We start from the raw sequence: 72089 nt of genomic DNA, 5'->3' as shown, positions 1-72089 counted from the left end.
CCAATATAAAAATGGTAGGCAGTCTTACACTTGGCCACACGTGCACTGTGATAGTAAACTCGACAAGAAGGGTGTCACAGAATCTCATTAATATTCATAAACTGCTCTATGTGGTGCCGAAAAGTGCTTCCAGTGCTGATGGTGAATAAGGCAACGTAAAGGATTGTTGGTAAAAAAGGCTACGAATAATGTGCCGCAAACTTCAGCCATCGCGTCGAGCTTCAAAGTGTGGGTGGCTGATGTCCCAGTCACTCAGAAGTGAGAAACCTTTGAAAGTGAAGACCCGATTTAAGCCATTTGGTGGACCATTTTGGTGCTATTATTGTGTACAATAAGGAGGCCCAGATTTTCCAAACGTTGTGCTTTGTTAATTCACTGATTTCGTTTTGATTTCTGGTAGTTAGGTACGGAAGCCTTGCATTGTTTTTTTTTAATTTTTTAATTTTCGGATTTATCACTCGTTATTGTTTTGTTTTCTTGATAATTCTATTCTGTTATTAATAAATTGATTTAGGAATTTTGTCTGGCTAGTGACTGTAATTGTGTCAATGACGGGATTTTCATGCTCAGCCGTGTAAGAAATGTGTATGGCTTGATATGGCAATGCTAATTGCTCTCCCATAGCAAAAATGATAAATACTACAATCATGTTTAAAAGCACTTTTTACACACAAATGTTACAATTTGATTTTATGTGCTTCATAAATTTGCAAAATGGAATACATGGACAAGTTGGTGTCAGGAGTTGTTACCCTTAATGTGTAATTTCCCATTCTATTGAATTCACAAACCCCAAGGTTGAAGTCGAGAGGTTTCCCGTTTTCTTGAAAATCATCCTCAGATTTGGACTGATTTTATACATGTCATGCACTAATATTATATATCAACGTTATAAATCTGTTAATTTTCTTGTAGAGCACGAATGTGTCCGTGAGTGTAAGTGGCCTCCAGAACCCAAGACCTGTCGCTATGTGTTCACCGTGGAATGGCTTCAGTCAATGTCAGCTGCCTGCTTTGATTGTCCCTTCAACAAGACCGATTGTGATCGTCCTGGATGTATTCCAGTTAATGGAGTTCAACGTCCAATTATCACCATAAATAGACAGCTGCCTGGTCCACCCATACAGGTAGATATTTTTGTGATGACCTCTTAATAATTCCACACTTAAACATCCGGCATTATAAACGAAAATTAGTTTATTATGCTGGACAATATTGCAATTCGAAGGGGGGATGAAGGTCTTTCATTTCAGCTTTCCAAACTTTCCAAACGTTTTCTGTGGAAAGTTTGTGTTTGCTGGGGGCATCGTTGTAAACTATACTGCATAAATGAATTTCATTTTCTTCTGGTTTATAAGCTAAAGTACCTTTCTTTTATCAAGTTTATTATCTCTGTGTATATTTCAATGTCGTATTATGCTACCATGCTAGATGCTAGTTGATTTCGTCATATTATGAAAGATAAAATATAAAATGTTACGTGGTAACCAGTAACTTTTTGACAATTCATGACCAGTATTCAACTTTCAAGGACTATATTCGTTTGTTTTTGTTTTTGTTTTTTTGGTATCATTATGTTTTCACTTTACTATACATTGTATTGTAATGTATTTGACGTTGGCTATAGATATAATCTTAAGAGCAACGAGTGATACCTGGACAATAATTATATTGAGGGGCTGGAACCATGTATGGCAGCAGAACTACACAGAACTAATCAGGAATTAGTTGAAACAAAATGTTAGGTAATCTTGTTAGGTATAGATATAACATTTGGAATAATATTGCGCTTTGACCATAGGTTTGCGAAGATGACGACATCGAAGTGAAAGTTTGGAATCGTCTTGGCAACTCGGAAGGTACTTCAATCCATTGGCACGGCCTACATCAGCGTGGTACACCATACATGGATGGTGCAGCTATGATAACTCAGTGCCCTATTTCACCACAGTCAAGTTTTACCTATAAATTCAAGGTATGCGTATATTTCCTTTAACCTACTATGCTCCGGGAGCTGTACGGAATAAATGCCATGAATACACCACATAATGAATACTATAAAGTGACTATGCAGGTTGTTTCAAAAAAGATCATAACACTCAGGTGGCGAATAATTTTAGTAAAAACATTGAAACTTGTGATGTATTTTAAAATTCTACAGTAACGACGAATAATCAAGATTGAATATAAACTTTGAACAAAAGATATGCTTCCAGTGGCGTAACTAGGGGTTGTGCCCTGTGGCGCCCGGGGCAAAGGATACATAGTGGCGCCTCCTCACCCCCCCCGCCAAAAAAAAAAAAAAAAATCTTGAAACAACTGCGCACGGAGAGCGAGAAAATGTGCACAAATACCACAATTAATTTGAAGTTGAATTTCGGTCAAAAATTGATCTAAATAGATATTTGTATTGAAATGCGCGCGGAGCGCATGAAAATTTTGACTTTCATCGCTTGAAGGGGCGCAGAATTGATGCTGAATTGGTCTAGTTACGCCACACGTCTAGTTGCTCTAGTTACGCCACTGTATGCTTCAGCCAACAAAGGGGCCAAAATCGGCTTGGGAGATTTCTGCATTCATTAAGCATGGGGAATGTACACTTTAAGATTTTTTTTTATTAATTTACATTAATAGTGCCCTGACTTCGTAATTATTCATGCAGGATATATAAAAGTATAGGCCTACATTTTTGGAAAGGAAACTAGTCATGTAATCTAAGCATAAAGATGTCCAATTTTAATATAATGTACATTAGGAAAACCGGATTAAACCATTGGTCGTTCATGGATACAGGATTGTCAACTATCTATTCAATTTGCATACAATTTACTTCAACTTAATTTCCTATCCTTAAACTAATGTAGGCATATGATTCCACAGAGAGTGGCAGTAAAGGACGTTAAAACTGAAACTAAACATGAACTGAAATTACAGTTATCCAGCTATCAGGCTATGGAGATTCAATAGTACTGTTCTCATCCATTTCAAATTTATAAAATTTACATTTGTATGTCAAAAACTTATAAAATCGCGTCGAACTCGTTGTACCAGGGTTGTTGATAGATTATATGAACAGTTTTTTTTATCAATTCCAAGTTTACTGACTCGATATACAATTGTTTCACAACAATGGAGTTCAAAATTAATGTTCAATATAGTATATAGTAATTGCAAAGGTGCTTATGTCATGGTGCATGCAAATACAATGGAAAATCAACCATACAAATAATTAAAATTTGTATATATTAATGCACGTGCGAAATAGCGAAAGAAAAATCAACAAATTGAATGAATCTCCAATCAAATCTTTCTTTTATCGCGTTTTTATCTGAAACCAACTTGGTTACGGTTCATTGGATGTTTGGAATTATCGGCGCTTATATTTATTACTCAAAACATGTTTGCAATTTCCCCCAATTCGCAGTAGAAGTGACGTAATAGTCGGATTAGCTACCATAGCAATAGAGAGTTCCCGTGTTTTGGGTTACCCGCCATCTTGGAGGGAAACCTAAACTCCGTTTACAATTTTCAGAATACCAACACTCGCGCAATAATTAGCAAATGTTATTTTGTAGAATGTAGCACCAATAGGGTCATTGACCAAATCAAAGGAATGAGGAATACGGCGGTGCGAATCACGTTATAAACACTATTGTAGTCCGTTCCGCTTCAAAACACGGGAACTCTCTATAGATGAATACAATTTTTGAGTAGATCTCCCTCCACTACAAGCAGATTTGCACTAATCAGTATCACCTGGCTAATAATTACTTGATACAGCAGAGATACTAAAATCAATACCCGGGATCGATACACGTGAATGTGCTATGCACGATTTGATATTCAGGCGATAAATCTTTGGATACCGGGGTAGAAAATGATGACTATCTCCCGTAATTGATAGTCGTTAGCTTGCGTCTTGAGAAAGAACCATTGCGTCTTGAACTCAAAAACTGACAAAAATATTCTGATTTTATATGTGCCGAACTAGAGACGCTGGAGTAAATTCCAATTTTCTTTGCTTTACTTTAGTTGTTAAAAGTGGACATATCCGACAGTAAAAGCTAACATTTTATGGAAAAGAAATACTAATCTAATTTTTATGGAAAAGTTCAACATGGCTTTGATATGTACTTAAAATTGTTACTATTTTTAAACTTTAAAACAGGCTTCTCCCGCTGGAACCCATTGGTGGCATTCGCACTCCAACCTGCAACGTCAAGATGGCGCCTTCGGTGCTTTCGTCGTCAAACAAGCTCCAGAACAAAATGTCCACAGTGATCTTTACGACTATGACCTTCCGGAACACGTTGTCTTTGTTCAAGATTGGCTTCACGAACCAACTATCTCTAATTTTGCAGCATTGCCAATAAATGCATTAGGTTCAGACACATTGGTTATTAATGGCAAAGGGGTATTCCGAGAGTTCGCCAACGGAAATGACACCGCGTATACTCCTCGTGAGGTGTTCCCGGTTAAGCAAGGAGGACGTTATCGTTTCCGGGTCATCGGAAATAATATTTGCCATATGATCATAACCATCCAGTCGCATAATCTAATTGCTATTGCTACGGATGGAGCTCCTTTTGAACCTGTGGAAGTAAGCCGTATTGGCGTAGACAGTGGTGCGAGATTCGACTTCATTCTCACTGCAGATCAGGATATAGGCCACTATTGGTTCCGTCTATACACAGACGATCTAGGCTGTCCATTCACTGTCAAAGAAGAATTTGCCATACTAAGATATGAAGGAGCACCAGAAGGAGATCCAACAGAGTCCTTCTCTGGCGTTATTCCGGATGGACGATACCTCAACCCGCAACCGGTTTACGAAGTCGAGGACTCGCCAAGCCAATTGCCTGTAAGAAAACTTAAATCAGCAGGTATGTAGTGGGATCGCCGTAGAAGTAGTGTAGTGATGTAACTGGGTTAATTATCATAGCAATGGGCTTACACTCTTTTCAGTGTATTGCCCCGTACTATAAGCAGGATGCACTCATAACCTGAGTACAGTGTTCAGAGATAGATTGACTACGATACCACTCTTTTAAAAGACACTGATCTTACTGGTGCAAGTGATCAGCATTTTGTGAGAATTCTACAGATCCAGGACTTTATCCCTGTACTTTGATCATCATGTGCAATGCAGAGGAACGGCGTAACGTCTAGTGCAGGTCAATACATTCATAAATAGTGTAAAGACACCGCTGTGGCAAATAATCCTGTTATATACATCACTACTTCTACGGCGAATTGAGTGTTATTATTTTATAACTGTTTTCTTTGAAGCATTACGTTTGACCATTATTATACGTCAATAACTATCATAATGCGAACATTTTCCACAATCGAATGCCCAGTGCAAAAGAAGTGGAAAAGTACAATAGCTGCCATGTGTGGCTGCCATTTGTAGATGAGTACAATATACTGTGTGTAATGATACGGACGGAACCGCCCGGAACCGGCGGTCGAGTTTTGATTTCATCCCTTATTTGCAAACATGTTTTATTTATTAAGTTCCAGAGGACAAAAAGCTGCAAGAAGAGCCCGATCGTCGATTCTACCTATCAACCAGTGTAAATTTCATTTCCAAATGGAACATGTATGATGCTAAAGACTACCCTAACCCTGCATTGTCAGAATATATCAGAGATACGCGACAAATTAATCAAGTGAGCTTTAAAATCCCTTCCTCCCCGTTGCTGACCCAGCTTGCTGACGTGCCCAAGAAGGACTTCTGTGACGCAGAGGAGCGATGGGAAACCGCTTTGATTGGTGATAGATGTTCGGAAGAATTCTGTAATTGCATCCAGACAATTAAGGTTGACGTCGGTCAGGTAATGGCAAATCCAGAGGATGATTTAAGGGAGCCCCATCATGCACTGCAAACGTGTTATCACTAGAGCTTCAACTGCCACTTTACTTTTCAAATCCCATTGAATTCTGTGCAAAAGATGTTGTTTAAGAATTGTGCGTGTGTCATTATTACTTGGTCGATTTCAGAACAAAAGTGATGTATGCATAAAGGATAATTCACACCTTCTGTAGGTAACATAAAATGTGAAATCGACTAGCATTTTGAATGCGTTTTTATCGTAAATATATCAGTCTAAATTCAAATTTAACCATGCCCGTCAATGCAATGTGCGAGCAGTGGTGTCATGTTCACTCACACAGCTGTGCTAACCGCAAGTCAATACAGTGGCGTGGTGGGAAGTGCTTTTAATCATCCTCTGTGTCAAATCAACCAGCCACGTTTTTGCTCGTTTTACATTTCGCTAAAACAATCTCCCGCTCACGGTTGTTTGATAGAATTGGCTTCATTATTAACTAAATGCAAACTATAGATGGCGCTATTGATCTTAAATCATATTTCTTTATTTGCAAGGGTTAGGTGATTAATACTGCCATTAAAATAGCTGGAATAGGTGAAACAAGCAAGAAGGAAATTTTATAAGCATATTTTATCAAACATTAAAAGTAATTATTTGTATTAAAAGCTTGAAAGAGTAATTTCTAGTAACTAAATAGCGCCACCAATTTTGTCATTAATAGATACATTTTATATCCGAAAAAGCTTTAACAAATACTATAAAAGTGAATAATTTTGTAAAAGAGGGGAAATTAAAGTTGAGAATGACTCAAAAGTATCTGTATATATTAGCATGATATCACTTTTAGCTGTTTAAGCCTAAAATTTGGGTGTACATGATGTTTTGTTTGAAAAATTAATAAATGATCCCATCAAACAACCGTGCGCTAGAGTTTAGCATGGCTAGCAATAAGCAGCTCTAATACACGGTTGTTTGATGTATATTGAATTGGCTTCATTATTAACTAAATGCAAACTATAGATTCCGTTATTTATCCTAAATCATATTTCTTTATTTGCAAGGGGTAAGTGATTAATACTGCCATTAAAAAAAGCTGGAATAGGTGAAACAAGCAACAAGGAATTTTTATAAACATATTTTATCAAGCAATAAAAGGAGTTATTTGTATTAAAAGCTTGAACTAAATAGCGCCATTAATAGATGCATTTTATATCCGAAAAATCTATAAAAATGCTATAAAAGTGAATGATTTTGTAGAAGAGGGGAAATTAAAGTTGTGAATGGCTCAAAAGCATCTGTATACTTTAACATGATTTCACATTTAGCTGTTTAAGCCTAAAATTAGAAAAACTAATAAATGATCCCATCAAACAACCGTGAATACTCTATAGGTTTGCTTGCTTAGTCTAGAAGTTCTTTAATTAGACTTGATAGACGGCCAGATTTACTATGAATAATGTGAAATATCGTTTCTGTTTAGCAACGAAACCCATTCTTTTACCCCCCTTTTTTTAGGGGGGGGGGGGTAGTTAAGGTACTCTTACCATGCATGCATCATTCATTCACAGATGACCATGCGTCATTTGAACACAACGAAATGCTTCCAGTGACCCAAAATTCATAATAAGAATCTGGCGCCACCTACAGCATAACGCGAATTTTTCAGCTGAATATCGGGCCAAATTACCAATTTCCAAGTCGCCTCGATGTGTGCTGACCGGCTCCCAGAATGACTTTACCATGACAAATGCGCGCGAAAATTTGCAATTTTAATGCTAAAATGGGTCAAAATATGGTTAGGTGACCAATACGTGCGGCGGTGTATTTTTTAAACTTTTTCCGGGAAGTCCCACAACCCGTTTTGGAGTCCGCGTCGCGACCCCAAAAGGGTCGCGTGCACGGTTTGGGATCCTCTAGATGGTTGGTACTTTAATCCGAGACCTAAATGGCCTGTATGTACATTCATTACCGCCGTGTTAATGTGTTTGTTTTATGTCCTTTTAGGTGGTGGAGATTGTCATGGTAGGTGTTGAAGATTTCTTTGGAGTTGACCACCCATTGCATATTCATGGTTATTCTTTCCGGGTCATCGGTGGTGGCAGACTCCCTAAGGGTACTACAATCCAAGACATCATGCTTCTAGATCAACAAGGTTGGTTGTAACTTAGTGAGTGATATTAAGAAGTTATAGAAGAAGAAGGCATGATATAAGAAGGTATATAGGACAGTAACAAAATGCAGAAAGATCTCGATGCTCTTCAAATATGGTCTGATACATGGTTACTCAGATTCAATGCGAGTAAGTGCAAAAGGATGCACAAGGATACGCTTCGTGATGAGGTAATCCCACATGGCACGGAAGAGAAAGATCTTGGAGTGATAATAACAGAAGATGGAAAGACGAGTAAGCAGTGTGCAGCGGCGGCGAATAAGGCGATGAAGAGCTTACGAGTAATAAAGCGAACCTTCAAGCACTTCGAAGCTTCACAATGGTATACAAAACCCACATTCGTCATCACCTGGAGTACTCAGTCCAAGCATGGTGTCCATACCTCAAGAAAGATATTATTATGATGGAGAAAGTCCAAAGGAGAGCCACGAAACTCATCCCTAGCATTAGACATCTGATCTACCCAGAAAGACTACAAGAGATGAAGCTGTACAGTTTGGAGCAAATGAGATTAAGAGGAGATCTAATTGAAACATTCAAGATCATGAAAGGACTGGACGGGATTACATCAACGAAGCTCTTCACCTTGAATACCCAGAGGCATAGAGGAAGAGGACACATCTACAAGTTGTACAAGTCAGCACTGAAGAAGGGCCTCAACTGCAGGAAGATTTTTTTCTCAGTCCGAGCAATTTCAGAGTGGAACAACCTCCAAGAAACAGTCGTATATAGAAGCTAAGACAACAAACCCGTTCAAGACTCAGCTTGATAAGTTTTAGTACAAGAGCGAAAATAGATTCAAAAAGTCAAAAAGGCTAATGCCTAAATTATTCCCATCATACCTTAAGTGTAAGTTTACGCCAAGTTCCCATCTAACTATACCGGGGTTAGAACAGTTGATAAAACTGCAATTATAGCAGATTCAACCCATCGTTCGACGTTTTTCCAACAAATCCAGGCTGCCGGTCAACCATTTGTACCTCGTCTTTAGCGTGATATGCTTAATCGCCCGGTAGCCTGGATTTGTTTGAAAAACGTCCCACGATGGGTTGAATCTGCTATACACAGCTAACTTCTACTAGAACTGGGCCAGTACTTGTGGTTTGAACTGGGCAATTGCGAGTACGCTAGAATTGGCCCAATAAAAGTGTCACTTTTGCAGGCCTAGTATTGGGGCATTTTTTATAGCTCAATCCGTGCCGCTAGATCTTGCCCAACACTGGCCCAGTACTGGGCTTAAAAAGTGGAAAAACGCTGTGTAGATTCGGTGAGTTTTGATGTAAAACTTTCGGCCAAAATAAAAATGAGAAAGGTAATATTTGCCATACAATAGTTATTAAGGGATAAAATCAAAACTCGACCGCCGGTCGACCGCCAGTTCCAGGCTATTCCGTCCGGTTGGAGCCGGTTTATATTGTTCTAAACAATGGAGCGCGGTTCAACCGCGGTAACCGCCGGTCAACCGGCGGTCGAACACAATACAATGGAATACAATAACAAGATCCCACAGAGTTATGTATAGGCCATACTTGTTCATCCAATTTATACTCAGACGCTGCAACTCGTTTTTCCCCTTAATATCATCCTAACCCTAACCCCCTAAGGGCTTTTCGGCGACGGAAGGGAAAGAAGGAAAGAATAAAGAGAGAAAAGAAGGAAAGAAGTTGTTTGCTCTGGGTGGGATTCGAACCCGAGACCCCTCGCATGCCAAGCACTCGGTCGGCGACACTTTGCCACGGGTCTTGGGCTTCGCTGGCCAGCGAAACCGTGCCTATATATCACTTAGGGCGATTGCGTCATCACACCACGTGGGATGCATGCACGAACAGCGCATATATCAAGTAGTATTTTGTAGTATTCAGGCGGGTTAGGGTTAAGGAAGCCTATACTGAGTTTTGATAGTGGTAACCTAACCCTAACCCCCTAAGGGCTTTTCGGCGACGGGAAGGGAAAGAAGGAAAGAATAAAGAGAGAAAAGAAGGAAAGAAATTGTTTGCTCTGGGTGGGATTCGAACCGAGACCCCTCGCATGCCAAGCACTCGGTCGGCGACACTTTGCCACGGGTCTTGGGCTTCGCTGGCCAGCGAAACCGTGCCTATATATCACTTAGGGCGATTGCGTCATCACACCACGTGGGATGCATGCACGAACAGCGCATATATCAAGTAGTATTTTGTAGTATTCAGGCGGGTTAGGGTTAACGTATAATGTCTAATTTACAGGAAACCTTACCCGGAATGGCAGTGACTCTGTAATTAAGGACACCGTGATCGTTCCTGGTGATGGGTATGTGATCGTCAAATTTGTTGCCGACAATCCAGGATGGTGGCTTCTTCACTGTCATTTCATTTATCACGTAGCCGTAAGTACCCATATGACGTACCCCTCTCCTTTGAGACAAACAGCTTGAATTTTGAAATTCTACAAAGTTGTACAGTCGCGACTTTTTAAGGCTAATAATCTTGGTAGAGATAGAGGGGGTACGGTGATTGAAAAGATCAGATGTGGAAAATCTATGCACAAATTACAACAACAACAACAACAACAACAACGCGCTTAATAACAATAATAGCGCCCAACGCCGGAAATGGCCTATAGGTGTTTTACAGGCAATGACTTTAACTATACAAAAGGAAATAATATACAGATTTATACAGGCAATGACTTTAACTATACAAAAGGAAATAATATACAGATTTATACAGACAATGACTTTAACTATACAAAAGGAAATAATATACTGATTTATCAACCAATAATACACGTCTTATGTAGTATCTAGAGTACTAGTATAATGCACGATGGACAAATGGAGAAGTTCATGACGGTGGAACGCTTGTGGGTTGATTTCATTTAGTGAATCGAGAATCAATGAGACCACACTTTGAACCGATACTTAGAGATCCGTCAATGCCGAACCCCATGTTCGAAATGTTTACCAATATTAGGTAGGCCTATATATTGGGTAACTTAGAACTTTTGGAGTTTCATGTTACAAAACCAAAATATTGACACTGACCTGACAGATTCGTACGTTTTGATCGACATACTTCTTGATTGGTATCCTATCATCCTCTGTGCTGATGGTAACACAGCTCCCGGCTATCCCGAGGGGGCGTTGTCTGAGGGGAGAGGGTCATACACCTGACTTAATTGGTAGATCTCCTCGTATCTTTTCATGACGGCAGAATCCAGATTAATTCTCTGATGAAGCGAGTACTCGCATCACACTCCTTCTGTAATACTCGTACGTTGGTATCGTCCCAGTTGATAACATGGTTCTGTTGGATATCATGATCTGTTATGGCTGACTTGCTTTGTTCTATGACAGACTCTTTTCTGGTCTGGCGCGTAAATTTCTTTTTGCCCCTTTCCAATTACAGTAAGTCTTTCTGATGTTTCTTCAGCAGGGTGTTCAATTTTCGGCCGGTCTCTCCCACGTATGTGCTGTCACAATTTTGGCATGGTATCATGGTAAATGTAGTCTGTTTTCTTCAAAGGGTCATTTTTTTCTGTTCGGTCGGAAGTACCAAAAGCTTCCTCAAAGAGGTGTTCGTCCTCATGGCGGTGACAATGTTGTACTTCTTAAACAACAGCTAAACTGCACCTTCCACATGTGGAATCACTACAAGTCTCTTGGTTTTTTGACAAGGATCTTTGGTCTTAGTTTTAATGGTTTTGGGAGGTTTATCCCTGATCTTCTTTTTGACAGTCTGAAGCGTCCACTTTGAATAGCCACATGTCTTGAATGCCTTCTCGATGTTGTCCTCCTCTTTCTGCCTGTCTTCCGTTTCAGTGACGATCTTATCCATTCTATCCAGCAATGTGCGTACTACTCGATCCCAGCTTGTGATATATTGACTTCTGCCAAGAAAACCACCTTATCATCCTCAATACTTTCTTTATGCAAGGAGGCTCTACACCTGGACATCCCAAGATCATAGTACAAGGAATCAAATTGATTACATTTTGGTCCAGAAAAGATGGCGATCTAGTTTCATGTCTGCAAAGACATATCCTGGGGCAGATTGTGGATCAGACCACCAACTTCTTATGTCAACCATGAAGTTTAAGCTGAGACGTAAAAAACAACAAAGAAAGCCTGCCAGATATGATGTGAGTAAGATCAGTGACAGCTATAGAGTTCAAGAATCGATTCCAGAAGTTATTGGAAGATGATCCAGAGGAGTCCACACCAGAAGAACTGTGGCCAGACAAATAAGCAACCTCAGGTATGTTGACGATACCACCCTCATTGCAAGAACATCTTCTGATCTACAAGATCTCATTAACCGAGTTAAGAAGGGCAGTGAGGTGTATTGATTGTTCCTCAATGTCAAGAGGACAAAGGTCATGATTTGTGGTGGAAACGTTTCATTGAGCCATCCTCTTTTCTGACCATGCTGACGATGAGTGTGTCTAAAAACGGAATGCGACCCTCTTCTTTCCCTCTCGGTCAACTATTGTCTATACTATTCCAAGAGCTTTCAAGGATGTCGTCGACATACCTTTTTCACAGCCTTGGCCTACACTCCACGGATGCTGTTGCAAATTAAGGTTGATGGGATACCAATTACTCTGAAGAAGTATGTCGATCAAGACGTACGAAACTGTCAGGTTAGTGTGTCAATATTTTGGTTTTGTAAGATCAAAATTCCAAATTATAATTATCTACCTGATGTATCTCTTCACCATGTTAACATACATACATACTGCAGCCGACGGCATTTCGTGAGGAAGCATATTAAACATTTAGTACATATAATTGCACATAACAATTGCTATTTACTTGTATACAGGATGGTATGGCTGTGGTAATCCAAGTCGGCGAACCTTCAGATCTACCACCGATACCCGATAACTTCCCGCGGTGTGGATCCTGGTCTCCGTGTGACGATGAGGGCGACGACAGTGAAAAGGGAAGAAAGAATGGGGCGTCTCCTCCTCGTCCAAGAAAAAAGTCAAGAAAACATGGACGCGAGTAAACTAAGCTGAAATTTATCATAATAGGAGCTTGAAAAATAATTAGAATAGTGCAGTGGCATAGCCAGGGGCAATGGGAAATGGGCATTTTAAGACCTCTTTCGTCAAAATCGGTATATTTTAAGCTGTTGACCCCTCGGCCCTGATTGGTAAAACGATCTAACTTGAAATTGGGACATTTTGAGATAAATCCATATCATGGGTAACGTGAGGGCGCTCTTTCCATTGGTGACATCCTAAAATCACCACCATGCCCCCAAATAATGAGATTTTTATATTTTCTAAGACATTAGATCTGTTTAATAATTTATTTTATTCAAAAAGAAAAACGTCAAGTGTCCAAACTTTAAAGCTCTTTTTCTCAAAAGAGTGATTTTGATTTCAAGTTAGATCATTTTACCAAATCAGGGCCGCCCTGTAGTGACCTTTGACCTTTGACCTTCTCGATAATAACTCGAAACGGTGCCAACAGATCGTTGTACGGTTTCACGATTTAAATTACTACATATGACCCGAGAAGGCATTGAGACAAACAACATGCATGTGAAATGCTCCAAAGGTTAACGATCGAGAATGAAAAGAACATCATGGTTGTCTCCCTATGCATAAGTGCGTATATTTATGGCATTTACAATATTTTCTTATGTTCTTAACTAGGTATGAGGAATATATTTAAATAAAAAATAGTTATACATGTATTAAATAGAATCCTAGTACAAATAAATCTAAAAATGTTGTTTTTGTGTAATAACTCCATAACAATAGGTCGTAGATAGCACAAACTATACATTGTTTTAATCCTTGTAATCAGACGAGTAATTTGATATATCTCTCAACCCGGGCTCTCAACAAGATCGGAGCATTTTTTTTTACCCCTGTATGACCTTTTGTGACCTCTAGCGGTCACCAGGGGTCAAATCCAAAATGGTTCCACGTCTCAAAATCAACATATTGGACCTTGTACTTCATGTGTGGAAATTCTCATGCTTCTACTAGAAAGTGCACAATGGCTCCCTGTTTGGGAGCTTAGCAGCTGTACTATAACCTTAAATGCGCATAAAAACAAACCCCCATAAAACTGTGTAACGAAATTCCTATCGAATGCTACTTGAGCAAGTACGAACAACGGACTGCAACGTATATTCACCTATTGTGTCCGATTTGAGAGCTGACATATTGGGAAACATTGCCAATCAATATTCATGTGACTTGTGTTTGGTAGGTATGAAATACATCAGACTGGGCGTTTAATTACGTAACGCATAAAGGCCTTAGCATCATCGAATGGCTGCCTTGTGCTGTTACGTGTTTAGTTTCTTATTTATTAATTCCTTTCTTTTCCTTTTCCCTGCACTTATTCACTGATATACACTTTATCACTCCCTCTCTCGCCTTCTCCCCTATTTTCTTTCTTTCCTGTTTGTCTCCATCCCTTAAGTTCCCTCTCGATCTCGATCTACCCTCCGCTTCCGCTCTTTTCACCCCTCCCTCATACTCTAACTCATTTTCCATGGCTTTTGAAATGGAAATTTGAGAAATTAAAAAAGTCCCCCCCTAAAAACAAACAAACAACAAAAACAAAACAACCCCCCAAAAAAAAAAACCCCACCAAAAAACCAACATTTGCAGCAACGAAACGGACCACAGCTGATGTACTAGACTGTCTATTTGAATACAAGTATCGGGAGCATAGCCTTCGTGTAAGAAAGTTTCCTACTATAAAGCGTTTGTAAATGCCTCCAACTGTGGAGGTGTGTGTGTTTTGTCACATTCACACTGGAGTCTGCTAACAACCGTGGAGCTCCACAGTTGAAGATAAGCTCAAAAATGGGGTTTTTGAGCCATAGAGGGGGTATACCACCTGTCATTTTCTGATTAGAGCAACCTCCACAGTATGGCGGTTGCTGTGAGATTTGTGTAAAAAATCTCCCCAGTTTGAATGTGGGTGTGTGAATCTCCCCAGTTGGAATATACACACACCTCCACACTTGGCGGCATTTACAAGAGGGGGTGACCTAACTTTTGAGATGGTTTGTATGTTTGAAGTTGCAAAAATAACAATAAGACGCCCGGTTACTCGAGAAACACTAGCAACGACTTTGCTCACGGATGCCCTCGCATTCGTGGCTAGTGTCCTTTCGTAACTTCAGGGATAAACAAATTACGTAAGCTTTACCGTTACGTAATAACATTGTAATAACAATAGGCCACTCTGAAATACCCCTTAAATATCCCTTTTTATATAATTTTACCTACCAATTTGTTACTATGCGTATTGGTGACATGCGCACATGTGTAGAGGAAAATAAACAGTAACTGCAGTATGTAGTCAGTATATCGGACCTCGTATTGGTGTTGCTAGTTGCTACAGTCTCGGTTGCATAATTATACGTATCGTAAAGAAAGAATCCTAAAATGAAAGTTTTCTTGATTCTTACTGGTGTCTTTATGGTCACGTGGACTGGAGTGAACGGTAAGAATGTTCTAACAATATTAATACATTTAATTTAATTTATTGGCACATATAAGGAAAGATATTAACATTATATTATATCACATTGTGTATTTGGGCAATATAACTCAATAATGTAATGGTAATGTCAATTTTACATGTACCGACTTATTCAGGACATTCGGAGTTTCTCTTACGCGTCTCATCATAAGACACTAAATTAAAATTGTACACAATTATCTGAGATAAAGCTTGTTGTTGCAAATTAAAAGTTATTGCAAAGTGATCATGTAATGACATGTCATATTATGATTCGAGGAGTAATCATGCTGAAAATAATGATTTGGATTTCTTTCGATTTTCATCTTTCTTACATTGCTGGTGATGGTCAGAAAAAATTTTCAACCGAAGACTTTTTTCTATGCACCTGATGCTGAATGCCCCCCCCCCCCCCCAATTTTTGTCTTCCGAATTAGTGTATTCAATTATTGTTAGCTATTGTTGTTTCAACACTTCAAACAATTAAACAACAACATGAACAAGGACAAGGCACAAAATAGTAAAAAGTGTCCAAACTTGAAATAGAGCTATTTCAGTGAAGCTCAGCGAATTGCTGTTCAGACCAGTTCAGTGTATTACTAAATGCACATTATGTATTTTAAGTCTGTGGTGTGACATTGTAATCACATATAATTTTGTACACTTCTAATTTAGTGTTTTAAAACGATCTCAGGGAAATACAAGTAGTTCAGTATCATCGTTTCCGAATTCCGTTATCAGGTTATATTATCCAAATATGCAATTGTGATCTTTAAGCTCGTTTCTTCTAAAATTTTATGTCAGATTATGCAATTGAATGTGATAAATGGACTATTTCGAGCTTTAGGATTTATTGGAGACTTGTTTCTATATACCTGTAATCCCCCCTGTATGTAATTTTTATTTGCTGAAATTGAAATGTAATAGAAATGTTGTTGACTAGAACATGACTGTAGACATAGTACCAGTTCATTGCTTAAGAAGTAAGGCTGTATTGTAACAATGTCAAGGTTATATTCTTCCCTAATGCGAACAATACACGGGGACCCTAGAGGCAGGAGTGGATACAAAATCTACCGTTGCGCATTATTAATGTTCGTGTGTACAGTGCCGCATGGTAGATTTTGTATCCACTCTTGTATCTAGTGTCTTTGATATTGGTCAATAAAATTGATCGTGTATGGGCATAAATTACTGACATAATGCTTATTCGGATATGATAGACCAGGCGTCCTCAAATAGATTTGTTGAAGCGCCACATGAAATAAAAGAAAACTGCAAAGCGCCACTCAATAGCTGTGAAGTCGCCGGGGGGAGTCAGAGGCAGTACTTGTTTGTCTGGGGTCAGAGGGGCTGTCCCCCATCTGAAGCTATAGATTTTTTGAAATTTGAGGTGCAAATGACGCCATTTGGTGCAACATGTTGTAATATTTTAGTCTGTCTTTACAAGGATAACATGGGAATTGCATTGTTTAATGTTGAAATATAGAATATTGGAGATATTCCTACAAAATTAAATCTAAACGGCGCCGCGCGCCCGGCGCGCCACATGTGGCGCGCGCGCCGCTATTTGCGGACCCCTGTGATAGACCAAACCTGTTGTCATCTACCATTGACTTCTACATAAAACCCAAATTGTAATATGGATTACATTTAGGGTTTGATGTTTGAATTTTTGGCGTTTTAGGTATGAAATAGTAAAAATAGCACCAACATGGACCCGTCTGTGGTTAAAACTCAACACCAGACAAAATATCTGTTGCTACCTTTTACTGTGTTTCAATTCGGCGTATTACTACAAGCATTGAGCGGCTCTGACGGATACTTGCGCATTATAAATTTCCATATTATTATTATTGCACACAATACATAAATCATGTAAATGCAATGCATGCAATGTTAAATAGCAAAATCTAAGGGTCGGTGCGTTTTGTCATTAATACGCATGATATAGCTCAAGTAATTCTATTTTCGAACCAAAAATAAATTATTGTTCGTTCGTCTCGGTTAAACTTAAACAGGCTGCATTCACCACTCTCAGGTTTAAGCAGCAATACAGCAACAAGATAAAATTTAATGGTTGTTTTGTGAAATGTTTGAATTAATAGATCGATTGCAAACAAAATGATCCTTGTTTCAAATTCGTGGGTTTGAATTGCTAAAATTACTGTATTTTAGTTTGAGAAGATGAAATACTCCTTAATTTTCTAAAGATCAAATATATAGGAATCTTAATGAGGGACAAATAAATTGAAGTGAAAAACATTGGCGACTACTTTCAAGGGAGGGTACATCATAGTCCCCAGAATTATGAGGTGGTGGTTCTTTAGGAACTGACAGCGTACCGGTAAAACCTGGTCTTTTGGAGCTGCTAACATGTAAAAAACACCTTTTTGTAGATAAGAACAGTCAAAATCAAAGGTCTTTCTTGGCTTTCTGGTTGACAATCCTGAAGAAAACCATAAATGTGAGGAATGAGCAATTTAGGGGTCTTTTAGAACTGAAATTATAAACATCGAGGATCTTTCAGTGCACCGTTTTGGTCAAAATCAGGGTCTTTGGGAGCTGTCCTATAAGAGGGCCTAAAACAGGGGTCTTTTTTGGGGGCGTATACCCGTATGGTCATTTATGTTGAGTGCCCTCCCCCCTCGGGACAATCAACGTCAACCTTCAGAGCCCATCCATCCGTTTTAAAATTAGATGCCTGATAGAGCTCTGTGCACAATGGTCACACTTTTGTCAAAATGTGCCATACAATCGTATGGGTTTGCCATATTTAGCATCCAAATTTGCCTAGCAATAATCATTGGAAACAATAGTGTCATAGTGATCTGAAAGGGAAAGGTCTACATATTATTTTTCTAGCATCTTAATAATTTCAAAAGAGTTTTAAACTAGCTAATTATTTCTTCATGTTCATTCCATACCAAAAGGAGCCGCGTCCCTGATTGACTAAACATTACATAATTTTCAATTCTAGACCTTTACAATACAAATAGCTTATTATCACAATAATATACACATTTATTTAGCTATTTTGAACGTAGATTTTCTTTTCATTATCGAATTATTTGCTCTTTTTCTACCATTTTGTGGCGATTTTTATTCTAAAACTATATATTTGTGTGCAAATTGAGGGGGCTTTTTACATCTATTTTGTAATATGATTTCACCCAATGATATGAGTAATTCCCTTTTTTTATGATCAAAAGTAGTTTGGAAATTTCTTTGCTATATGTTACTCATTTTTATGATGTTTCAATGCCATATACAAGTGCCTTCCCCCTGTAAAGATACAAACAAGATTTAAGATAAATCGCGCCATGAGTGTTCAACTTTGCTTTTAAATGAATACAGTTCTACATGTCATCATGTTTTCATCATGCCAACAAACGCGTTTCCTTGTCATTTAACACAGGTCGAATTTTCCGCGCTCCAGAATATGTCGCACCTGAAAACCCCGAAGAGCACGAATGTGTACGAGAGTGTAAATGGCCACCAGAACCCAAGACCTGTCGCTATATCTTCACCGTGGAATGGCTTCAGTCAATGTCAGCTGCCTGCTATGATTGTCCCTTCAACATGCCAGATTGTGATCGTCCTGGATGTATTCCAATCAATGGCGTTCAACGTCCCATTGTTACTGTTAATAGACAAATGCCTGGTCCACCCATAGAGGTAAAAACCGTGACAGTACGTGGCGTAGCTGCCGGAGGGGTATGGCAGTAGCGACGTCACGGGGTGGGTATGGGGTGGGGAAATAATAGAGGTGAAATTGGTCATTTGGGCCCCTCCATGCAGTTGTAGAGTGTGGGTGTTTGTGGGGTGTGTGGGGGTGGAGGGGGGTGGGGGTGTGGGGTGGGGGTGTGGTGGGTGTGTGTATGTGTGTTTTTGCCTCCTCCCCTTGACAAAAATCTTATTAAGCCACTGGTAAGAACAAGAAACTCTTCTTTTTCAAAAAAAGAAAAACAAAACAAAGCAAACAAACTACTTTTGACACCATAAAATGTACGGAATAATACGGAATCTGTTCGATTTGTTTTCATTCATTTTTGCATCTGATAATTTATAGGTTTGCGAATATGACGATATTGAAGTAAAAGTTTGGAATCGTCTCGGCAACTCTGAAGGCACCACAATTCATTGGCACGGCCTACACATGCGTGGTACACAATACATGGATGGTGCAGCTATGATAACTCAATGTCCTATTTCACCACAGTCAAGTTTCACCTATAACTTCAAGGTATTAGATTTTAACTTCAAGGTATTACATTTTACCAAACGTTCTGACATACATAACTACAAGACACGATATGTAAATGACCTAAATCTAACCAAAAATAAGAAAGTCTTTTCTGATCATGCCATCCCATTCTTTGGAATTCTTTAGATAAAAATCTGAAAGCTTCAAAATCTGTTAAACATTTCCGTAATCAATTCAAAACAAAACTGATCTCTTTATATAATTAATCTTTTCCGTGAGCACCCCCTCCCCTTCCCTTGTCTTTTGGTTATGTTATTTAATGTTGATTTATTTTGTTAATTTCATTTGATTTCAGGGAAAGGCTAACTTTCAGACCTTTTTGGTCTTCCAGCCTTTTCCTCCATATGTACCGTGTTTATATTTATATTTTTTGTAATGTTTTTGATTTTTATGGAAATAAAATATGAATATGAATATGAATTAGAATGCAAATTAATAAAGACAAATGCTTTATCAGCTGTCAGAGTATCGAATACTATATAAAACTAAAAAATCACGGCTATAACTGATGCTGCATCGTTAACCTTTTTATAGAAACCAGGATTTCCCTTTTCTGATGCAATATATCAATAACATTGAGTCATATTGGGAATTCCCAAGATATCAATAAATCTGTTATTGAATCAATTTGATTGCATGAGAGGGGATTCCCACCTTTCATATCGCTCATGAAATAGCTTTAACTGGCAAACAAAGACAAATAATCAAATTAACTTATTCTGGGCATATCACAGTTTGCTTTCGTTAGAAAGACAATACTTTAATATCATATAATATAATCATAATCACTTAAGAGTATATTTCACAGGCTTCTCCCGCTGGAACCCACTGGTGGCACTCCCACTCTAATCAGCAACGTAAAGATGGCGCCTTCGGTGCTTTCATTATCAAACAAGCTACAGAACGAGATGTCCAAAGCGCCCTCTACGATTATGACCTGCCGGGACATGTTGTCTTTGTTCAAGATTGGCTTCACGAACCGACCATAAGCAGAGTTGCAGCATTTCCCCCACGAACATTTGATCAGGATGCTCTGATTATTAATGGCAAAGGCGTGTTTACACAGTTCTCTAAAGAAGGTACTATTACGAACACACCTCGGGAGGTCTTCAATGTGGAGCAAGGGAGAAGATACCGCTTCCGAGTCATTGGAAATAACTTTTGCCATTTGTTCGTCACCGTACAAGACCACAATCTTACCGTGATCGCAACAGATGGCAATCCAATAAAACCAATTGTAGTAGATAAGATTGGACTTTCTTCAGGAGAGAGATATGACTTCGTTCTTACCGCTAACAAGGATGTCGGCAACTACTGGTTTCGTTTAGCATCAACTGACCCGCCTTGTGCTAATGCTATAGAAGGATTAGCTGTCCTGAGATATAGCGGTGCACCTGATGCAGACCCATCAGAGTCATTTACAGATGAGGGCGATGAAGGCGTATACTTGAATCCTAGATCTGAATTCGAAAACCCGGATGGGCTGGATCTTGACCAAATTGAAGCAGCAGGTACATATTAAACTTGCCATTCTTGGCTCACATGTAATATAAATAGGATTGTGTCCCAAGGACCAATCATATTTTGAGAACAGTGCACAGAGACACGATTATTGATCTTGTGATTCAATTAAAGGGGCATTTCGTGATCCACAGCCTCATCCCCCCACTTTTCTCAAAAAAAAGTTTTTATATCACTGGAAACCTCTGGCTACATAATGTTTATGTACAAAATATTTCTTGCAGATTAATTCGTTTAGCAAAGATATTGTGAAATTTGAATTTTGTTCTGGTGCACCAGAACGAAGTTACAACACATTGTCTATGGAGCAGTGTAATTCACATAATCATGCATAACTCGCGAACGCAAAATCGGAATCAACTGAAATTTTGGGAATAGGTTTTTGTTCGTGGATATCTAATAAAAATGACATAAATAGAGGATAATAGGATCACGAAATACTCCTTTAACTTTAGGGGCTGTGCAATAAATCGCCCCAATATTTTGCCAGGGATGGTCTATACAATCATCCCTCAATGTTGACGCCTGTATGTGGGTTTCTGACATGCCATTAGAATAAAATATATATTCATTATGTTATAGAAAGCATAGCATTTTTCAGTAGCGAGAGAGACTATTGATGATTGACATTATGCCAATTGATCATCACGGTTTGAGAGAAGGACAGAGTACACAGTTCAAACATTGCCCAAAGTGAACATAAAAGTATGATTTCCTAGTTAAATTAGTATTAAATTTGCGAGTAAAGTGCGGTCCGATTCACATGATGTTTAACGCCATACATGGAGGCCCACACCCAAACATTTATATTCGAAATTTTGAATCACATTGCTTCGAATATTATTAGAAACCATTTGTATCCTTGCAGTGACACAGACTGACACAATTATACTCTTTAGATGGTATACTACTAGCTAGCCTGCTGCGTTTTATTCATTCCATCTAAACACAGCGCATGAAGTAATTATTCCCTTCATTACGAGATAATAGCTCTAAATCAATGCAACACATTTTTAAATTGAAATATCAAAAAGAAACCCAGTTTTGTTCTGCAAATGTTGATGCCAATATTTGTAGCAATGGTTTTACAGCCTTTTACCCATCAAATGAAAAGGATGTCTATTTGAGTAGCTTTTTAATGTAACTTTTGAAAATGCATCTTTTTTATTCAAGGAGTCGACACCATGACTACAAATATCGAAATATCCAGTCAAATGAGGTATCAAAATTTGCAGAATTAAACTGGGTTTGGTTCCGATATTTCAGTTTATAAATGTGACGCGTAGCTTTTTAGTTATTGTCTCGTAATAAAGGGGTAACTACTTTTTTGTGATGTGTTTATATTAAACATATCGTTATGAATTCGGCAGACGGCCGAATCCGGATTCGGCTTTTGGTAAATTCATTTTACGCATTCATTACTTTTGAATTTGAGAATAAAGGATCAATGGTATACATAATAGAGGGCAGCATATCAATTTTTTAACGGAGATCAGATGATAACAGCATAGTAAGTATTCAAAAGAGGGCGGCATAGAGTTTTAGTTAACGGTGACTCACAGTACGGTCAAAGACGATAACCGTTAAAAAATCGATATGCAGCCCTCTATAGGTAAAGCATTGATCCCTTCTTCAAAAATAATGCATGCCAAAAATGAATTTACCAAAAGTCGAATCCGGATTCGGCCCTCTGCCGAATTCATAACGATTATTATAAAGACGGTGAGTAAACTTACTGAGTAGTATATCGAGTGAAATAATATCATAACATTTTCAATAGTTGCCGCTGATGAAAGATTACTTGGGGAGCCGGATGTTCGTTACTACATGGCAGTAGGTATCAACATGGTATCTCGATGGGGAATGTATGACCCGAAGGACTATCCGAATCCAAGACTCACAGATTTCGCTCGAGCTACTCGACAACTTAACTACGTCAGTTTCAAAAGACCGCCATCACCACTTCTCTCACAACTTGATGACGTTCCGAAGAAAGATTTTTGCGATGCCGATGAAACCCTTGCTGCTAGGGATGATTGTATTAACCAGTATTGCACTTGCACCCAGATGATCAAAGTTGACTTGGGACAGGTATTTCACAAGAACATCAAACTCTTAAATGTGGTACTACACCCCTTGATAAATTTGTGACTATTTTTGCATTTTTCTCAAAAAATAATAATACACTGGTAACAAAAGATAGGGGCAAGGAATCCAGGTACTACACTGGAATTTTAGTGACTCAAGACAAGTGGTACGTTATTTATGATAAGAAAAGAGGTACCGCTAGTATGTACCTCATTTCTTAACATATAAAGCCTGTCTCAAAAAAATTGTGCAAGTGAAAGCGCCCTCTATGGCAATTAGAAAATACCGTTGTGGTATAATGCTTACATCAACGTCAAGGGCGTAGTCGTAGCTCTCAAATTCCGTATGTTCGGTTGAATTTGCTTGTTGTAATCTCGAGATATGCTTACTTAACAACGAAAGGGTGAAATCACAATTGTGCCACGTTTACTAGGGAAGAGGGCTGTACATGTGAATCAATGATAGCATCAAGTTTATCAAGAGTTCCTTCGTGAAATCAAAAGAATGCATCAACTACACAACACTACACAATTGTTTTACTGATTTTACTGTTTTATCATGATACAGGTATAATGATCCTCTTTTTCCACTTACAACAAATTAAAAGATAAATATTTCACATTCTGCTATAGAATTAAATACATGTGCATGTCAATTATTTTATTATGGTAATTAAATACTGTTCTCTTTGTCACTCAAGACATGTTAAAAGACACACAAATATTGCACACTTATAGGTTAATGAACTTAGACAAGTTCATGAGGGGGAGTGCATTAGATGCATCAACATCAGCTATCATTGATTTACATTTACAGCCTTATTCGCTAGTAAAAGTGGCACAATTGTGATTTTAGTCTTTCGTTGTTAATTAAGCATATCTCGAGATTAAAAAAGCAAATTGAACAGAACAAACGGCATTTGAGAGCTAAGACTGTGCCCTTGACGTTGATGTAAGCATCATGTCACAACGGCATCTTCTAATTGCCACTGAGGGCGCTTTTCACTTGCACAATTTGTTTGAGACGTGAAGTGAAGTCAGTGAAGTAATTGGATTCCTTGCCCCTATAATATACATAACTTTTGTTACCAGTGTGTGTTTTTTTTTGAGAAAACTGCAAAATTGGTCACAACATTTATCAGTGGGTGCAGTACCACCTTAACACTGCTTAAATTCTAATTAAGTTGTTTAGTTAATTGGTGAATTAAAGTGAATTACTTCTGACAAATGAATGACTACAATACCGTAAAAAATAGTGACACCAAAGTATGCCTCTGATTATAAACGATCCAGAAAAGATTACAGTTTGACAAATGTGCGACGGTCCATTCTTGAGTTAAAGTCAATGGTCAAATTGTGACCTGCACAGGTGCCAAAAAACGGAAAAGGCTCCGATTTTTTTAATAGCTATATATTAGTATCGTTCAGTCCAGATACAAAATGTGGATTGTCATGTGTGCTTGAAGAACTGTTGTCGTACTGTGAGCCATGATGCAGTCATGTCTACAGTAGAATTCATCTCGACCTTTGCAGGACTTAACCCCATTAAAAGCTATTAAACCAAGATAACACTCATTGAAACAGCTCAACTGATTAAATCGGATCTTCTCTGGTTGTGCACAAGTGACTGTTTTCATGTGCGATATCGCAATAAAGCTGGTATTCATAGCTTCAGTTGGGTAACCGATTATAAAGGAAACGAAAGGAAACAATGTTATGTGTGGCTTTGTTCACGAAATCAGACAATGTCGTGCTTTTTGTAAACCAGCATTCTTGAAAATGAGCAACATAATGATTTTTGACTTAACACGGTTTAGAAATAATTTCTTCATATTTTTGGTGTTATCTGTCGTTTACATGTCCTTCCTAAAACACAAAAGTACGACCCTCTCCAAACACCTAAATTAGCTAAACAATTTAGGACATGTTACAAAACTTTTTTTTCTAGAACCTATTTAGAATAATTTAAATGTAGCTTTTACCGGTTTTTTGTGGCATCCTTCAGAAGTGAGCTGTCCGATCCCACTATTTTCGGTCAAATCTCCATTCAATTAACTCGGGGTGTTGGCTAGCTATGCCTTGCCCTCACTCATATTTTACAAAAGTACGACCATTTCTGAACATCTAACCTAGCTGTAATTTTAGGTCATGTTAGAGAAATATATTTGCTAGAAGTTTTGGAGAATAAATAAAATATTGGCTGGTTATTTTTCACACAGTGATGTTAACTAGGCAAGTGTCCATTCTCCCAACATACATCATTTGTAGGGGTCACGCGTCAATGGTGAGAGCACTGTGTATTGTGTATAGGAAAACGGACAGTAACTGCAGTATGCATGTACGTTTAATGGAGTTAAAACTGGAGGCGACAAAAACATCCACATCCATAGCATTTAAAAATAAGAAAAAGAAAAAGAAAAAACGAAAACAAAAACAAAGCACAAACATAAATTTTTAGCAAAATACGTATGCTAATTATTTTCTTTTGAAGGTGGTGGAAATAGTGCTTGTCGGTGAGGATTTCTTTGGAGCCGAACATCCTATGCATATTCATGGTTATAGTTTCAGAGTGGTGGCTGTCGCAAAACTACAGAGGGGAACAACTGTGGATGATGTTATCCTATTGGATCAAGAAGGTAGGTGAGCTTAGGTGTGAGAGTACTAACTTATGAGAGGCGACATAAACCCGAAGACAGCGTCACGTGATTGGCTACTGAGCTCGACATGCGCAGACAAAAAGGTGATCCCACGATATGCCATTCTACATGTATTTGATAATATTTGTGATAAACGCTTTTGCAGCATCCAAACTACTGGAGCAGTTTAACTCAAAACTTGAAGTCATATATATATTATGGATAGGCTGCCTTCCACGTGACACAGTGTCAACACGCTATATTATAAATATTTTCTTTCATAAAGCTTCATACTCCGTTGGTGATCAATATTCTATTGTTGACACAGATAAAGAAAGTTTACATATGCATCAGGGGCGGCGCCAGGGTATTTTGATAGGGGGGGCAATAAAATTTAGAAATTTGAAGTGCGATGCGATAGCGCCGCCCGTCGCGCTTGCGCAACGCAGGGGGGTGTCTGAGGGGGGATGTGCCCCCCTCAGAATTTGAAAAATTTCAAAATGAAAGCGCAAATGAAGCCATTTAATGCACCATTTTCACCCTTTTTAGGGTTATTTATTTATTTTCCAACCGCATATTTTTATGGATTTCATTCACAGGCCCGACTTTCGGCCCGCTGGTTTCAGGCATGGACATACCGTACCCGGTACTCAATTACGTAGTAAATCCAGCACCTTTTGGCAACAGAATAACTTCATGGTACAAATGTGCACGAATTGCGGGAAAATATTAAATAATGAAGCTAAACTGGTGATGGTGAAAAGGTTAAATAAAGTCGCGCGAAGCGCGCAAAAATCGGCACTTTTTAGGCTAAAATTACCAAATATGAGGTTACTTTGGTCAGAAACCCACATAGGCCTACAGGCGTCAACATTGGGGAATGATTGTATGGACCATCTACCCTATCAAAATATTGGGGGCCACCAAAACCCACACCCCGGGATCTACGCCTATGGTCGCAACGCGGTACCGTATAGGGCCATGTTAAGTTGCATTGTACGGTATATGATATGCCGGTATTTCTATTAATGGGCACGATAAAATGATATGAATGGGGGTGTCTGGAAGTTGGAAATATTTTAATCAGGTGCGTAGGTGGGAGGTAGTCGCCCCTCCCTCCATCACTAACAGCCAAAAAGGTCCACTTTGCGAGCGTAGCGAGCGAAAAAATAGAGTTTTTTTATGCTTTTTCAGTCAGAAAATGTCAAAATTTGTCCATTCCTCTTTTTCTCTCCCCTCCCTTTTTTCTCTCCTTCTTCTCTTTCTCCCTTTCCTTCCTTTTACCTCTTTTTTTTGGAAATCATAGGGGGGCAATTGCCCCCCCTGCCCCTCCTGTGGCGCCGCCGCTGATATGCATTGTGATATACACGTGTGATCGAATTTTCTATTATACACGCACCTGGATCTTAAATGTGTTCCTTTATATAATTGTAATTCTCAAAATTAAATATATCACAATTTTAACTTTCGATTTAAAAATCGTTACGCCAAAAATGCAGTAAAAATGTATCCAGAGCAAACAGTGATGGCCGCTAATTAGTGTATTTAATTTCAAGTTAGTGTATTTAAAATAAAACCTTGGTTTTACCTCAAAACAAATCGAATTTCCTTGTAATAGCAACACCATATGGGATACTAGAGCATGCGCAAATCGTAATAATGTGTAGAATAGAACTTGATGGTATCTCATATGATAATCGTACTATGCTTAGCCTGAGTCGCTCGGCCTATCTCGAACAAAATCGCCATGCGAGCTATTGAAAAACGAGAGGATTCGCCGTATTATCACTGCAATTTTTAACACGAAGATATAGGGATGATGAAGGTGTGCGTGAGGTAATAAACACCACGTGAACAAATTGGACCACTGTTACCACACACCTACAATATTTGCATTTTCCTATTTAGGCAACATTACAAGGAATCTAGAAGATTGCGTGGAGAAAGACACCGTACCCGTTCAAGGTGATGGTTATACCATCATAAGATTTATAGCAGACAATCCTGGATGGTGGCTATTTCATTGCCACAAAGTCTTCCATATTGCCGTACGTATAGCTGTTTTCTTTTTCTTCTTCTTCTCCTCCTCCTCCTCCTCTGCCCACTTCTTCTTCTTCGTCTTCTTCTTCTTCTTCTTCTTCTTCTTCTTCTTCTTCTTCTTCTTCTTCTTCTTCTTCTTCTTCTTCTTCTTCTTCTTCTTCTTCTTCTTCTTCTTCTTCTTCTTCTTCTTCTTCTTCTTCTTCTTCTTCTTCTTCTTCTTCTTCTTCTTCTTCTTCTTCTTCTTCTTCTTCTTCTTCTTCTTCTTTCTTCTTCTTCTTCTTCTTCTTCTTCTTCTTCTTCTTCTTCTTCTTCTTCTTCTTCTTCTTCTTCTTCTTCTTCTTCTTCTTCCTCCTCCTCTTCTTCTTCGTTTTAAAATACCCACTTGTATTGCTACCATTTACAGAAGAAGAAAGATGTGGTTTGAGGCACAACTTTTTTAACATATTTAAATTCTCGTACCAATGCTTCAACTATAAATATTGCCTTGTCTTGTACATCTTCTCGTTTCCTGTCTTCATGCTACTCTGCCCTGCCCTGTGCTAGATGCTTCGCTTGTGTGTAGGTGAACCCTGTCCCTTTTTGGCGATATTCTTTCTTTTGTCATCAACGTAGTTTTCTTTAATTTTTTGTAGTGCAAAGTGAATACTAACAGCCAAAGTATCCCATTTTAGGCTGGCCACCTTCCCCATGCATTGCTTTGGTTCACAGAGCTCACTGAGAATGCTCTTCTCGGTTCATTTACTTTTCAGTTGAGCTTTATCATTTGTCTCAAGAAACACATTTCTGCTATCATTATCTTGTTCTCGTCAGATTTGAGTATAATATCCAATTCTCTGTCCCATACTCCAACAAGTCTTATTAGCATCAACTATAGATGAGTTGACCTATGATGTCACATGTTTACATTCAGACCGCCCTCCTTTGTTTCAAGCCAGTCAATAGCAAACCACATAAATGTTTTCAAAACCCAACTTTTAAAAAACTCTGAAGTTTTGTGTGATATTATATATATATAGCTTGATGCATTTGTAAACAAGTTTGATAACATTTTTAGTATTATTTGATTTGAAACCAAAGTTAATGAAACAAATCAGCTTCTTCCATATAGTGTTATTTGCCCGACAGTTTTGATCTCAGAACAACAGAGGGCGTATCAATATAAACACATGTCAAATCACCTATACGTCATGTTATTGTATTTTACTTTATTTCAACAATATGGTCGAGGATAAATGGCTAATACTTTGATCAGCTCGTAATCGGCGGGAATTTTAACATCGCGGATTAATATCAATATATTTTATTTTGAGAATTGTCTTGTGACACCTCGCCAGAAAAATCACTTTTATCAAAATTATTAATTCAAGTCCTATACTTGTCTACTTTCATTAACATGCATATTTTAGATCTTCCAGATGAACAAATATAATTCTTAACGTGGATCTACTTTTTCGGCGTAGTGGCAAAAGCCTAACAATTCCCGCCGATTACGAGTTGATCAAAGTATATTATATTTATTTCTATATTTTGCCGCTAGGATGGTATGACAATAGCTGTACAGGTTGGTGAATAATCGGATCTTCCACCAGTCCCTGAAGACTTCCCACGCTGTGGATCCTGGTTTCCTGAAGGCGATGACGAAGGCTATGAGAAGGAGAGGAAGAATGGAGCATCTGTTAAGAAGGGTGAAAAAACAAGGAAGAAGTCAGATGCTGAATAATAATAATGTGACGGTTTTGAAATCTATATACCGTATTTACAGTCGTTATTTTTATTTTTACCAAGAGGTGGTCTATTATACCATTTTTCACATTGATGTGGCAGTGACGTCAACGCATTGAGGCAGTTGTTTCGCGCGCGCATCTATGCGGCGTCTTTAACCGCGTGCGTGTGTAGCCAGTGCTTTGAGCTAACACTACCGATTTGAACCTGCGCCTTGTCAAATACGCACTGCTGTGAATGTCAAATCAGGGTGACAAATGGTATAGTCAGGAGTCAGAAGCCAAGGTTTAATTAAAGTAGCCTTCTCCTAAAGGTTTTTCGATAAGTTCATTAATTCCTCAAAAAGCAAAAAATCTCAGTTTAACAAATAACGGTTAAAAGGAAAGATTAATTTGGGGGCCAATTCCATTTATTGTATCATTATAACAGGTCTGACACTAATGTAAGTATTTGTTTCGGTGTCCTAAATTCATAGTCATTTACCCCTTACCCTCATGCTGTTTTTTTTTTTATATTAGATCGCTTGGAATTGCATATTTAGGTTTCAGTGATTGCTGATAAAAGGGTGACATGTTTCTGAAAAGCGTTTCCGCTTAGAATGTAGATATACAGACTTGACATTTAGTATGGAATATTTTTTGGCAAAATTCCAAGACTGGTCTGGAAGGGGTCTGCATAAACCGCAAGGGATAAATATTAATTGGGGTGTGTCGGGAGATGGTGCAAAGTAACTTTTTGACAGAAAATGTGTTTTCCATTAGTTTAAATTACGGTTCTCATAATTTAGTGAATTAGCCTAAAATGGCGGATTTAGGGAGACTGAATTTGATTTTTGTGGGGGGTTAAAATTGCTGAATTTGAGCAATATTATTCTGATATTATCTAATTTATTGAGGTTTGAGGTGATATTTACTGAATCTAAATACCAATAAGTGTTCGTCAGACCTGAAATGCACTAATCTACCAGTTTTGCAAAATATGGCTCTGAAAAGTGGTACGCACTCAGAAATTTTTAATGGCCCCCTGGGGCCAAATGTTATAAACTTACTGTACACAAAGAAACAGAATGAGTTCATCCGCGCAGTTGTTTTGTAATATTTGACCTCAGGGAGGCCATCAAAGTTTCAAGAGTACGTACCACTTTTAAAAGCCATATTTTAAGCTCCTCCCATGTTCAAAAAATTGGGTGTATTTCAGCTGTGATGAATGCCAATTGCTGATGAAGTTTAGGAAATACCACCTCAAACCCCTATAAATTTGATAATAACAGAACTATGTTGCATAAAGTCCAAAATTGTGTGCCCCACAAAGCTCAAATTCAGCCTCCTTAAATCCGCCATTTTAGACAGATTCGCTACATTATGAGAACCATAATGTAAACTCATGGAAAGCAAATTTTCTTTCAAACAATTATTTTACACCATATCCCGACACACCCCAATTAATATTTAGCCCAAGCGGGTTATGCAGACCCCTTCCAGACCAGTCTTGATATTTTTCGAAAAAATATTCCATACTAAATGTCAAGTCTGTACCTATTGTAGATCTAAGATCTTACTATCCATGATTCTAATTTATAAGCTCTTTCATCTGACAACTTGCAACGTCTTTTACATACCATACGGGTTTGTAAAAGTATCAGGTTTTTTTAACCAAACGACCAGCCACATTCTTTCCCTATAGACTTTACTACAACCGCAGATAACATTAGAACGGCTGTGTAATCAGTATAATTATTTTAAACGAAAACCAAAAGTGTTGGCATATGGCATGAAATACGGACTATCGCAGAATATAGCGTTGTTGTAAGAAATTGCAAACATTGCAAATATTTTGATGTTCTTGCTGAGAAGAACATTAAGAAATTACCTGAAACGTCTTATGAGCCCAGCAAACAAAAAACGTTTTAAAAACGTTTTAAATAAGTTATATTGTGGCTTTTGGTTTAGGTAAAAACATTTTAATAACATTAAAATGTCGGGTTATATAAAGGCCGTGATAACATTTTAAAACGTTTTGTATGAAAACACACTACAACAATATTTTTTTAATGTTTTCAAAAATGTTATTGTAAACTATTTTTGAAAACATTTTTGCTAAATATTTTGTCAATACTTAAATAACATTATGTTAATATATTTGAACCCATCAAACACAGAAATGTTCTTAAAATGTTTTTTCAAAACCTTTTAATAACATTTAAATGTCGGGTTATATAAAGGTCATGAAAACGTTTTTAAAACGTTATTGCAAATATTTTGGGCAAACATTTTTTGCAAAATATTTTTCAACCCCAAAATAACATTCTGTTTCGAATGTTTTGTTTCAAGTTTTGAAGTATGTTTTTGGAATGTAATTAAAACGTTTTTATACCCTTTATATAACCCGACATTTAAACGTTTTCTGTAAAACATTTTTGTTTGCTGAGCAGTAGATTATCAAAAATGTTTTTTAAGGTTATGAAAACGTTTTATACTCTTAATATACCCTTTATATAACCCGACATTTAAACGTTTTCTGACAACCTTTTATAACCTTTTGCGAATGATGTCGAAAACGTTTTATGTTTGCTGGGAGGTTCGCTAATCCAAAATTCACCCGAACGATAAACCTAACTCTATAACTCTAAATATATACCCAGCCTTAACTTTACCCTTTTTATTTTTCGGATTAGCGAAACTTTTTTTGTCAAGCGAACCTATAGGACTAGCGGTCAGTGTGTATCGGAAAAAATGTAGTTCATGCTCAGAGTTGATAATGATCTACAAATAAATACTATTTTGTAATATTTTGATATTTTGTAATAATAAATAAAGCATTTTTGATAATATGTGTCTACTATTCCTCTTTTTTAATAAGATGGTACTAGTGGGTATTTCTTCCTATATAGGGTACTTCAAAAGAGGGCTTTATTGTGACAGTATGCGCCAGTAGCGCGCAAAAATGTGGGACTTTGCACTATTTTGGCCCATGATCAAGGTGAATTTTGGTATGAAACTGGCCACATAGAAGATACACCGGGCAATTTCCGGATGCTTCTTTCATTTTTCTTTCCCTTTCATGTCATTCTCCCCTTTCCTTTCCTTTCCTTTCCTTTCCTTTCCTTTCCTTTTCTTCTCTTTTCTTTTCTTTCCCCCTCCTTTCTCCTTAATGACTTAAGACCAAACTCACCTTTTATCCAAATTCACACGCATGCACAACAATAATACACTGTTTGATTAAGTTAACAAAATCTAAGTCTTTATTTAAAAGTAAAATAGGATTGATACACGAACAATAAAATCACACACTCACAATTTTAACTAATCAATCTTCTTCTTGTTGATTATAATGTTCATTTACAATGTTCTGGCTGGCTGCTGTAGGCCTATATATCTTTGTTCGCTTAGTCCTGTAAAAATCACTGTTCAGCGAAGTCCACTGTACACTTGCATTTATATATCGTTTGCGTATAAAATCCTCGCACAGAAATGGGGCTGTTGTCTCCGAGTCCAAATACTCAACTCCTTTAACAGATGACGATCTCCAAAAATGTTGTTTCTTCCGCATACTGCAGTTACTGTCCGTTTTCCTATACACAATACACAGTGCTCTTACCATTGACGCGTGCATGACCTCTACAAATAGCGTACGTTAGAAGTATGGGGATTTGCCTAGTTAACGTCGCTGTGTGAAAAATAACCGGCCAATATTAAAAGTACTCTTCTAAGGTTCTAGAAAATATAGTTTTGTAACATGTCCTAAATTTTTAGCTAATTTAGATGTTTGGAAATATTCGTACTTTTGTGTTTTAGTGTATGTTATAAGCTGTTATAGGTAATAGTACATTGCCTAGTTAACGTCGCTGTATGAAAAATACCGGCCAATATTAAAAGTACTCTTCTAAAATTCTAGAAAATATAGTTTTGTAACATGTCCTAAATTTTAGCTAATTTAGATGTTTGAAAATATGCGTACTTTGGTGTTTTAGGAAGGATATATGTAAACGACAGATAACACCAAAAAATATGAAGAAATTATTTCCAAACCGTGTTAAGTCTGCAAACCACCATGCTTCTCATTTTCAAGAACGCTGGTTAACAATAAGCACGTATTGTCTCATTTCGTAAACAAAAGCCCACACAGAATTGTTCTCTAGCGCTCGCTTTATAATCGTTCACCCAACTGAAACTATAATCCCAGCTCATTGCTCCATTGTACGTGTAAAGCAGAAACATATGTTGTGTGTATTTAACCACAGAAGATATGATTTAATCAGTTGAGCTGTTTTCAATGAGTGTTATCTTGGTTTAATGACTTTTAATGGGGTTTAAGTCCTGCAACGGTCGTGGTGAATTCTACTGTAGACATGACTGCATCATGGGGTGTTTCTTTCATCAATCACTCTCTTTCTCCAGGAAACAGACTCCTTTCTGCACTGACAGAATGATGTGTTGTCTTATAAACCAGACTCCAGCAAGTCGACATACAGAAGTATTTTAATCTTTGGGGGAGGAGGAGCACCTTCGTGTACTCAACATCTCCTTCGTTGCTGTATTAAGATGTGCATTATTCGGGCTATACAAACTGGTTCAAATGTACCTCTGTTTGAAGCACGACGCCCAACACTATTCTGTCCAGAGCAAACTCAATTGCTTTCATTCTGGGGTCATACCGTCCATGGCATTGTTGCGAGATAAAGGACCAATATGAATATTAACTCGTATGAGTGTCACCCCAGAGGGTAATATACTTGGTTATGTGTCACAAGTTGGGACCCCTTTCGGTAAGACATAGGAAATTTTGAAAATTACACTTGCTTTCATCTTGCAGCTAAAGTAACATCCCAGCAAACACAAAAACCTACAAAACGTTTTTGACATCATTCGCAAAAGATTTTGTTACGAGTCGTACTTGACTCAAGGCCAAAATCACCTTTTACCCGAACTCACACGAATGCAAAACACAAATACACTGGTTGATTAAGCTAACAAAATCTAAGTCTTTAATTGAAAGTAATGTAAGTCTAATGTAGGATTGGTACAATATATGACAACAAAATGAACATATAAAATAATCACACAATCACAATAATGTTTTAAGTTATTGGTACTTAGCCAGCATTCTTCTTCTTGAAGATAACAGAGTGCTTGCAATGTTCTGGACGGCTGATGTATATATCCTTAATCACTTGTCCTGCGAAAATCAGCGAAATCCGTTGTACACTTGCATTTATAAATCCTTGCATATAAAATCCACACACGAAAATGGTGCTGCTTTCTTCCAAATACTGAACTCCTTGCGTCGTTCTCCAAACACGTTTATAACTCCTTGCGCAGTTAATACTAAACTCCTTGCGCAGTTTTCCTAATCTCTTTAATCCTTGTGCCGTTCTCCAATACTAAACTTGGTGCTATTTCCACCTTTCACACAATATCTTCAGGAAGCAGCACTGCGATGCAGTTGTCCCCACTTATTTTGACAGTTGTGTTGCTCCTTTAACCAGACTTCAGCAAATCGGCAGAAGAATATATATTCCTTTCTTGGAAGAAGTACGTTCTTTGACGTATTCTAGATCTTCTCCGACAACACCGGCAGGTAGTAGTGCATTGTCTACTTAAATTAATTCTGGTTAGCAATTTCCTTTCTTTGAAGGAATTGGACTGTAAGCATATTAGCTAGCTAGCCCAGATCAACACTATAAACTGTGACAATAATTGTGTTTACATTTTCTTATATATCAAGCAATGGGAAATCCCAAGTATTAATAGCCAAAATGTGATCTTGGGAATTCCCAAGCCTTAATTATAACATTAACCTTTCTCATTACATCACTTCCTTAGGGGAATTCCATTACATCATTTTCACTTTACAACCTCAGGGGTTTCCAAATATTCCAAATTAGATATGATTCAATTCGAGAGGGGATTTCCCCCAAAATGTCATCACTCATGTAACTTTGTAAACAAAGATAAATCATCAAATTAAATTACTGAGGGCACATCACAGTTATAAGAGGTTGTCAGAAAACGTTTAAATGTCGGGTTATATAAAGAATACATTAATGGTATAAAACGTTTTCATAACATTAAATAACATTTGTTGGTAATTTACTGCACAGCAAACACAAATGTTTTACGTGTCGGGTTATATAAAGGGTATAAAAACGTTTTAATAACATTCAAAAACATTTTTGAAAACTTGGTACAAATCATTCTAAACAGAATGTTATTTTGGGGTTGAAAAATATTTTGCAAAAAATGTTTGCCCAAAATATTTACAATAACGTTTTAAAATGTTTTCACGACCTTTATATAACCGGTTAAACCCGACATTTAAATGTTATTAAAATGTTTTGTAAAAAACATTTCAAGAACATTTCTGTGTTTGCTGGGTGCAAGTATTTTAACATAATGTTATTTAAGTGTTGACAAAATATTTGACCAAAAATGTTTGCAAAAATAGTTTATAATGGTATTTTGAAAACACTTAAAAAATATTGTTGTAGTGTGTTTTCATACAAAACGTTTTAAAACGATTTCGTGACCTTTATATAACTCGACATTTTAATGTTATTAAAACGTTTTTACCTAAACTAAACCCCAAAATATAACTTATTGTGTTTGCTGGGATCTTACTTGATGAGGATTGTTTTCCTGAGTATTTTGACACTTTTTTTTTTAAATAAAAATAAAAATTGGCCAAGAAATGACCTGGTGCTGGCCAAAATACCATATTCAGGAAGGGGGGGGGTCTCATATATATATATATATATATATATGTAATAAAATGATGTTAATTTCTTATTTTAAAGCTTTTTATTTTATTTTGGTGTCTCTTTATATGTATCTGGGGTCTGCTAATGCAAAATCTTTAAAATAAACTTTTAAAAGTGTGAAAATGGCTCCCTAGCCTCCGGCCCTTGCCGCCACCGCAATCACCAATTTATTAATAATTAATTCAAAAAATTTAAATTACAACTGAATATGAACCAATTATATTTATTGCTATTGAAAGAGTATAGATTACTCTTTCAAATGACACCAAATTTATTATTGTATGACAAGTAGGGGGCCCTATTATGGAGCATATGACATCATACACATGATAAACATCACTTTAAAGCCATATTATAACATTTGCTATTGAGGACGCCCTCACTGATTTTTTAAAATAAAATTTTTTACACGATTATATTGTACTTTATTAAACCAATATACCCTGCAAAAATCAAGACTCTAGGTGCTGTAGTTTTGTGAAAATCCGAGATTTTGAATAAAGCGCCGGAACCGGCGTCTTATTATTACGATGGAATTATTAGTCGAACGCATACACGATGTTCATAACACACAGTCATGACTCATGACAGTACGTTACACGGCGTGCGTGACGGTGATCTACACAACAGAGGGTCGTACCACAACATGACCGAAGGAATGGTACGTATTGGCGACATACGCGCTGGTAGTAAATTCCAATTTTCTTTGCTTTGCCGTAGTTGTTCGGCTCAAAAATAAAAGGGGATATAGGCCTATCTGACAGTAAAAACTAACATTTTATGTCAAAGAAATGCTAATCTATTTTGTATGATAATGTTATAATATTGCTTTAAAGCGGAAAAGTGTTACTCAGGAGGCATCCCAACTAGCTCCAACTCATAGCACATGACCACTTTTATTACGGGGCTGGTATTTTCTTCGGAAGGGGTGGGTCCCAAATATAGGGGGGGGGTCATAATTTTTTGGATACAAAAATAGGGTGGGGTCATACATTTTTGATGACCAAAATGTAGTCACAAGATGACCACAGATAGCGTGTTTATTTATTCAAATGATTCCAATGAAAGCCTAGTGGGTAACGAATGTTTTTGTCGAAATGGGGGTGGGGTGGGGGTCGCAGTTTGATTGATGCAGACTTTTTGTAAATTTGGGATCCCGCCCCCCCCCCTTCCGAAGAAAATCCCAGCCCCCTAAGGCCTATAATGAAAATATTTAAACTTTTTCCAGCAATACTACACTACATTTTCGACATCATTCGCAGAAGGTTAGAGACGGTTGACAGAAAACGTTTAAATGTCGGGTTAGGCCTTTATGAGTATATAAAACGTTTTCATAAATGTTTTTGATAATATTCTAACATAATGTTATCAAAATATCAGTGGCAAAAAATGTTTGCAAAAATATTTTTACAATAACATTTTAAAAACATTTTAAAAATATTTTGCAGTGTGTTTTCATACAAAACGTTACGGGTTTTAAAACGTTTTCTTTAACCGGACATTTAATGCTATTAAAAGTTTTAATTTACTAAAACCAAAAATTCAACGTTTAAAAATGTTTTGTGTTTGCTTGGTTATATATAAATGTGCCGAAACCAAGGCCGGAACATTCCCATTTGAAAGGAATCCTTTTTTCCTCGCTTTCCGCATCATCATGCGCATCGTTGAGCAATACGAAAGCAAAGTTCAGTTCATAACAATACCAGCGAATACACGAAGTAATGTACATTGTATTAAATGAAGATAAGGCGAATGAAAAAAAAATCAACATTCAAGATGGCGTTCAAGCACACTGCTTGTTTTGTGATCACAGTGATGATCGTTTGCAATGCAGTTCTTTATCCCAGTATTTTCAGCACTATGTTCAGGCAGTGGTTTGGAAGTGCCAGCTCAGAGAAGACTAAAGAACCGACGAGAGAACCACCTTCGAACGGTAAGACCTGAAATTGCATCAAAGTAAAATGCAAACGTAACGTTCATCATCACATTGCCATTGGCATGATTGGGTTGTGATTGTCATCATGTCCATGATCATCATGTCTATCATCTGATCTAGTTCTAGTAAACTATAACCAGAGAAGATGTAATAAAGAGGAGGGTCAACGGAATTATATCCTTGAGCAGGTAGTAAATTTAACTAAAATGACATAGTCTCCATAAAAGCTTCCACGGAATATAGAACAGAAATGGCAAAGACGCCATGGAAACTCCTACAGAAATAGCTAAGTCGCCACGAGAGTGATCACGTGTATGAGGGCGGTATAACAAGTCCATTTTATTTTACGCCGTGGTGACTTTGTCATTTTTGTAAAAGTAGACACGGTAGTCTATTGACCCAGTCGCTTAAAACGTATTAAAATCGTATTAATACTGATTGCTCATTATAGTCTTCAACATTCAAGAAAATAATGTGTTATTAAAAAAATTGTCTGAAGCAGGGCCGTAGATAAGCCGGGCCTGAAGATAAATAGTAACACATAATTGACAAAAATTGTTAAGTTAATTCATGTAGGGGCCTATAAACTGAAGGGACTTGTGTTAATATTGGCAAAATTTTTCAACTTGAAAGGGATATACTCTTATTTGAGTAGATATGAAGCGAACAATATATATCATATTTACAATCGAATTTTATCCTCCTGTTGTTTACATTGCACACAATATAAATGATAGGCCTATACTTAATTATAATTATCCTCATGCTTTGTCTTCGTGATTTAATCGGTTAGTGCTATAATACGCCTAATATTATAGGCCTCACGAAGATGCGTGATATATAGCATGACAAGACTATACAAAAAAAAGTATAAACCGACTCAGTATATGAAAGTAGGGCCACATGGCCTATATAATATTGAAATAGGCTTAAGGAATTGGAGCTAATTGGACAACAACGTTTGTATGGTGTTTTTGTGGAGCCATCAGACACACCAAATTGCATTCTGAATACGAAGAATATCCTTATGATCAAATCATTTAGATTTTTTGGGTGGGTGTAGTTCTGTCCTGGCAAGAAGAAGTTTATGTTCGTTAAGTCGTAGTTCTGTACTGGCAAGAAGAAGTTTATGTTCACTAAGTCATCTGACCCCGGCCACCTCCCAGTGGTCATCTCAGGTCAAATTACTAAAAGTGTCGTGTGGATATGAAACTTGGTAGGTATACAGTCAACATTTAAAGCCCATTTTTTGGAAGGTCACCCAGGGGTCATCTGAGGTCAAATTAATAAAAACTGTCGTATGGGCATGGAACTTGGTGGGTAGGCCCTATACAGTCAACATTTAGAGCCAAATTTCTGGAAGGTCATTTTGGGGTCACCAGGGGTCTCTGAGGTCAAATTAGTAAAACTGTCATATTGGGCATGAAACTTAGTGGGTACAGTCACCATCAGCCAGGTAATCACGCCACCGAGAACCGCCAAATACCGGTATGGCTAAGTTAAACCGCTTTGTAGGCCTAATGATTAATATTATCATACCGCATGCAGTTGATAGCACCGTATTATCATGACTGTAAAAAAATCACTGTATGCCTAGTGTCTAGCAGATCGCTTGTTTACAAAGTTGTACTCAAAGTATTGTCATGACTATGCTAAACGAGCGCGAGCCCATGCACAAAACTATGACTCCCAGATTTCTGATGGTAAAATATTATAAGTTTTGTGGAGCAAGACGGGTGGGGATGATGCCAGTGATTACTTAAGTGCCCTTTAAGATTGGCTATTAACTTGACACCAAAAGACCTATAAATCATAAGTGAACTTAGACTAGAGTGGTAGGCCTATACCGCAATTGAACACTTAAAATGCATGCTGTGACGTGAACACTGCTGGGTCTAGGGCCTATACACTCGCATATTATAGCCTAATTTTCTATATTAAAAAGCATGATAGTACATACCATGTCATACATAATTAAAACTGGCTATAAACCATCTTATGGCCTTGGAGCAAGATGATGATGGGGATGATGATGTTGATCATACGAAGTGCCCCTTAAGATTGGCGATCAACTTGACACCAAAAGACCTATAAATTATATACGAACCTGAAGAGGTAGGCACCGCAATTGAACTGCATGCTGTAGATACTGGGACTATAAGGGCATAATTATACACACTCGTCTATATATATTATAATTTTCTATTTCATATATGTAATAAATCCTGAAGAAGGTACGCCCAGTACCGAAAATTTGCTGTACAACTGTTTCCCGTCTTCGTTTGTTTTATTTTATATTATATATTTCACGGGAGTGCATCTTTAGAGATCCAGTTAAAGTATGTGTGTTTCGTCAACTTTCTGTCTACAAATAATTTTCCATATATGGAACACAGCATGATACATAATTAATACCATCTCTACTGAGATAGCACATGTAAGATTGTGTAGCTTGCTATCTACAGTAGATAGCACCGATGAGGGTTTCTGGTGGTACGGTATACAATGGTCTCAACTTTTTTGGAGTAAGCATGTAAAGCGTATTATTCACACTAACAACAAAAACCCACACACCCCACACATGTATACCCACGTTCATATAGGGCCTAATTTATAGCTTTTGATTTTGAGCGCAGAATTCAGAAAAATAGAGTTTGAGCTCACTTTACATTATTTTACACCCATGGCGACTTTGTCATTTTGGTAAAAGTAGACATGGTGACTTCCCTATTTTTGTAAAAGTAGCCACGGTAGTCTATCAATCCAGTCGCTTTGAAACGCTTGTTGAAAATCGTAATGCTGGTTGCACTATTGAATCCTCGAAATTACTGTTTTGTGCGATTTATAATTATACATTATATTTTATCATTGCTGTTTATAATGTTGTTAGTGTTTGGTGGGGGTGGGGGTGTGTGTGTGTGGGGGGGGGTGTTTGGGTTTTTTGGGGTGGTGGTGTGGTGATAGTCTATCATTCATATATTATAAGTTCATTCATTCATTCATCCATCCGCTGGTTCAACAATACATTCATTCATATATTCGTCTCAGATTCATTCATTCAACAATTCATTCATTCACTCCTTCATTCATTAAAGATACACATCTTATGATCTTTATAAGATTGTAAATCATTATTTTATAAATTCAATCTAATACTGCCATACTGGAATTATAAAATTTGCAACTCACTTTGCTCGTGTTGCGTCCGAAAACTTCGGATTTCATCAGGCATCTGATCGGAAGCAACGTAGCAAAGCGAGTTGCAAATTTTAGTTCCAGTATTATTACTATATATATACTAGGCCTAGATTGAATATAATTATAAAATAATGTTTTGAACTACTGGATGAATAATCTACACCAAGATATTGTAAATCATTATTTTCTATTAATGTATGCAGTGCATATTTTAATAATTAGATGTCGTAAGCCTATCCTATATTTTGCATATTATCATATCATATATATAGGCCTAATTATCTTCATCGAATTATATCCCCAATTGTTCCCATTGTTTTTGCGTGTACAATAGGATATTTGCATATGAGCCGATCACATTGGTCAAGTTGATCATACTTCCTCAGTGGATTCCGACCACTTCAAATAATTATCCTCTATTATTTAGTCATAAGTTCTTATTTCAGTAGATATGAACCAAACAATATTATTGAATATTATTCATAATAGAATTATACCCCCGCTATTGTTGCTATTGTTTATGCATATAGTGCGGTATTTGCATATGAGCTGATTACCTTGGTCAAGTTGATCAAATTTCCTGGTTTCCGACCACTTCAAATCATTACTCTATAGTTAAAAGCTCTTATATCAGTAGATATGAACCAAACAATATATATTATTGATAATCGAATTATATCCTCCTATTGTTTATTTATTTATTTATTTATTAACCATATTTAACTTAAGCAGGGTAACCTACTCAACAAATATTACAATGTTGATTTTCAGTAGGGCCCTGAGACAAACATATAAAAGCATTAAATACACGTAGAATATACATTATTAAAAACCATAAGAAATTGAGCTTACATAAACATTACACAGCATTAAAATACCTTATATAAATATTATACAGCATGAAAATCAAGTTTTTGTAATTAACAATAATTGAAAGAGAAACACGAAGTATTTAAAAACATTTGACATGTATGAGCTGCAGAATTAGTTGTGCTACAATTTCAGGTCTTCTTTGAGTTTCTTTTTGAATTGCATTAGTGAGTTGACTTGACGAATATCTTTCGAAATAACATTCCATAATGGGCTATTCCAGATGAATTCCGCACCCCCCCCCCTATGGAAGACACTTCTGGAATTAGGGGTCAAATCAACAGCCGAATTCACCCTCAGCAAAACCCCATGGAAGACACAACCGAATTTGTACAATTGACAAATTTACCTGCTGGAATTTTGATATATCAATTTAGACACATCAAAAAGTAGGGGTGAAATAGACAGCCAGAATTTCACCCCTCAGTAAAACCAGTATGGAAGACACAGCTGGAATTGGTACAATTTTTTTATTTACCTGCTGGAATTTTTATACTACAATTTAGACACATCCAAAATAGACAGCCGGAATTCAACCCTAGCAAAAACCGGAATTTGTACAATTTATTGATTTATCTGCTGGAATTTTGATGTTCGAATTTGGATATCAAAAATTAGGGCTGAAATTTACAGCTAAATATTTTCAAACCTCAGCACCCAGTCGAAATTGATACAATTTACCTACTTAAATTACTATAGTTTGATTTAATAGACTCGTCTGATCTGAATGGACCGTGATTATGATTTTGACCGGGGGTACTTCAAAATGAGATGACTAGGTGTTGCAGTATTAAGGGACTGTGCAATAATTATGAGCCCCTCCCCGATAAAATTTCTGAATGGCCTGCCAAAAATGCTTGACCCCCTCTCGGACTCGGCCTGCCAAAATTGCTTGCCCCCTCCGGCTCGGCTCGCCAAAAATCTTTGCCCCCGCCTTTGCATATGCCACATTTTTTGGATCAATTGGCAAACCTTATTTATGGTCTAGATATACGTTGCGAGTGCAGAGAGCAGGAAAATTTAATAGCATATTAAAGCATTTCCGCACTGTTTTCCTAAGCCTTTTTAGAGTATTGTATTTAAAAGGGCCCCATGAATGTGTTCCAAAAAGCTAAAAGCTGATTTAGCTAGCTTCTTGGGATTTTTTATACTGAAATTTCACTGGCATTGTATAAACACATAATAACAAAAACACATCCTGTCGCAGACCATTGATCAGCGCAGTGGTGCATAGTATACCCGGGATGGTATAGGGCTGAGTATGTTTAAAAATAAAATACATAGGCTTATAAAATTAAATGAAAATCATAAAATAATAAATGAAGGCATAATAAGTTTAATGACTTAATTAATAATTAATTAACTTTTAATATTATTTTTAAAAGAAATTTTAAAACTAGTCAAAACAAAACAAACCCCCAAAACATGTTTTTGTTCCATTTGTTCAGTGTAATTTTCAACAACTAGTTATAAATGTGTGTACAAGCATACAATCTACAGTTAAGTTATGGGACACAAAAGGTCCAAGTTCGAATTGCTTGTTGTGAATGGGTCCAAAGTTGCTCCAACTTTAGTAAAAATCAAGACAAATTGTTCATCTAGCTTAGAGGCTTCAGAAAATGAAAAGTTTGCACTATCTACCATGTCTATAGTTAGTATGTTACACGGCAAAGAGTTAAATAATGTTGGATTCAATAGGATTAAATATTTATTTATCATCTCTCTTCTGAACTTTACATAGTAACTATTCTTTCCCTGAATCACTTGAACTTGAGGAACAGTTTGCCCCCACTTTAACAAAAAACGGAACAACTTTCATTTTTCAACCGGCCTGTACAACATGCAAATTGAATTGATCTTAGACATGCTGAGCTTCATAACTTAGTAACTATTATTATGTTCTATGTGCACAGATGTTACTTACATTTTTGTGATCTTTAGGCCCAGACGAAGATTTTGATATGTTTTAGTGAATTTGGAGCATGTTTTAAATGTTGTATTAAATTTTGTGCTGTCGCATATTTTCTTTGGACTGAAATGCTTAAGGGGTACTACACCCTGGCCAACTTTGTGCCTATTTTTGCATTTTTCTCAAAAATTATAGCGCATTTATATCGCGTTGTTAGTGATGGCAGTGTGAAGATAAAAGTCTAAGTTCTCACACAGACCAATACGTATGAGCTTTGAGTTACACCACCCTCAGGATTGGAATTAGATAAATGCACTGTGTAGAACACAGGATTGTAAAGTAAACTTTATAAAGCTAATGATTATGATATGTACTTTTAAGTGTATGTAGCTGGGATGAAAAGCAGACAATCAATTGAAAATTATGACATCACATATTGAAGATATATCAGATGGATTTTTTTTTTTCCAAAACACACAAAAAATTAGGTCTTTTCGGGAAAAAATGTATATTTGAAAGTTCACAATTTTCAATTGATTGGCTTGGTGGCTTTTCATCCCAGCTACATACACTTTAAGTACATATCATTAGATTTAATATAAAGTTTACTTCAAGGCAGACTTAGTAGTACCCGTACTCGGGTCCCAATTTCAATGTCCCCGGAACCGTACTCATGCCAGATTTTTTTGAACACCCTATATGTGAATTATATATTTATATGTATAAAAGTAATGCCAGTTTTAGCCAAAGGAAATTTTACATTACGTGCTCTGGTATGAACGTTTTGACAATATTTTTTGTGTGACATGAGAGAACATCAGACATCAAATTGAATTCTTCTGATATCAAATAATATTGATTTTCTAAGGTTTTTTTCTAATTTCTTATTTTATTAAGTACTTTGAACATCAAACAAAAACAATCTTATAATAACTCATGCAATTTATTTTTATACATGTTACAGTCTTGAGTTTTCCTTTTATGCCTTAAAAAGTTGTTTAAACCCACGGAATTGCATGACACACATATTCCACTGCATAAATTAAAAGCTTGTTAAATCCTTAATTGCTTAAGTTTAAAATTAAGATTAACACTATGAAAATGCAGTTGTACTAAGTTAGATGCACCAAAGTGCAGAAATTCTTTATGCACACCAACTTCCCATTGGAATTACACAGAGCTCCTCCACTTCCTCCACCATCCGACTAAATTAACTTGATTAAGCTTGCTTGTGACAACAGTCAAAGGTCAGCTCATCCAGCACCCCCGTTTCCTGTTTCATTGTTATGCAAATAGCGATCGATCAGCGTGGTGACTTTGCCTGTTTGGTAATAGTTTCCGTGGACATTTCAAAAGACACCATAGCGTCCTTCACGATCGATATCCGTGGTGACTTTGTGCTTCTTGATTTTTCTTCCGTGGAGACTTTGTCGGTTTGGTAAAAGTTTCCATGGAAAGTACCGTGGTGACTTCCTACTTTTTGCTCTCATTCCTAGCTCCCTTGAGATAATCCCGTAGGTAATCCTGTCGCATCTATTCATAGTCCTTTATTCTCAAGTAGTTAGACATCCACTTGAAATATCCTGATGTTTAGTGTGTGACCGCCCATGGTTGACCAATTTTCACTTCAGAATTGAAACATTTCCAATGTTTCTATAGAGAATTTGTTAAAAAGTATGAAACGCGTGTGTTAAGGACCTGCTGCTTGGATGGGATACCACATGTGGATAATACAAGAAAGAAATCGAAAAGTGCTGTAAAATTTCCCCCAAATCCACCGCTTTTTGTAAATATATAAATTTCTAAAGAAGATATTTTTAGGATTTTTTTAGAGAGGTGATGATTGTTGATCATTTCTATTTTATTATTTTATGTATTTTCCTGTCATTTCCTGCCAACCTAATAAAGATATTCTGATAATTGATAACATTCTTTATCATAAATAATAGAGTCTGAAAGTGGCAACAAGTAGCAAAAATTATAATTTGCCATGGAACTTCAGTCATATTTTATCTGAAATCTGACAAGATGACAGGGTCTGCATGCATGGTGTGTATGGCATGATGACATGCACACACTGACCTATCCCTCAAATCAGTTAGCTGCAACTTGTGTATCACACCCATCCCGGGTTCAAACCCTATTGTGGTATTCTATTGTAAAGCAGCTAAATAGGGTGATTCATCATTTACTTTGAGTGAGCGGTCTCACACATAATTTGTTTGAGGATAGCTTGATCAACCTCCTCTTTATTACATCTTCTCTGCTATAACTCAGCATACTGAGTTATAGTGCACTCTATTTATATCTGTTCCACAAATAAGAAACATCACAATATGTGGGCTCATTTTGGGCTCCAAGGATGTAGACGAGGAACTCTCAAGACAAGGACAGTTTTGGCCTGCATGGATGATTTTAATCACATACGTACTGGCATCTACATTGTAGGTATGCTAGGTGAATTCAAATTTGCCATCAAACTGCATCATTTTATATATCAAATTAAAGCCCTTGAGTAAACAAAGCCAAAACTGAAAACTTTTTTTCATAGCACTTTCCGTAGCAAAGTTACATCTTGTCAAAGATTGACTTTCATCAAACAATGTCATAAAACATTGCAAAAAGATTCAGCTAGCAAAATTCCCCAAAACGGCATTTCGGGGGTGTTTCTAGATCTTAGTCTCATGATGATAGCAGCTTTTTTTAATGGAACTGCTATCAAAATACCTCTCACATCTTATGTGCGAGTGACTTATCACCATAAAAAATCATATATTTGGGTCAAGTGAAGTATAGAAAACATATTTATGTAGGTTTCTTTCTTCGCCAGTTGTTTTAAATTTCTATGTAAAAATGCATTGACATTGTCGGCGAATTTGGCTGACTAGCAAATGTGTTTGCCTGGCATACCTATACATTGATCTCATCGTTTGGGTGGGTTATAAACATTCCCTGAGTTGGTAAAACCTGCAATCTTCATGGGAGTACATGTAATTTACTTAGTGCAAAAGTGGTCAAAATATTGCTCTGCAAAATTGCTTTAATGCTTTATTTTCATGATTTGGATTTAATGAGCAGCATTCTCCTTGTGATGTTTCTGCACTGTGTAGAGAGGGTCTACAACATCTCTGAGGTAAAACTGACAAATTCAAGATATATTTCTTGATGCTTGAAGTTTGGATTTCTTAAACGTACAGTGCATCCCTATGTACCGCTGCAAGACTTCACTCAGGTCCGTAGATATGTCATTATGTTTATGATAAAGACACTGAAAGACTGAAGTCTTGCTGGCAAGACTATCATCTGATCATGATCATGTCTGACTGGTTCCACACTGCACAGCGCAGGCCCTATTTCATATGCATGATGGCTGTGTCAGCTCAGTGTGTACATGTACCATGCTGTGCCAGTGTGGTTAGTGGGTAACAGCCAGTTCCAATAATTGAAACTCCAGGGCACCCGATACCTAGAGTAAGTTAGTAGGTTTGACAGGAAACCTCGATTAAGGGACTCGATCTTTTGTGCGTAATTATAGAGGGCCAGGGATTCACTCTATCATTTAAAAAATTATTTGAAGAAGTCAAAGAGCCCTAAGAATAAAAAACTAGTGTAATTCACGCAAGACACAGTTTCTTTATATGACAAAAATTAATTTTTGTAATCGCTCAAAAAACAAACGTTTTATATCAATTTAAAATTTAGCCTGAGTCCGTAAATATGGTACCTCTCGCCCTTTTTTAAGGCTGTTTTTATCATTATGCAGCGAACCATTGTTGAAGCTATTTCACATACATGTACAAAACATTCTAGTGAAAGAATGAGGCCATATACTGTTGAAATATCTTTTGTTGATTTGAATGATAATGTCATGAAGTCATAAATTTTAAGGTCAAATTCCTAAAACCAAAACAAAACATTATGACGAGATATTTCCCGACTTACATAATTTCATCATCAAATCAGTGTCTTTATTATTTGTTTGAAACCTTTCCCAAACGTTCGTGCTCTTTATGCATAAAAACGGCTAATCTATCTTTACAAAACGCGTCTTTTTTTAGTAAACAAAAGGCTAAAGATGGCATTACACATGTATGAGATTTATCATTCTAGGCCTACACTCCTTCACTCAACTGCCACCGTGGCCGAGCGGTAAAGCGCTAGACGCGTAATCAAAGGAAGTTTCGAATCGCTGGTTCGAATCCCAACGAAGCCTGTGGAAACTTCTTTTTCTTCAAAATTCATGATCGCAAATCCGAAATGAGTCACTTGTCGGTAAATCATGTACATCGTATCCTTAACACATTTGCTAGTCAGTCAAAATGGCCTAACTCGGCAATACAAATTTACATTGAAATTTAAAAGAACCGCTTGCTCAAGGAAACCTTCATAAATATGTTGTCTATACTTCACTTGACCCAAATATATGATTTTTTTTTGGTGATGAGAGACTCAGCACATGGAATTTCAGAGGATTTTGATAGCAGTTCCATTTTAAAAGCTGCTATCGTCATGAGACTAAGATCTAGAAACACCCCGTAATGCTGTTTTGGGAATTTTGCTAGCAGAATCTTTTTGATGAAAGTCAATCTTTGACTAGATGTAACTTTGAAAGTGCTATGACAAAAGGTTTTCAGTGTTGACTTTCTTTACTCAAGGGCTTTAATTTGATATAAAATGATGCAGTTTGATGGCAAATTTGAATTCACCTGGCATACTTACAAGTTACATGTAGAGTAAGGCCAAACACTTGTGCTGAAATTCCAATTGAATGAACGCAGCTTTCATTAGCATGACAAATTTTTGCATACACTGCGCGATGTACGCCAGCATGTGCGACTGTGCGTGAGTAACGCGGAAGTGAATCCAACCATGCCAACGCACTCGTGATTGGTTAGCATTGTATCCAAGGTCGTGTGTTCGCGTTGTAGTTTAAAATACGCAATATACGATCGCGGTTGGATCGAGTGCAGCTGTTGAAAGCTGCGTTCATTCTTACTAGCCAAATTGGTCACTTATCGCCCACTGTTCAAAATGTGACATCATCTACACCAATTACAGTCCCCGAAATGGTCTACTTTTTAGCCGACCTCAATTCCGAAACATTTAGTGATAGATAAAAATGCGATCCCCAACCCTTTGGTTTAGGACGAATTTGTAGAAATCTCCGCGGAGTCTCTTGTGTTTGAAATTCCCCGGTACAAACATCGAAAATGTCGCATTTCTCAGTCCCGGTGATGAATTAATACTATATCCGCATCGCTGTTCAACCAGCAGCCATTCATACATTGAATATATGCGTATCTCTGACCCCTGTAAGGTCAAACACGTGGCATTGATTTCAACTGTCTCAGCTCAAGACACCCGCCCGCATTGCTATGTGAACTCTAATTTAACACTACGAGTTGGTCATAAAATTCAGTGTTTTTTTGCCACCACCGTGGCTCGCTGACTCGCCCATCAAATATATCTTGTCACCGTAATTGTCTTCTTCACACTGTCCATAAAATTGCTATGTACATGTACGATGTGTATGACACGGTGGTAGTTGGTAGACTACATGGCAAAAGGGTGACAACCTTTTTTGATTTCGAATGCATGTTTTGATATTTTCAGTATCTTATTTATATCACAATCCAAAGAAAGTGTCTTCCTGTTTTTTGCAGTTTGGTTGTTATTTTTTTGTATACATTTCACCATGATTGTAAGATTTTTTAAAAAAGGAGCCGTTTTTCTCCAAACGAGGGGGAGGGGGTACATTTTTGTAAAATTAGAAGATGACGATCTGTCATCTAGTTTTACTCAGTTTCTGTTATTTGTATGTACATGTATTTGTGTTACCTTTTATTTTTACTTTTTTTCCATTTCAGATTTACCTCCACATTTACGTGGACGTGGACCAGGGGGACCAAACCCTCGTAGACGAGAAGCAGTAGATCCTCGTAGAGCAGGTATTATGCAGTTTTGAAATACATGCATTTAAAATGTCGAATCTACCCCTTACCTAGAGGCAAGCCTTGAAATAAGCGGGAGCAGTTTGATTTTGAACATTAGGCCTACTCCTGGATCACTGGGATTTTACAAGAACCAGGAGCAATTTCTGAAAGACACAAGAGCAATTTTCAAATAGTAAATCCTTTTCTGCATATAAATACAATACAGCATACCAGCACTACTGCATGAAGTGCAAAACTGGAACCAGGAGCAATTTGTTTTAGAAAATTGCTCCTGGTTCATGTGAATTTTACAAAGACCAGGAGCAATTGGTGGCTTTACGAGGGTAAATTTGCTCCCAGCGCCTGCTTATTTCAAGGCTTGCCCAGAGGCTTAGAGAGAAATCACAATCTTGCATTTCTCGCTGTGAATCTCGCTTAGTGCTTTTCTCGTTTTTAAATTATTAATTTGTACCTTTCGTTCTTTGTTGCATGTTTGCAGAATATGACATTATTTAATACCTACATGTATAACTAGGCACTGGCACAGGGGGAGGGGTTGGCAAAGTAAAAAATTTTGTGGTGGGGAGCAAAAATCAGGACACTTTTCCTATTAAATTTGCGATTTTTTGCCAAAACTAGATCAATATTTGCCCAAAATAGGGTGATTTTCACCCAAAGTACAGTCATTTTTGTCCTAATTATTGTAGACTCAGTACACCGGTCGATCTTACCGTTTCCGATGTTGATTAAGATACTTCTTGCATCGATCCGAGATGCGGAAAAACCAATAGTCATTTTGTCCCACATAAATGAATAAATAACAAAAACCCCCGATCCCCGGTGGACTCACCCAAAAGGTGACGTCACACCATATGATAAATCCCTTATCCTCCTTGGTCTCCGACTGACACAGACGTGCCTATCGATTGTTCATAGCACTGTGTATCAATTTCTCGACCAAAGGCGAGATATACGGTTGTAGTTTCACACCTTAGGTAAAACCAAACCGGTATTGTTCGGCTGAGGATAGTTTTGACGACATTTTCTGGCGAAAAAGTGACAAAAAAACGATCCAAAACTTAGCTACATATCGTGCCTCCGTTTGTATACGGGACACACGAGCAATTCAAAATGGCCGCTCGTTGACGCGAATCTTTTTGTTTCCCACGTAAAACAACCATTGCAGCCTGTAAGTTACAATAGATGTTTGTACATACACATTGTATTTCATGTACGGTAGGTTATTGTTGCTATGTTAGGGTGATTACTCTATCGTTATGTCTTCATTACCGTCCAATAAAGACGACTTAATCAGATATTCATACGGTGGGGATTGGTAGGGCCCCGTCTGACATTTTAGTAATAAAGTTAGCCAGTCCTTACTTTACCACTAACGTTAGCGACCAGCCTCCGTGCTCAGGTTTGCTTACTGGGCTTGAGTCGCGTGTTGGGGGGGGGGTAGTGCCCCCCCTCCTTTTCTCCTCGCTTCGCCTCGGCCCTGTCGGGCTTGCCCTTCCCTGGTGACGGAGCGGGACCCACACCCTCTCTGTTTCACCCACAGGGAGTGCTCACGATCTTCTAGATGTCTTTCTTTTGCTTAGGACTCTCCGAGTTCCAGCTTGACGATTTGGATAGGCTCCGTCATCGCCATAAGGCGAAGAAGAAATCTACCAAGGGCACTGGTAAGGTCGACACGGTGGATTCTGCTGTGACAGCCCCTATGGGTCATGGCAGGTCTGCTTAAGGGGCTCCGTCCCCGGACAAGCAGGCGGTTCCTTCGGGACTGCTAAGCGCGTCCAAAGGCTCAGCAGCCAGCGAAAGCACTGACTATACGCCGGAGCAAAGTAGCAGGCAGCAGAGCGGTAACCACCAGCGAAAACCCTAGCGGGTTTTGCAGCAGGAGGATACCAGTCGATACGGTAGATTCTGCTGTGACAGCCCCTATGGGTCATGGCAGGTCTGCTTAAGGGGCTCCGGTCCCCGGACAAGCAGGCGGTTCCTTCGGGACTGCTAAGCGTCCAAAGGCTCAGCAGCCAGCGAAAGCACTGACTATACGTCGGAGCAAAGTAGCAGGCAGCAGAGCGGTAACCACCAGCGAAAACCCTAGCGGGTTTGTAGCAGGAGGATACCAGTCCTCTAGCGAAAATCCTCACGGGTTTTTAGCAGGAGGACACCCGTCTGTTGCAGGCATATCTACAGGCTCAAACAGCCACAGTAGTAGCTAGCGACGGGCAGCATGCAAGGGTACCCGGGCTTGCCTGGGTTGAACCCTAGCATGCATGGGTTCAGCAGAGACGATACCGCTGCTAACGCTGTGGGTGTAGTCTTAGCAGAACCAACTGGGGTTGTCACACGGCAGCGTTCCATGGCGGGACCGCCGAGTGATACCCTGGGCCCTAGAATAGATGCTGGCTGTCCACAGGGACTGGCTGGCGATTATTCAGGGGTTGGGCTCGCAGTCTCTCACGGACAGCGACCCAGGTGCATTCGGTGGCAGCTACAAAGACGAGCTACGGCTTGACTTCAGTGGTAGCCGCTATGCACCCGCCCATAGCTGCCGTGAGTGGTCCGCCACACACAGCGACCTTGGGCGAAGCTCTAGAGGGTACAGTAAGTAGCTTGAACAGCCTAGCTGATCAACAACCCACTTATGTCCTCGAGAGCCAGCGGAGCGTGGGTGATCCATTACCGTCAATGGGTCAATTACCCTCTCTTGATCGATCACTGTTAAATCAACAGGGCATAGCTCCATTGATTGACGCTGCCTATTCAGGTGGCGAGGTGATTGATCGGGGGTATGCACGCTCAGCTACCCGTGGTACTAGGCAAGCTCCCTCTAGCCAAGGGACAGCCGGTATAGCGGGGTACCCATACACACGGCTTGTTCCCCTTGCGGGGAACGCAGTGAGGCATGGGTACAGTGGTACACAGCCGGGAGCCCTCACGGGCACCTACGCTAGTACCGCGCCGGTACCACGCCAGCACACAGCTTGATCCCCAAACAGGGAACGCAGTGTGGCGAGGGTACAGCGGTCCACAGTTGGGAACCTCACGGGTACCACGCTGGTACCGCACCGGTACGCAGCACCGCTTTAGTCGCCACAGTCTCTGTGGCAACAAGGGGAGGCGGTGCTGGTACTGCAGTACCATGGGGTTACCCTGGTGGCGGATCCTTTCAGGGTCAGCTGCCGGCTGGGTATGCCCGTGGTACCCGCCGCAGGGTGTTTCTTCCACGGCCTAGCACCGTGGCAAGTGTCGCCTCGCGCTGGCCACGCAGTACCAACATCAGCTGTTGACCAGGCCAGCCGGCATGGGGCTAACCCAGATCTTGATCAGGGTAGGCCCCGTGCTGCTAGCGCTAGGACGACGGCTGCTGAGAGCATGCGGACCCAGTGGTGCCATGGCGGATACCTCAGGGTCTTGCGGGAGTACTCCCTCTTCTGCTGGCAGGTAGTCGGCGAGCCACACAGTGGTTATGCCTTCTTACCCGCTTTCAGATGCCCGTCCTCAGTTACCGTCATCATCGGAGCATGATACGGATACTGTGGGCGAGGGAAAGGAGTCGGAAGCTGAGTCCGTAGTGACATCACTACAGTCTCCTTCCCCGCTGCCCCGCGAGGGGAGCAACAGCACTGATCTTCCTCCGGACACCCCTAAGGGGAGTCCATGGAGGAGGACCAGGGATCCTTTCAGTAGGATGCTCAGCTGCTGCTTCCTCACAGGGGCCGCCTGCACTCTCATTCCCGGCCAACCTCACGGGTAGATATCGTCGGGCTGTCGAGCTCAGTAGAGCTATGACGCCGCGTGCTTGCACGCTTCCTCTGCGTGTAACGCAGGAGGACCACGGGACCTACCTGAGGGGATCCGAGAGGGACCCAGATGTCGTCAAGCGTATCACGCTCAGACAACATCTGAGCTCTTCCGCGAGGTGAGCCTATTAGCGGTGCTAACAGCTAGCCTCAACGAGAGCTCCATGGGCCTAGCCCATAGGGTGTCCACTCAGCGCCGGGGGGAGGGGCCTGCCACTCCAATCGCTCAACGCGATGGAAAGGCAGGGTCCTTCTTCTCTTTGGATGCTTTCTGCGCCACGGTGGAGGACCGTGCAAAGAAGCTACCAACGGGAGCACTCTGAAGAGGTCGGAAACTGCCCTCACCATGGGTAGGAGCTCCGACTTCAGCAGGCCGTGCACCACCAACAGTACCCGAGCCCACTACCTCTGCAGCACCCATTCGGGAGGCGCAAGGGTAGCACAGGAACAGCTGGCAAGCCCCGAAGAAGAGCAGGCGCTCTTCCAAGGGTATCTAAGCAGAGCATTCCTGGTGGGCTCAGCGGTTTTTCCACCGGGGGGTCTCCCGGTGGACGACCGCTTATGGCTTTCACCCAGAGGTGGGAAACCATCTCTCTGAGCGCCTGGGTATGGTCAGTGGTGAGTGGGGGTTACAGACTGGCAACCCAGTCTTCCCACATTCGTCTGCACATTTCAGAGGTCCACAGTAGTGCCGTCAGACGGCCCCCAGCGTCGGGCACTACTGACAGGGATCACACAGCTTCTCAAGGCGGGCGATTGTCCCGGTCTACCCCCGTTCTACGGGTGATCTTGGAGCCATTGGCTCCAAGGAAGATCGGCGACGGGAGCCCCATCCGAACCGCAGACTGTTGAACACGTTCTTCAGGCCCAAGAGGTTCAGAATGGGGACTCTCGCCTCGGTGCTAACCTGCCCCATCAGGGGCATGGGAACAGCATCGCTAGATCTCTCGGACGCCTATCTGCATATGCCAATCGCCTCTCAAGATCGGAGGCATCTGCGCTTCTAGGTACAGGTTCAAAATTACCAGTTTTGATACCGCCATCCGGCCTGTCCATCTCTCCCAGGGTGTTTTACACTCTTGGTCAGAGCGGTGGCAGCGTACCTGAAGCACAGGGGTGTCAACATCAGTTGCTACCTGGACGTTTGGCTCATATACGGACGCACTCCACTGAAGACTACGGGTCTCATGGGGTTGATAGTCCGTAGGGTGCGGGACCCTGGATTTTTGATCAGCTCAAAAAGTCCAGCGTGGTCCCGACGCAGACACCACTATTGGTAGGGGCCCAGATCACCCTCACGGAGGGGTTCGCGGTGCTCTCACCCGAGCGGGTGACGAGCATGGTGCGGTGTGCCTGACTCTTGGCGAGTCTCGGGCAAAACCCGCTGTGGCATGGATGAAGGTGGTAGGCCTAATGGCCAGTATGGTAGACCTCGTACTGTACTGCCGTTTCTACGTTAGGCTTACCCAACTACACCTTCTAGCCTGCTTGCAGGCCCAGTCGTCACCCAATATCCCTCGCGGTTCCGTTGTCGGAGATCGCGCGAGAGGAACTCTGGTGGTGGACCCATCAGCCCAATTTGACCCAGGGTGTCAGGTTTCCTGCACCCCCGGTATGTCACATAGTGACGACCATAACGTCAAAACGGGGCTGGGGGGTCCACATCCACGGAGACTCCGTCTCGGGCCTATGGAGGCCATAGAGACAGAGTTTCACATCAACCTCCCGCGCTTACGAGGAGGTGATCGTGGAATCACATACCGTTGTCCTGACGGATAACACAACCGTGGTAGCCTACCCCAACAGACAAGGGGACTCCGGGCCACCACGATTGAGCCTGCATGCACGACACCTGATAGAGTGGTGCAAGTTCAGGCAGATTACGATGAGAGCGATACACATCGCGGGCGTCACCAGCATCCTCGCGCACAATCTGTCACGAGGAAGGGTGTCGGGACCAGCAGAATGGTCCCTTGCTCCTCGCAGGTCGCTCAGACGATCTTCAAGGGATGTACCACCTCGAAAGATCTGTTCGCATCTCATCGCAATCATCCACTGCGGTGTACTGCTCAAGGGTCGCGGACCCCAAGCATTCACCGTGGACGCTCTGTCCATAGACGGGGGAGGGATGACCGCTTATGCAGTCCCTCCGATCTCACTACTTATGAGGGTGGTGGCCAAGATCGGGCGGGAAGACTGCATTGTCATTCTGCTAGCGGCAAGGCCGCGGGCGCTCCCCGAGGTACCAGATCTACTCCGGATGCCCGGAGCGGAGGTACCCAGTCTATCACTAGAGCACCTGCAGTTAGCTGCATGGCCCTTACCAGGGAACACGCAGCGGAGGGATACTGTTCATCAGAAGCTGTTTTCTCATCGCCGGGGCTAGACGGAAGTCTACCCTCCGTACGTATAGCCAGAGTCTGGCTCCATACTACGCTTGGTGCAATGAGACAAATAGCTCTCCCGCTAGAGCCTATGTGCTGCTAGTTCCGGAGTTTCTGACAGAAAAGTTCCAAGCAAGACTTCAGCGGGCCACTGGGGCCAGCTATAAGTCAGCTGTCCTCTCCATTCACCGAGGTTTCGAGACGGGTCGACTATCATAGCCGATGGTTACCTTATTAGTCTACGCCTCGACGGTATGTTCAACGAGTGAAAAACCAAAAAGGAAAGTGATCCTCCTAAGGGATCCCAACACAGTCTTAGATTACTTTAAGGGTCACCTTTTGACCTTCCGCCAAAAGCGACGCTTAAATACGTAACTCTCAAGATGGCTTTCCGGTTTGGCGTTGGCTTCGGGACGGCGGTGCTGAGTTGCACACGGTCTCGAGGTTAGCTTCCGTGTTCACAAACACTGGAGCGACACTGTTTCGGCGCTCTGTTCTCGTGACTACGAACGGGCGCGGTGCATACCGACATTCGCCCCTCTCCAATCCCCAGGGTTGGGCAAGGTTCGCTGAAGCCAAAGATAGGCTGGGGTGTCCGATAAGGCGCTGCAGCACTATTTCTTCCGAACACAAGCCTTGCGAGGACTCACGACCGCATTCATCACCCTTACAGAGTTTTCGGTCCAGCCGCTGTCGCAATGGCTGGTCCAGGTGTTGGTGGGGTCCGGGGATCGCGAAGGTTTCAAGGCCCCACGACCCACTCGACACGAGCTATCTCATCATCTTGGGTATACCGTTCGGTTGTCCCTTGAGGAGATCTAGCAGGCGGTGTCCCGAAGCCACCTTCGCCCTTCTCTACGATACTTCCGCTTACGTTAGTAATCAGAGACGGGCGGAGGTTTACCGGGACATTGTTCGGCGATCATAATACGGTGGTGTACGGGTACCAGGTTTTCAGACTATACAGAATACTCAGCATGGTAAGAACCAGTGTCGCTATTCTTAACCACCAAACTTATTAAGTAAGGAGGTTTATGTCTGTGATCGCGTGGTCTTTTTTTTTTCCTTTTCGTTGGGGGAAAATACTTTCTGACCTCGCGAAAACCATCGTTACCCGCTCCCGATCCCTGATCAGATGCTGACCAATCTTGTACCTCCATCCGTCGGTTACTTGCTAGATCGATCTTTCAGATGTTGATGCAAGAAGTATCTTAATCAACATCGGAACGGTAAGATCGACCGTGTACTGAGTCTAGTCCCAAACAAAATGTTTGGTAGACTCATAACCGTGCGATCTTACCTTTCCGATGTTGATTATCCCGGACCCCGCCACCCCTACAAGTTTGGTCCGAGTAGGGGATCCCAAGTCGGATAAGGGCGATCATATGGTGTGACGTCACCTTTTGGGTGAGTCCACCGGGGATCGGGGTTTTTTGTTATTTATTCATTTATGTGGGACAAAATGACTATTGGTTTTTCCGCATCTCGGGATTGATGCAAGAAGTATCTTAATCAACATCGGAAAGGTAAGATCGCACCGGTTATGAGTCTACCAAACATTTTTGTTTGGGACTAATTTTTGCCTAAAATAGTTTTTTTTCCTGACTGTAGGGTAAAGAAAAATTAATGGGGTGATGTACTGAGATGTTGATGCATCTATGCACTCCCCTCTGCAGGACTTGTGCATTAGACACATCAACATCCCAACGCATGCATTATTTGCAATTTCACTCCCAACAAGTGATACTCATTTATTAACCCTAACCGTACCGTGTACTACAAAATACTACTTGATGGCCCCCATATATGTGCTGTTCGTGCGTGCATCCCACGTGGTGTGATGACGCAATCGCCCAAAATGATATAATATAGGCACGGTTTCGCTGGCCAGCGAAGCCCAATACCCGTGGCAAGGTGTCGCCGACCGTGTGCTTGGCATGCGAGGGGCTCGGGTTCGAATCCCACCCAGAGCAAACAACTTCTTTCTTTCCTCTCTTTATTCCTTCCTTCTTTCCCTTCCCGTCGGCAAAAAGCCCTGAGGGGTTAGGGTTAAGCTATAATCAAGCATGTTGAAGGAAGGCCTGTGTGTACACATGAAAAAAATCACTTTCCATCTTAATGGAATTCAGCATATTCCATGTAGTGTGCATACAGGGTGTATCAAAATGATTGGTACCGACGACTTCTCATTTTTGCAGAATTTTTTTACTATTTTTTGTAACAGTTTGGAGTTAATTGTTTAAATATTTGAAATTATAGTAGTTTAATCTTTACTAGGAATTTTAGATCATAAAGATAGCACATTTCGTTCAGAAGTTACATCATTCTAAAGGAAAGTAGGTGTTTTTACACTTTTCATCGTAACGCTGGATCCGTAGCGCACCATTTTCAAAGCTCTATTTTACTACAAATACCTTGTGAGAATGATATGTTGAAAATCTCGGAAATGTTTTATATTTTCCATGCCTATGTCTTCATTCATGATGTATATAAATGTTCTAATCAATAGTTATTGGTCGAAAGTAATGTCAAAGCCGTAATATAATTTATGCGGGGTGAAAGAGGTTTGTGTATTTACACCTTCTAGGGCGTGTAATTTAAATTGTAGTAAAAGATGCATTGAGATTACTAAGTAGATGGTGTGGTAGAATGGTTATGGACTGTAGACAGTGTCTGTTAGGTTAGACCTGGTAAGAGAATGGCTCCACAGTATTCGACACTTCAGTAAGGTTTCATGAAGCTATGGCGAAGTGCAGTGAAGATTTAGAAAACAGTTTCTAAGAGCAAGGATGATCCCATGCAAACATGCTATAACTAACAATGTTTCAAAATTTGATATGCGCAGTTACAAAATGGACCCATCCCAGGTGTTAAGTTCATTCAAGATAGGACTTCACCTCACACTGCCAGAGTCGTAAGGCAGAGACTTCAGGAACTATATTCTAAAAGTATGTGTAAAGCAATTTTATGTTATGTAGACTGGAGTGAAATATTGTTTAAGAGCATGTATGGAATAAATGGTTCAAGCAGTTAACCTATTCATCTTGTGGTAAAACCATGATTACGTCGATCTTCGTTTAAATGACAATATAATAGCTCCCAGATGCATCAACCCATTATCTTCAGATTATTAGATCAATAAGTTAACATATGTCCCTTTCTATTTGTAGTACAAAAACTATATTAATTAGCAATTTTATATTTTTGATATATTTTTGAAACTACCACATATCCCGGTACCAATCATTTTGATACACCCTGTATATGTACATGCGTAGGGTCCAAGTTTATATTTAAACGATATTTTATAATTATGTGTTTTCAGCTGATACTTCAAGTTCTGCTTTTTTTGCTGCCGGTAAACAAGGAGCTGGTGATAGTCGTGGCCGCGGTTTAATGGGTTCTATTTTGCCCGTCTATGCCGTCGGCATCCTTTTATATTTTGCCTATATCATGTACAAGGTAAGAATCTCAAAGGGTTTTTTATTTAAGGAGAAAATGCTAAAAAAAATGAAAAAAAAAAAAAAAAAAAAAAATGGAAAAGACTACATGTATTCCTGATTTTCAGTACAGTACTCATTTTTGTGGATTAAATTGTTATTGTACTGTTTTGCTAAATGAAATGCACATGTGCACACAGTCTACGGTAGATGTAAATGTTAGACCTGTTATTAAAATTGTAAAACAATTTAGAACACCATATAAGTCGTCGGCTTCATTCCACTATGGAATAGAGCCGATGAAGTGTCAAAATCATTGAAACTACAAAATTATTGAAATAAAAGGGATACATGCAGCCATGTTTGCCATCAAAATGGATTCAAATTTTGACACCCTTATTAAAATTTGGGAGGATGGGTTATAGTGGTCTTCTCACTTGCTTCTCACCACTGTGGCCTGGGTTTGATTCCCTTTCCCTGCATTGCCACATGTGAGTTTGGTTGCCTCTCCATGCTCGTCCTCGTAGGTTTTTCTGCGGGTGCTCCAGTTTTCCTCCTGCTTCTAAAATCGGACCTCTTCCCATATCCCTGTCTCGTCATATTCGGTTGGGATCCCTTTAATTTACATGTAGTAGCGGTTGAGCACTATTGGGCTTTGCAAGGCTTTGGCAGAATGTTATAAATAAATAAATAATAAAAAAAAAATGAAAACCAAACCTTCAAGGTTTTCACATTCAAAAGTTTCACAACTTCAGCAGGGCATTGGAAAAATATTTCCTGTCTGGGAACTTAAACTATGTTGCTTTAAATTTTCTGTGAAATTCGCGAGCGCCTTGTCGCTCGCCCTTAACGGTTGGGGTCCAGGGGCTCCAAAAGCCTAAAAACTCATGGATTTTAGACTTTTTAAAGTAAGAAATCGCCATTCTGAGGCCCGAATTCATGCATGAGAGTGGGCTTTGATAAAAAAAACTCGCAGGGGTCGAGCCCAGGCGATTTTAGCAGATTTAGCACCCCAAAAGAGGCCGTTTGTGACATAAAAAATGCATATATCTATGTTAAAGTAATTCTTGACCTGTTTCAGACGTTTTTGAAAACAATGCTTCCTTCATCCTAAAAAAGTGGTTTTAAATGTTCAATTTCCTATACTTTTGTACATGAGAGGCATTCTTCAAAGTTTTTTCTTTGCCTAATAACATGGCATACATGGCTGAAATTGATATATTTAATGCACAATATAAAAACGATGATTCATAAAATTGTTGACACCCCACTCTTCAGGTATGTGGGAGGGCCCCCATCTTGAAGTACTAATGTGCATGAAGAATGTATTGTAAAGAGTAGTCAGTAATGTGTAAAATACCCTACATTTTATGCTCTGCTATACAACAATGAACAAGAGTTGAGTGTTGGACTTCCTCATCTTCAGAATTATCTTGTGGGATGCATTTCCGACATGATCAAGTAATTATAGCAGAAATTTTAATAACATGTTTTTCCTGGCCTTACACAAACTCTAACCCATCTCACAAACCTTACTATAAATATACAAACCTAACCAAGCCTAACACCCTTGCCCAACCCCCAAAAGAGAATTTGGGGTGAAATTGATTTCACCCCAAAATCGGACCTACATCTTACTATAAATAGGGGAATGTTGTATCTATGTATCTTGCATGTATATAAAGGCTCCGTCATTTTCGATCCAAATGTCGCCAAATTTATACGGGAGATCGGGGAATAAACCGAGATGCGAAAATTTGGTTGAAAACGGTCAAGAATTGGCTGCAAAAACAGTGAAAATATGGGTAAAAAACGGGTTTTTGTTATGAAAATCGGTTGACAGCCTACGCGTTACTGCAGCTGGCCGGCAGCGCGTAATGCGCCTCGTGCGTAATGTGCACTACGCCAATGGGCGCGTAAACGGCGCAGAGCCACGCGACTGTGAGCCAGAGACCAGTGGACATGATAATACGGAAAGAAGGAAAAATAAAGGACAAAAAGGTACATGGACGGGTCACGGGATTATGATAACGGGTGAACATGTCCGCAGACACGCTTATGAGAGGACGTAATAAATACGGAAAAAGTTGTTTGTTGTATAAACAACATGAAGCGGTACTATAAAGAAAAATAAAATTAAAATGAGGACAAAAAAGTACGAGTAATAGGCCAACGGGTTAAAGTAAATAAATGAAACGGGAACGAAACAAAGAAGGAAAGAAACTAATCAGGAAATGTAAGAAAAAAGAAGCTAAAATAATGAGAACAGAATTAAATAAAAAAACATGGAAACGGGAAATCACAAGCAGCAAATAAACAAAGAAGCTAAAGGAAATGTAAGAAAGAACAGATTTAGAAAATAATGGGAACGAGGTTAAATAAATAAATAACATGGAAACGGAAAATCACAAGCTAAGCAAAAGAAACTAAAAAAGAAAGTGTAAGAAAAGACAGGTTTAAAAAAATAAAATGTACCTTTCAATGATTCTACCTGTTCAGTAATTATTCCTGTTATGGTGAACGCTCCCATCTAGCGGGGACCCGCGCGAAGTGTATGTAATTACTTTAATTAGCCTCATCTCATCAAAATAGCTATTTTATGGCTTATTATAGGAAGGAGAAAGCTTTCACATAAATTTTGGATATTTGAAAAAAAAATCTAATAAAAATCTGAAAATACAAGAAAAATACATTTAAGTGCATAAGCTTTTTTCTTCTGGGTAAGAATTTTTTTCTTGCATGCAACAGCCTTTTTCTTGCAGGTTGGAAATTGGATACCTAGGTCCATGCATGCATTTTGTATATGATGACCTATTTATCAAATTTTTACCCTGCAATAAAAACGCTGTTGCATGTAAGAAAAAAATCCTTACCCAGAAGAAAAAGCTTTTGCACTTAAATTTTTTTTTTTTAGTATTTCAGAATTTTAGAAATTTTTCAAATTTCCAAAATTATGTGAAAGGTTTCTCTTTTGTTAGCAATAACAATAACAATTTCCATGAAAATTGAAATGAGGCCAATTAAAAGTAATTAAAACGTTATAAACACATTCATGCAATGCATTTAAAAACATTAAATACCGTATTCGTCCGAGTATAGTCCCACGTTCGAGTATAATCCCACCCCCCATTTTTCGAAAAAATTCAAAAATTGCAGTTTTGTTTTTTCGGTTTTGGAGTGTCCCTGGACCTAGACCTAGATGCTAGGATCATTCATGGTTGACCTAAAAAAAAAATTCAAGATATTTTGTATTTTTAATATGAAAATTGATAATTTGTATTCATGTCATACTCTATTAATGATTTCAAAATGCATTGAATTTGAATGCATTTTTTTTTTTTTTTTTTTTTGAAATTCGAGTACAATTTTTTTTCTGTGACCTCCAATTTTTTTTCTGGGAACGGCGCGGCCTCGTTATCGCGGATTTCGAGGGCCTGAACTTCAGTTCAAGGAGAATGGTGAATATATCTATAAAGGAAAAAAAATAATTAGACCCCAATATTTTAATATATCAAATTGATATTGCATAGCCATGAAATAATTATTTTAACTGACCTCTTTTTTTTTAGATATTCTTAAAAGATAAGACACCAGAAACTAGTAAAGAATCACCTTCACAAAAGTCATTCAATGAGTTCCAAACTCAATATGGTCCGACACTGGAAAGGCGTAAAGCAGAGGAATTACAGCGCACTCTATCGGACGAACTAAAAGGGGCCAAAAAGAAGGCAGCAGCAGAAGTCAAAGCAGCCAAAGCCAAAGGTTAGTTATTCGATAATTGCTGCCTCGTGTATTTGTACTCTTAATATTGTTAATTATTGATCATACTAATTGCTGCCTTGTGTCATGTTTTTATCAATGTTGTTATTCAATGTGCATTATTTTTACTCCCGATTCCTGAAAAATACAGCACTTGGGTTTTTTTTTGGATTATCCTGTTTTGCCAAATGAAACATAGCTAAATCCCAATCCTTTAGAAAAATTGGCAATAAAAGTCAAATTTTAATACTTTTGCAATTTGAAGGAAAATGGGCTAAAACATGCAATTTTGCATGTTTTCTTACAATTGCACTTGCAGTGACAAAATTCTAATACTTGGCACAAGTCTATATTGAGTATATAGGCTATGGTATTTTTATAATTAATTAGTTTTTAAATGAAAAAGGTTAGAAAATATGCTTTCCAAAAATTATAATGCATAACTTACAAAAACTACAATTTGACTTTCATTGCCAGTTAGAACTAAATAAAGGATTAGGCTTTAGCTACCTATGTTTCAATTGGCAACAGAGGATGATATTTTTTAATCCAAAAAAAATAGTGCTGTATTTTTCTGGAATAGGGAGTACTAGTTTGCATGTTCAATAGCATATTAATATTGATTAAATAGTAACGCAAGGCAGCAATGATGTTTATTGCATTTTGACCTCAACATGTCTGCTATTGTGTGTGGGTGTTCCAGGTTGTGAACATAAAGAATAGGTGTCACCAAGTGTCAGGTGAATATGTTGGAAGGAAATATTTTTAAGACTCCACACCCCCCTCCCATGCATACTCCCACATTTGTAGTTATCACAGATATTACAACTGACGAAAAGACCAAAATTCCACTATCCAACTACAATTGCACAACAGGTGTCTCAAATATTTAGATTCAAATTGCCATATTGTGAAAATAAGTCATGTGAACAAATTCAACTATGGTACATAATATTTATGACTAAAAGTTAAATGAATAGAGACTGATTGCACTAGACGTTGCTTACGTGCTATTGTTATTAGTCAAGAATGGGCGACTTCCCTATCAAAAATGATTTATTGTTCCTTTTTTGCTCTGAAGTCGTATCTCGTAAATTTGAACAACCATTTTTAAATAAGGAAATGAATACTAAATTACAAATGTACATGCAATTTTGAAAAGCGCTATATTTAGCCTTAGCAAGGTATTTGGCACATCAGAAATGGGTTAATAAATATATCTCTATTCATCTATTCATGACTCTTTTCATGGATTTGCTGTACAAAATTATTAACTGCACCAACAATCATCAACAATTTTGTATCTACATGTAGGCTGATTTGATACAGGGTTGGCACGGTTTTTATCAATTGATTTTTTAAAATCATGATTTAAAAAATTAGATCGCAATTTAAATCAAAAGATTGTTTTTTTAAAAGTCACTGATTTAAATCAACTTTTTCAGTTTTACCATTTTTGATAAATTTAAATTTCTTTCTTGAGTTGACTGTTTTACTTCCTTTGTAATGCTTGTTATGCTTCTACACCTTTTGGATACATTTAAATACCTCTATGATGTCATTTTATTATCTATTGCTAAAAATCATTTCCAAGGTGCAGGTTCACTGGGATAATGAGAAAAATATGAGCTTTCTTCTGATACCCAAACCTTAATTTTAATGAAGAAAAATGGGGGGATGAGGCTGTGGATCGGGTCAAGGACCTTTTTAAGTATTGGTTAAAGGGGGTAACCCTATCGGTTTAGGATATGGATTCTCTTCAAACTTACATACAATGTCAAATATTGTCCCCTTTATCAATCTATGTGAGAAAATGGGAACAATTTCAGCATAAATGTGAATAATTAGCATATTAGCAAGCCAATACACTGGTACGCGTGAATTGCATTCTGGTCAGGCATCCCGAAACAACGGCCGAAAGCGCATGTCCCGGTGGAAACAGGAAGTGTTCGCCTTGGCACTGAAAACCGGCTCTCCCCTGTACACTTTTATACCCCTATTCATACTGATTAATCTTAAAAAACATTACATATCACTGCGCTCATTATCATTCTTGACAAGATAGCCCATGCTGTATTTACTTCGCTTAATTATTTCTTTATTTTTAGCTATATGATGCACATTTTCACATATTTATGATTTTTCTTTGTTTTATTTTTTAACTAATTTTTTTAATGGGGGGTGCTCTCATAATTTTTTTCATATTCCTCGTATCATGCTTGACAATATAGGGCATGTTTCCTTATTTATTTCGCCTGTTATGTATTTCTTTATTTTTGTTGGTTGTTTTATATCATTATAGCGCCATCTATAGTTTGACATTAGGGGCCGATTTGATGTATTTTTGCGGACGAATTGGTACTGGGGTGAAGTCTTCCGAATCTATTCCGATTTCATTCTATAACTACCCAAAACTCCCGTGTTGTGTAAAATGCGAACAACTGGTAACCTGTAAAAACCGCTGTGTTTCATGATTTCTCGAAATACATCGACTTGGAGCGTCAAATTTCAGGATAGTAATGAGAAAAATAGTATCTATTATGTGATACCAAAACCTCATCAACAATGAAAAAAATCGGAGGGATGATGCTGTCGATCGGGTTACGGACCTTTAAGTGGCAGTAATTTTTGGCAGACAATATATTCAGTTATTAATCCTCCCCATATAATGTACCGTACACATCTTTATTATGGCAGTTTGTTAATGTTAATTATTGCATCTAGCCCCTTACATAATTTTTTCTTTTGAAAAATTTGTGTTTTGATACAGCTGCAGCAAACCCAGCAGGAGATGAATCTGAAATTGATGTCGCTGCATTACAGAAGCGATTAGAAGACACAGAAAAAGCTATGCAAAGAATGATGGACATGATGAACAATATGGGGGTCGCTATGAATCAAGTCACTAAACAATTATGCTGTAAGTAATTATGTCCTCAATTCTTGCGTTTCACAATACGAAGAGCCTCCAGCGGTCGCTGGGTCGAGGCCAAAATATGCAGTGCATCATGGGAAAATGTCGACATCCTAAGCCTGCATACATGTAATACAAATACAATGCTGGAACATATATCATTGTGGGTTAAATGTCATTATAAAGATGTTACATGTGATTGCACACAAAAATAACAATTTTAGTAGATCTATTTTCGATCAATTGATCACAGGGTATCCTTCATGGAGCTGTTTTCAACATATTTATTATCACACTCGCGTGAAAATTCAATAGCAGCTAGAAAGGTGATGTCGACTCTGGAGTCAAAAATTTGACTGCCAAGAGCAACCGCTGGTGGCGCATCGTATTGTGAAACGATTGACAAAATTGAACAGATTTTGAAATATTTATTCAAATTCTTTAGCAAGAAGACTTGACCTGATAAGATTTTTGCTTTCCCGATTTCTTCAATATATACATTCATGTTTTTAAAGAGGCATTTAATAGACTTACATGTACATGAAGTGTTACTTATAATTGAGAGGGTCTGTTGTAAAACTAAACCTATAACAAGAGCAATTGAAAATTTGGGTAAAATTTTAATCAGTGGCATGAGTTGAAAAATACATCATAGTGAAGCATTCACAACTTGCTAAAATCTTTCCAGATTGAGCCACTGATTATTATACAGATGTTTTGTTTTCGTAATTATTGATTTTTGGAGATACAATGTATGTAATGTCAAATTGATCAAGTCTTTAGATGTCATAATAGCAATTATGCAAATTACTTGAACTGTAAAATCCATACTATCATATTGTGAGTGCCAAGGTTTGACTGAGATTTAATGATTCAGATGCATCATCTAATAATTAAAAAATCAATAATTAGGCAGAGTAAAAAAATACATGTTTAGCGCCCCTCTGGCTTCCTTTTTTTGAAGATTCTTAAATTTTCTTTTTATTTTCTAAAATTTAAGTTATAACTTTTTAATGAAGATGTTTCAGAAGTTGAAACACCATCTATAGCCTTACAAATGTATATAAAGCACTTCAGAAAAGTGTTGTGTTCAGTAGAGGGGCCTACCCTACCAGATCAATGAAATAAAAAAGGCTTCCTCCTTTTTTCCAGGTATTTTTGTGTGCGCTTAAACCGGCTATGGGTTTTTGCACTTATTTTTCAATAAAAAATAAAAAGCCCCTCCTCCTTCTTTTTTTTAAAAAAACCCAGACGCTAAACATGTATTTTTCTTTTAATCTGCCTTAAATATGCAATTCATTTTCTTGAATGCAAAGTATGTCAAATTATACATTATCCCAGAACAAATAGATTGTAAAATTTAATTCTAGCTACTTAGCTAACATAATACAGACTGAATCAAAGTGCTTGGTACCCTTTTAGTTTCCACTGATTATTAACTAGACTGTCGTATCAAAATACAACATAATATATCCATCAGGCAGCGAAAAGTAGGGTAAAAAATTGCCCTAAAATTTCACAAAAATCGGGAAAAATCTGAATATTTTCTAAAATCTATAAAAAAAAATATATATTTTCTAATTCTAAAAATGTTGAGCCTGAGCCAAAATTGATAAATTTTGGCAAAAAAAACCCGCAAAATTAAAAAAAAATCTCCAAAATGCAAATTCTGGGTCAGTCGGGCCCGTATAACAGGAATGTTTTTTTTGATCCCGTAAACATAAAATAAACATAAACACAGCCTGTATTCATTTGAGGTTAACTGTCAATTTTCATACTTTTATTCTCATTTTAGCTGATGGCAAGGATATGGATGATCCAGGTCAGCAAGCAGATGACGAGGTCAGTGATGACGGTACAGATCCATTAAATCCTGGTATCTTCCGACCATTAGCATCAACTCATTCCACCGATACCGAAGATGAAGATCTTAGCAACATTGATTTGATTGACAGAGTACCAAGAGGGAAGGAATATGCTGATGAGGACAGTGCCAAATGTGTGGATGATGATGATGACGACGAAGAGGAAGAGGAGGTTGAGGATATAGGAATGGACAGTAAGGAGAATGATACCACAGACACGGTGAGAAGAAGAAATGTGGGATCAAACGATGGGGAAACTGTGCAATAATGATTCGCTCCAAACAATGTAGTCGGTCGGGATTTTATGAAAAAGACCCAAACTGCTGGGATTCCTGCACAGTTGAAACTGAAATAGAGTGTACCCACCTGGTTTGTACAAGTCATGAGAGTTGTGAAGATAGGACTTCAAGTGTATATGAAAAACAATTTAAGGAATTCCAGCGTGGTTTCGGACCTATTGTGAATAACATTTTGCAACAAAATGCATTTCGTATTGTATTTGGGTTGAAGAAAGATGCCACATGGGGAAAAAGTTGTATTTGCCACATCTTGTTTATTGTCACCGGGATAGGTTGAAGGAATTACATATTGATGGAAATCCATTGCATGGAAGGAAGTCCATCCATCCATTAATGAATGGAAGTCTAGTGCATATTGCACAGCATTGAGATCATATTTGGCAGTGTTGGTTGGCATAACATAATGGATATCATATTGATTTATGTGTTGGTATCACAATGTGGCATTATCTTTGTTATAAAATCCATCTGTTCTGCTGTGTGATAGTGTATATTAATGTCATTTGTATTCCAAACTGATATACCCCGTACATTTTAACTGAATTGAATTTTATTGAATATGTACCTATGTTTTATTATTACCTGTCCAGAATGTTATTCTGTTTTGAACATTAACATTTTTGTATCATTTTATGTACTGTGAAAGCAGAAATGTTCCTATTTAATATTGATTTTTCATGGTTCACAGATTTTCAGTTGTTTCCGTTCCTTTTAAATACAAAATATTAAGTATCTTTACATAGATCTAGATATATAAAAGGAACATATTTTGCTGTTGCTCTTTTTAGTCGCTTAAATTGGAACACAAAAACAAATGCAGAAAATTTTTCAAATTCAATAGTAATTCTACTATTTTATGGTACTTTCAATATATCAGAAATTTAAGGTTTTAAATCTGAAGTAAAATGTGAGAGTATGATTGATATGTGCACTGGTGCAGTAACTTCAATGTTAAAGCACTAACTAATGCAAATTGGCCATGCAGAATAATCATTTGAGGGCATATTAATACTGTTGAACATTCACCTGAAACTTTGGTGAACGTTTCAGGAAATACCTTTTGAAAATTCAATGGAATTGCGCAACTCTTGTCAACAATCGTGAGAATGAGTCAAAGTATTTGTCCTGTTTAGTTCAACCAGACATTTGTGATATGTTTTGATTTGAAATGAGAGTTCAAACCCAAAAAGCAAATATTTTGATATCAAAAATGTTCAATCACCTGAAATAATCTTAGAACAGAGCATTGAGAAGCAATATGTATGCCAGTATGTAAACAAGGCGCGGCTAAAACACGATGCATTGTTACTGCATATTAGAGGGAAATAATTGATTACAAAATATGTTGTAACCTGATAAATTAAAATGGTAATTTTCAAGTTTGATAAAATCCTTAAAGATGAGGTTACAAAGCATCTTCTAGAAATGTTATACTTTAATATTTCTCATGTTTATAATACATTTTAGATTAGGGATATTACCATACATGTACATGATTATGACTACCGGTACTAATAAAGTTTGTTGGGTTTATATAAGGCGTGAAAAATAAGTCTCATAACACCGTGTATTAATATAGAATGGCATGCATGCAATTGGGTGCAATGCTTACGCTAGTTGTGCGTTGCTTAATGCGTGACCGGCGCACGCTTATATGCTTTTCGCGAGCGTGCAGTAACAAAAGCCGAATAATTTCCGCCTAATAAAAGCCGAACAAACTTAAGTACACATTGTTATGTAACAAATTCCCACACCTCAGATAGGTACTTCATTCCAATGTACGATAATTGAATGTATTTATAATCCTAACAAGTTACACCCATTTTGCAAATTATATATACTCTGCACATTATTATGAATTCATTTTCTTCCATTATTCTATTCTTATTTTTGTGTAAAAGTTTAGTTGTATAATAAGATGTAACAATAGAGTATAGTATACTTCTGTAGTGAATTATATTATTGTTGATAACAGTACAACAGAATGTGAATTGAGTATAGGTCTTTAATAATTTAGTGTGTCATTATGTACATGCAGGGCTCATTCAAGATGGAAAATGGGCGAGTACTATTATGTGACTGGATGAAGCATCAATGAGGTTAGAAGAAAGAAATTTCAATTTGAAATTACAATTTAGAAATTTCAGCTCTGAAAAAGAAGGCCAAGATTTAAAGCAAAATGAAAGAAAAGATTTTCTTGATATACTAACATGTATATTGTGCTCATTTGTGCTTGATCACATCAGATTTAAAGTTTGAATGGTTCTTGGAAATTGTTTTCCATGGTAAACCCTGCTAATTTATGTGTATTTAGTGTGTAACTTCATAGAGGTGTGTACGTATAATAAGGAAGTTACCGTAAAAATAATAATGAACGGTACTGTTCTATGAACGATTTATGTACTTGGCATATTCTGCTGCCATTGTGTGCAGTACTGCATATGCCAAATCTTTTGGTACAAAAGCTTTAAAAACGATTGTTTTATATTGTAATATAAACATTTATAACATATTTAATCAATTGAGTGCTAATTGTATACGTGTAGAGTAGAAGTTGATCTGTGCTATAGTACTCCCTTTTTTAACCAAATCTGTATGGCAATTTGTACATAAGAAAGTTTTTGAAAAGCATGACTGACAAGGTTTTCAGAGCAATTGTGCAATATATTAATATATTTCAATTCTGTAGTCATGAGGTATTAGTGCTACTGAACAAAATAATTAAGACCCATGCCATTATATTATTATATTTAAGTCATTTTCCAATTATTCAATCCCATATTCTTGGAATTTATTAAAAAAATATAAAAAATACAAAGTTATTCACAACTTTACAGGCTGAAAAAATCCACAAACAAACAAATAAATCTTAGAAGATATATTGACAGAGTTGAGTAGGTAGAGTTTATGAAAGGACAGTCATAATGTTTTGTCATAATTATCAGGCCTGTGTTAAATTAAATTCATGAAATGTTAGAATTATAGGTGTTTAGTTTGCCTGCAATGATATTATTTTTCACTGGTCGATCTTGATTGCTCTGAAATTAATGACTGTTAAAACTGGTAGGTTTGATTACTGAATACGGTAAAATTTGACATTTTAACTTGATTGATATTTTGCACTTTGCCATATATAAGTTATAAGTTTGTGAATCAAAGCTTTATTTTCATATAAGGTATTTTCGCATTATATGCTTAGAATGTGAAAAGAGCAAAAAAAAGTCAATGTTAATAATAACAGTAAGTTCAACAAGTGTATTGGTTA

The 72089-nt window shown here is 38.4% G+C and overlaps 3 protein-coding genes across 3 annotated transcripts; all 3 read left to right on the top strand.

Moving 5' to 3' along the window:
* The first annotated feature begins 11 nt into the window (after nucleotides 1–11).
* On the top strand, nucleotides 12–13685 carry LOC140166908 (uncharacterized). Its single transcript, XM_072190394.1, has 8 exons — nucleotides 12–141; nucleotides 916–1127; nucleotides 1802–1975; nucleotides 4169–4883; nucleotides 5518–5837; nucleotides 7839–7986; nucleotides 10227–10366; nucleotides 12804–13685. The coding sequence occupies exons 1-8, from the start codon at nucleotides 12–14 to the stop codon at nucleotides 12987–12989; spliced, it is 2025 nt and encodes a 674-aa protein (XP_072046495.1). The 3' UTR covers nucleotides 12990–13685.
* Nucleotides 13686–15311: 1626 nt separating this feature from the next.
* Nucleotides 15312–30187, top strand: LOC140166410 (uncharacterized). The gene is made up of 8 exons (XM_072189866.1): nucleotides 15312–15460; nucleotides 18897–19156; nucleotides 19551–19724; nucleotides 20554–21256; nucleotides 23047–23357; nucleotides 25845–25989; nucleotides 27898–28037; nucleotides 29567–30187. The coding sequence occupies exons 1-8, from the start codon at nucleotides 15403–15405 to the stop codon at nucleotides 29600–29602; spliced, it is 1827 nt and encodes a 608-aa protein (XP_072045967.1). The 5' UTR covers nucleotides 15312–15402; the 3' UTR covers nucleotides 29603–30187.
* An 8073-nt stretch (nucleotides 30188–38260) lies between these two features.
* LOC140166409 (uncharacterized) lies at nucleotides 38261–70317 on the top strand. Its single transcript, XM_072189865.1, has 6 exons — nucleotides 38261–38441; nucleotides 50289–50369; nucleotides 59873–60009; nucleotides 63557–63749; nucleotides 66517–66666; nucleotides 68456–70317. The coding sequence occupies exons 1-6, from the start codon at nucleotides 38261–38263 to the stop codon at nucleotides 68791–68793; spliced, it is 1080 nt and encodes a 359-aa protein (XP_072045966.1). The 3' UTR covers nucleotides 68794–70317.
* Nucleotides 70318–72089: the final 1772 nt, after the last annotated feature.

The sequence above is a fragment of the Amphiura filiformis genome, chromosome 12, assembly GCF_039555335.1.
Source record: "Amphiura filiformis chromosome 12, Afil_fr2py, whole genome shotgun sequence".
NCBI classification, from domain to species: Eukaryota; Metazoa; Echinodermata; class Ophiuroidea; order Amphilepidida; family Amphiuridae; genus Amphiura; species Amphiura filiformis.
This window is presented reverse-complemented; position numbering and strand designations above follow the sequence as displayed.

What these genes read in the sequence shown, in the direction of transcription:
- LOC140166908 (XM_072190394.1), top strand. Translation starts at nt 12, where the DNA reads ATGGTAGGCAGTCTTACACTTGGCCACACGTGCACTGTGATAGTAAAC. An exon ending in AAGTGCTTCCAGTGCTGATG is followed by an intron (nt 142 to 915) that starts GTGAATAAGGCA and finishes ATTTTCTTGTAG; the next exon opens with AGCACGAATGTGTCCGTGAG. An exon ending in ATTTCATTTATCACGTAGCC is followed by an intron (nt 10,367 to 12,803) that starts GTAAGTACCCAT and finishes ACTTGTATACAG; the next exon opens with GATGGTATGGCTGTGGTAAT.
- LOC140166410 (XM_072189866.1), top strand. Translation starts at nt 15,403, where the DNA reads ATGAAAGTTTTCTTGATTCTTACTGGTGTCTTTATGGTCACGTGGACT. An exon ending in TGACCAAATTGAAGCAGCAG is followed by an intron (nt 21,257 to 23,046) that starts GTACATATTAAA and finishes CATTTTCAATAG; the next exon opens with TTGCCGCTGATGAAAGATTA. An exon ending in TATCCTATTGGATCAAGAAG is followed by an intron (nt 25,990 to 27,897) that starts GTAGGTGAGCTT and finishes TTTCCTATTTAG; the next exon opens with GCAACATTACAAGGAATCTA.
- LOC140166409 (XM_072189865.1), top strand. Translation starts at nt 38,261, where the DNA reads ATGAAAAAAAAATCAACATTCAAGATGGCGTTCAAGCACACTGCTTGT. An exon ending in TTGCCTATATCATGTACAAG is followed by an intron (nt 60,010 to 63,556) that starts GTAAGAATCTCA and finishes CTTTTTTTTTAG; the next exon opens with ATATTCTTAAAAGATAAGAC. An exon ending in AGTCACTAAACAATTATGCT is followed by an intron (nt 66,667 to 68,455) that starts GTAAGTAATTAT and finishes TTCTCATTTTAG; the next exon opens with CTGATGGCAAGGATATGGAT.